We start from the raw sequence: 72,089 nt of genomic DNA on the forward strand, positions 1-72,089 counted from the left end.
GCAAACATCTGAAGCAACCAGGGGGCAAGAAGAAAAAGAAAGGGAGAAAAAGGAAACCCCCTACGGGGTGTCATATATGTGATGAGGATCATTGGACAGCAGATTGTCCATACAAAGCTGAGCTTAAGAGATTCTTTAAGAGTTCGAAAACCTCAGCTGTGTTGACTGATCCGTTTCCAAGCCTAGGAACCAAACTGGTTGATAATCAAAATGCTTCCCGATCCCAAGTGCTTATGTTGTCTGTATCAAAGCAGCAAAATGATGCTTTGACGAGGAATAAAGATTACAGGAATCCAAAGCTGTCAAACAACAAGGCTAATGAACAACCTAGTAGTTCGACAACAACTTTGACCGAAGTTGTGCCACCCATCGCTCCTGAGCCAATGATAAAGTCACAAAAGGGAGCAGTACACAAATCGACATTTAATCCTTGTGTGAAAAAAGCACAGAATTATAATATAATAGAGGACCTGGCCCAATCGCCGTCCGCTATGTCGACGCTTGAGGTACCGCAAAATTGCCTCTCCCAAGAGCAAGCTTTATTATCGGCAATAGGTAGGATTGACCCAATGGATTCCAATCTTGTGGCCTTTAATCATAAAGGATATGACCCTCAGTTACCAGCTCAACTAGCTTTCCTTATTCAAGTGAAAGCCCTCAACAAAACTATTCATCGAACAATTATTGATGAGGGGGCATCTACATGCATTATGTCGATGAGTTTCTGGAAAACTTTAGGATCTCCAACCTTATCGCAATCTTCAACGACATTAAAAGCATTTGATGGACGGACATATACCCCATATGGTATTTTAAATAACTTGAAAATTGAACTGGGGGGAAAAACAGTAGAAATTGATGTTGAAGTAATCGACGGAAACCTTGATTACAACATCCTACTGGGAAGGCCCTGGATATATGCCATGGCCGCAGTTGTGTCGACCTACTTCAGGAAGATTGCATTTCCCTTCCAAGGAGGAATTACAATCGTCGACCAACAAACATTTCTCCCCAACAGTTTACAAGTTACGGGAAGCATTCCAATGATCCATGGAAGCAATCATTCGCTCCAAAATATCGGAGTAGGTCTCCTAAAAGACCCTACCTTAATGGGTACTTTTTCCCTAATGCCTCCGATTAATCTGGCGGAAGTGGCCACAGTGGAATATGAAACCTTCTATATTTAATGGATTTGGACTCCGAGGACATTCTTATCTCGTGTCAACCTCGTTAAAAAATGAAACAAGGAGTCATGAGGATAGTTCTTTTACTATGTCAACCTCATTAAAAAATGAAACAATCCCCTTTCCAAATCTCAAAGGTAAACCTTCATTCCAACCACCAAGTTGAATGCAATGAAGCTTGGGGGGCATGCACCTCGATTTGCGTTGTTATGCTGGGGGCATGCAAACTTATCATCGAGCAGTTTTAGCACACAATTCATGCTCGTTAAAAATTAAATGCAAGAATCGAGCAGTTTTAGCACAAAGTTCATGCTCGTTAAAAAATAAATGCAAGATCCGAGCAGTTTTAGCACGTAATTCATGCTCGTTAAAAAATAAACGTTAGATCGAGCAAATGTTTCCACCCGCGTTTAAGCTCGTTAAAAAATGAACTATCCCGGTAAATAACCACTGTGAATGTAATATCATCAGCCATTAAATCCTTGGTCGTGTTTGCACCATCACCTCCACTTTTCCATTGGCCGATCGTTCACCTCCATATGATTGTTTACCCATTTTGAGGAACAGCTGCGAAGAGTGATTTCACCTAGCCATTCTTGTGACACTGCCGTGATTGGAAAATTCCGACCTGTACCTGGAATCAGCTGCTAACCCTATTTATCACTCGTTCCTCAAAAGACGAGTCTTCTTTAAGCTCTTTTCAACTGACTCGTAAAATATGAAAAGATTGCCGAGTTTTGGCCTTCCAGCTCGTTAAAGCGACCGGAAGAGCTATCCCTCCTCTAGATTTTAATCTTTTTGGACCTGAGGGATTATTGCACAAAAAGATCGAGCGCTTGTTTTGTTCGGCTCATTAAAACTATCGAAAACTCATCCCTTCTGTATTGTTTTATAATTTTTCGGACTTAAGGGATTAGATGACGAAAAAGGAATTTTAGAGTTAACTTTATGTACCTTTTCAGACTCTCTAAAAATGAAAAGGACCGAGTTATCCTTGTCGTTAGACTCGTTAAAATCATTAAATAGCGACAAACTTGTCTTTAGACGAGAACGAGTTTCACTATCGCTAGGCTTGTTAAAACATAGCGATGGGCTTGCCCAAAGGGTAGGTTATAGAACAAGCATATGTTATCCTCCTCAAGCTTGAAAAAAATAAAGAGGTACTGGTCAGCAATGACTGGGGAAAAATTGGGAGAAACTAAAGAAAACTTTGATGGTAGCAAGTCACTCTTGAACATGACACTTTTCCTCCGTACCACAATCGGGTTGGGTTGTTTCATTCACCGGTCGCATCACCATGGTCTCGCCATACCATCCATATTTGGGGTAATGCTACCGATCCATCGTATCAGTGTCGCCATATGTTCAAGAGAAGTCGTTCAGAAAAGTCAATCGTGTCCCATCCACTGCCATACATTATCCTTCATCCTTTCATGACCGCCACCCTGAATCATATGTCACAGATCGTTCTCACCTCCATTAAAATCATTAGCTCCGTTCCGTGTCACTGATGTGGGATTCATTAAGGCCCTCCTTTGACGGATCGCTTCTTGTCGACATCAGCTCATTATCCAAGAAGTTGATCTAGGAACAACCCCTTCAGTACTTTGAAGCTTGCATGCCACAATGGCAAGTTTCTCACTTCCGGCGATAGGTATACATCAATGACCTTCGACCGAAAGATTTTGCGTGGTGTTCGACGCCAAGTCCTTTATTCACACCATGTGAATTGTACTGCAGTACCTTGAGGGTCATTATCATTATCGGTGATTCCTCTCGCGCTTGTTAACAGTTTACATCATTAACCGGTAATCAAGCGATGTCTTTCCATGTTCGACTTCAGAACATTTCTCACATGGATCGACTTGTACTTAGAGTGAAGATCGAACGAGTTTGAAGACCCCGGATCTAGTTTCATCCATCCGGGCTGCGATATATATTCAGGAAAGATAAAGACATTGACATGTACATCATTGCAGCAGATAATCATCCTACTCAAAGGATGATAATTTCATCAAAATTGTCAGTCTACCACCAGACGATTGTCTTTTCTATGTACAGAAAAATGAATTTATAAAGCTGAGCATGGGAATGCCCGCCTCAGTTAGATCATGAAAGCAGTATGAAAAATAATGTATTGTATTGTATTGTATTACAGGTCTCCTCCCAGCATTGGATGAACTTCGGATCCCCCTGATAAAGCATTTCGCCCGATAAACAGCCTCACACTTTAGGGGGCAACTGTTATAGACATTTTTGTGCCTTGCAGCATTGAGCATGAAATTTCCATAATCTAAGGGATCCAAAGTCCCTAAACATGTTGTTCCTACCCCTAGAGGAACAAGGCTAACAAACCACAACAATTCACAGAAGTTCTCCACCTGAAAATGCTAAAAAAGAAGTCAATTCAGGATCATTTCAGTGGCTACACTAGCTGTTTGCGCTGAATGTCAAAGCCAACACTGGCTACCTGCGTTGAATGTCAACTGGAACAAAGGCTACCTACGATGAACGAGAGTGGACAAGTGGCAGGCTCATTTCTCAAGGTGTCAAGACCCAGGAAGCTTCCAAAATGACACTTGCCTCAGGGAATTCGACTGGTGATGAGTAAGAGGTTCCAAATCTCCAAGTGGAAGCAAGCACCTCCAAGTGGACTCAAGAACTAACAGAGGGAAAGGACACTAGTCAGATCTCAAGCTGACTCATCCTCTCTCCAAACATCTATATATGGATCTCTCCTCCATGAGATATAGAGGCTGGAATTTTATTATTGCAAAGAATTGCTGTTGGTTTGAGACTGGAATCATTGGGTGTTTAATGCTTTGAAGGGGCTGAAGATAGGAATTCCATTTGCTGGGAAGGAGATGCTGGATTGGAGCCCTCTGGTTGTATCTCTTCCTGAACCTTGTTATTCATCAATAAAGCTATCTTGGTTTCTCCTATATGCTGATGTATTTTGATGTATGAATGTATTAGTGTATTTGGTTTACTTCTAATCCTAAATCAGTTATGAATGTGAATATCTGTCTTTGTGTAGTGTTCTTCTCTTGTCGCAAGTAGCTGTTCTCTTGTGATCTTGCAGGAAGTTGTGGCTGGATAAGCAAGAAGGCAAGTAGCTGTGAACACCCAAAGAGAAGGGAGATTGGTTGAGGGACAAACGGAAGACAACGGTAAGTCTATTGATCTCTCTTCTTTCACATTTCATAAAGGAAGAAACCAGTATAGCTGTACTCGTTTGTTGCTAAGGCATTGTCACACCTTAGGTGGATAGGATCGTCCTGCATAGGCATTTTTCCCCACAACACTTGGTACTGGTGTAAGGACCATGTTTGAGTGGTCAGAGCTTCTGATGGGCTCTTGTAAGGCGTTCTTTCTGCAAATGTAACCAAACTTTTGTCGCCCACCTGAAACTTGTTTGGTACCCCTGTGGGTGAGGAGAAGTTGTTCCTGTGTTCTGTCATGACCGTATCCCTTTGTTGCTGCTGCTGCATGGGGGAACCCTTTGGGGGGGTCATAGATGTAGCAACGATCTTCCCCTTACTTTGGGAGTTAACTAGACAAAAGAATTTCCTGGTCTGGGACATGAGCTTGTTGCCTTTCTTAGCAGTGATCAAAGATGTGGCTACCTCCGGTATCCTGTATAATGAATTATTCAAAGAAATAATGACAGCACGAGGCCTTGACTCATACACAGCATGTCGCCTCCACAAGTATGGTTGGCCTAGTAATACATCACAAACATCCAGAGTTGTAACATCACACAATACCTCGTCTCTGAAGGGCTTGATGCTGTAGGGAAGGCAACACTACTGGCGAACTTTGAGATCTCGTCCTTCATGAAGCCATCCGATACTGTACGGTTGGGGGTGTGGTGTAGTCGGTAGGCCCAACCGCTTCACGACCTCTGTTGAAATAAGGTTCTTTTGGCTTCCAATGTCGACAATGAATTGTAGTGGCGAACCCTTCACCCACATCTGTGAGTGGAAAAGACGCTCCCCTTCCTCTGGATTTTCGGGCTCATTTTTATGGATCTTGGCAGTGGCAACAGTGGCGCTGGGATCCGCATCAATGATCTGCTTCCCTTTTCCATTCCCCTTTTCGGGTTCTGGCTCAGGGTCGGAACATGCATCTGATTCGGAAGCCTTCAGCTCGGCCACCAGTGACTGCTTGGTCCGACACTCACTTGTGTTATGAGTGGGACTCTTGTGGAACTCACACCACTTTCCTGTGTCCTTCTTCGGCTTCGTGGTGTTGTTCTTTTCTTGCTGCTTCGACGGGTTGTCTTGGGTCACCCCGCCTTTGCTTTTTCCTTTGGGCTTCGAATTTGCAGATCCAAAGTCTTGCTTCCTCTGTTTGAACTTTTGCTCGATTTTGACAGCGTATCGATATGCTGTGCTGAGTGAGGAGATGTTCAAGAACTCCATCTCTTCCTGACTGTATCTGTGTAGGCAGCCGCAGTATTTGAGTACCAGATGTAGCTCAAAATCTTTGATACCCAACTGTGTGCGAAGGGTATGAAAAATGTTTGTGAACTCCGGCACATCTTGGTCTCGTCCCTGCCGCAGTGTGGTCCATTTGATGTATTTGTCCTCATAACTTTTGACAGGGTAGTACTGCTCCTTGATGGAATCCCGGAAGTCATTCCAAGTGGGTGCGGCTGAAAATAGTGAGCCTGTACTTTCATCCTTCTACTTGTAGTAGGTTTCCCACCAGTTCTTGACGTGGGGGGCTACTTTGAGAAGAGCGAAAACAATCTTTTCCCGACTCGAAAATTCATGAACAGAAAAATACCCATCTAGTAGATTTAACCATTTATCTACGGCATCAGCGTCTATCTGACCCTCGAATATGGGGATTTCAAAATTAACTTGTACCTTAAAGGGCGTGGCGTTTCCAGAGTAGTTGTTGGAAGCCGATGCATCACTTTTGGGTAGCCGCTGAAGGATCTGGGCAAAGCTGTCCATCATTGTGTTCCGTTGTCGCTCGAGGGCTTCTTCGAGCAAGATTTTGATAGGATCTCATGCCCCCTTGTCTTTCTTCTCATCCGCCATGGGAGGCCGTCGGGATTTGCGAGGCTAGTCTTGCAAAGGTTCGACCAGTTCAAGCCCTAACTCCTTATATCCCGACCTTGTTGGGGACATGCAAAGAAAAAAAAAAGAAAAAGCAGACTACTCTGATACCACTGATCCGGACTTAAACAGGAACGCAATAGATTACAGAGATAACCATAAATACAGAGATGCGATAACCATAAAAACAGAGATGCAGCAGAAATAATACTTCATTTGATTAATGGAGAATACTGAAATATGCTTACAAATAGAAATAACCCAGCTAGGGCAATGGTAGCTTATCTCTGAGAAGAGATGTGTCGGCTACATGCCTCTGAATTGTTTCCAACTGTGTTACAATGAGGGTCGAAGGCCTATTTATTGTTGAGAAACAATGGAAAACCCTTCACATCTCGAAACATAACCCTAGAAGATGAAACGCCAAATTGTGGGCCCCGTTTGGGTAAATTGGTACATCAATTTCCCGGGGTCGTAACTTTGGCATACGATCTCCATTTGATGCATACGATAGCTCGTTAGAAAGATCTATCCGAGTACTACCACTTTGGGAGGCAACATGGGTCCAAGGACCCATGTTGCCCTAGATTCCCAAAAAAACATCGTTTAGGGCCTCAAAACGGCTCCGGAAGTTTAGGACTCGAAAAACTGCTAAAAATAGTAAACTGTGTTACAATTTAGGAAACTGGAAAAGCTGAAAGAGATAGTTGTGGGGGTCCAAATGGGATAGGTGGGTGGCCACCAACATCCACCTGGATCAGCCAATGGTTGAGTACCCGTAGACTTGTCAGACTTCTTCTTCTTGCGCAATCCCTTCAAACTACGCTTATGTCTCTTCCTGATCTTGAAGGGGGACTCTAAGTCCTCTGATCTGACATAGGGGTTTGTGCCCCCTTCCTCTTCATCTACGGTTTCGACCTCAACATCTATGTGCTCAGTATTAGGCTCTTCGAGGTCAATGGTGACCTGCATTGTTTTTTCTTGCACATCGTTTTCCTTTTGGGCTTTCTTCTCTTTCTTAGAAGCCTTGTGTGCTTCTTTCTCTTTATTAGAAGCCTTTTGTGCTTCTTTCTCTTTGTCTTTCGTGGCCTCCATTGCAACTGTTGTTTTCCCTATTTCTACTTTTGCAGAATTACTTGTGCTTGCGACTTTGCTAGTTGGCATGAGCCAATTTCTCCGTCATTAGTTGATGATCCCCATAATGTCATCCTCCGTGACTAAATAAGGAAACTTGTGCCATGTTGCTGCGGAATCCTTCTTCATGCACATGGATAGATTATGAAAATATTCTTTGAAGTCTGCTACATCTTTATACTGCGCATGTAGACAAGGTGACAACCATGGTTGTTGGTTGATCATCATATGCAACTCTGATTCAAACAGTACCTAGAACATCTTGTTTTCAATGATACAGTGAGGGTCCTTCGTTTCCCATAGCAAGATGAATTTTGTAGCCTCGCACAAGTCTGGATCAGTCGGTGGGAATTGGGAAACCTCAGGCATCCCCCAAGCTACCAGCAGAATCAATAATAGTAACCACGTGTAGTGGAATGATTTTCCATCCTCCTAGGCTTCACGGAAATCCTCCAATAATTATTGGCAGAGGTATTTTTCCTAATTGAATTTGACCCCCTTGTTGCACTAGACAGCTAAGGATACCACGGGTGCTAGCACTTCATCGACATGACACTTCCGCATTATCTTTCCTACCAAGATCTGTGCAGCAAACCACACATCTTCATCCAATATAGAGCTAATGGCGTAGCCTCGTGACTTCTTCACCAACTCGAAGTCGCTCTTTATTTGATCTGTGAGATTTTTCTCCTCTCACTTCCCCACAAAAGTGTCTATCGCGTTCACACCGTGATAAGGTAGCATTGTGATTTTGTGGAATAACATATCATCAATTGGGATGGGTCCTCCAAACCAAAGGCACCCATCATGAACCAATGTTAAAAATTGACTCACACAGATGGTATTGATAATGCTGCGGCTAAAATGTGGGACATACAACATGTTGATCAACCCTGCGCACTCAATACCAGTCGCCTACTTCATTGGTTCAAGCGTCATGACGCTCTCCTCCTCATAGTAGACTGATTTCAAGAATATACTGGGTTTTAACTGCGAAAACATTGCATGATTGCCCAAATCAAAATCCTCCATCTTCAGAAATGGTACCCGGGCCACCAAGTCGCCCTCAACAGGTACCTCCTCTGGCTGCAATGGCGTGAATACATTGAATTTCAATGAGTTAAGATACTTAGTTAATTTAGCAATTGATTTCCTATGGGGTATATATGTCGACAACCAAGAAATTGGATTTGTGTCCTCTGCGATGATATTTTCAATCCCCATAGTCAGCTCTTCTTCATCCAGGTCCTGGGGTTCTGTAGTCTACTTTTTTTTATCCATATGACCCTTCTGTCTGATCTCAATTGGGAAGTTGCATGAACCAGGGCTTGTTGTGGCTTTTTCTGCTTTTTCTCTCTGGCCGCGTACAAAGTAGGCTTTTGCCTCAACGCCCTAGGTGCTGTGGTAGGGACTGGTGGTGTTGTAGTCATCTTGTCAAGGCTCTCCCATAAGATTTTCTTCTGCCACTCAGAAAAATCTCCCTCAAACCCAAGCCCTTTCTATGAAAATTCCCTCTCTACCTCTTGCCAATCTCGTCCTGACATACAACAACTGTCTATGCTAAAACTTAGGTGCAAAATATCAAGACAATCTCTCTAGAAGAAAAGTGTCAGGATGTGGAGCGAGATGTTGTATTTATAGCCCTTTTTGAATTAAAATACATTAATTCCCCCTCGACCTCCCTCATTAATGCTCTTTTGGAGATATATTTCCAAAGATATGCTTCTTAAATGCTTTTCCCCCCTCCGCTTAATGAAAAAATAGCCATCCAATCATCTACAGTGCTTCCAATGGTCACTTTATGGCTAGGTTACGTGGGACCCACCTCGCTAACACAACTCCTTTGTCGCAGCTCCCATCTACGCATTTCTCCTAACCATCACGCAGCCCAATCTCTTTGCCAAACTTTTCTCCTATCAAAGTAGTTTATAGTCTCGCACTTCCTTCCAAGTCCTTGAAGTACTAAGACTATCCTACATACATGTAGTCATTGCATAGGGGTGGTATTCCCCATGTACAAATTCAACCGACTCCCATTGATTATGCTTAGAAATATCTCCCCTTTAATCTTCTCGAGCTAAACTACACCTCCATCCATAATCTCCTTGACGATGTATGGTCCTAGCCAATGAATCAGAAAATTTCCTGGGAACTCAGTAAACTTGTTATCAAATAGTAGCACTAAATCTCCATTTTTAAAGGTGTGCTACTTAATGTGGCAATCATGCCACGCCTTTTCTCTAGCCTTATTCACCTACTGATGAAAACCTACGAAGAATTGATCTTATTCTAACTCAAGTATCTGCATGAGGCGTTCTTCCATTATATCCCGATCTTCCATCTATGTGACTGCAACAATCCTCAAACTAGGCACTATGTATTCCATTGGCATCACTGCTTCTTGTCCATAAACCAGTTGAAATGGTGTTTGTCCAATCAACTTCTTACATGTAGTTCTATATGCCCAAAGAAAAGATGGTATAAGTACATCCCAATCCTTCCTATTCACATTACAGATCTTTGTCAAGTCATTGTCCAGGATCTTATTGAAAGCTTCAACTATTCCATTTTCTTGAGGATGGTATGCCATGCTTTTATGATGTTACATTTGGAATTCTTCTAAAAAACTAGCAATCGTTTCATTCAAAAAAAGTGAACCCTTGTCACTCATCAAAATCTTAGGACATCCAAACCTAGACAGAATGTACTCAAATATAAACTTCACATCTATAAATGCATTGCAATCCTTCACAGGATGTGCCTCAGCCCACATGGTCAAGTATTCTATCGCTGTGATGATGTAGCGCGTACCTATCTTCCTTCCTAGTGGATGAATAGGTCCCACAAAATTGATTTCCCATTTGTCGAATGCTTGTAACGAGACTTGAGGGTTCAGAGGTAATTCATCCCTTTACGATGGCCTCCCAATCCTTTAATATACATCACATGCCCTACAATACTCCTTTTAATATTTATGCACAATTGGCCACCACAACCCAGCTTGTACGATCTTCTGCGCAATCGATTTTCTAGCATAATGTCCCCCAGCAACTCCTCCATTTGCTTCTATAAGGATACTTTGTCTTTCATAATCTGGTACATACCTGCGCAGAACTTCATCCGTCTTCATTTTGTATAAGTACCCTGAAATTACGAAGAAATACATAGCCTTTACCACCAATCCCTTCTTCTACTGTGTCGTATATCCTTCAGGAGCTACACCCATAGAAATAATTTGGATTATATTCGTAAAATGTTCATCTGCAACATGCACAAAAAAGAGCTATGTGTTAGGCAATCCTTCATCAAGACTTGTAGGTTCATCACCATTCTCAATCCATGAAAGGTGGTTGGGTCCAACATTTAGTCTTCTTGACTTCACAATTACTTCAAAGTCACACTCCTGAAATAGGAGTAACCACCTACAAATTCCCCCCCCCCCCCCAACAAAGGCTTGTGGACTAGGTAATTTAAAGATGAATGGTCTGTATACATTTTGAAGTGTGCACCCAACAATGCATAGACCATCGCCAACCCTTTACGCTTCGCGGTTGAATAATTCTTCTCCACCTAAGACACTTTTTTGCTAGAAAATGCAATCGAATGGCCGATATCTCTTGCATATAGTTGGGTTAAAGCTCCTCCTAAAGTTATGAAGGAGGCATCCACATGTACATGAACTTATTTCTTCTAATTGGGGAACAACAGAATAGGTGTTGTAACCATGTTTTCCTTTGAAAAATCTAATATTTTCTGGCAATCATCATCCCCGCAAAATGTCGAATCTTTCTTTAATAATTTCTCCATGGCTGCAATGATCTCTGTGTATGCCTTAATGAACTTTCTATAGTATCCTGTATGGCCCAATGTTGCGCACAAGTTTTTTACATTCCTTGGGGGATCCAAATTGATAATCACCGCAATTTTAGCAGGGTCCACCATCAACCCTTTCTTACAAAAGACGTGGCCTAAAAGTATCCCATATGGTATGGAAAATATACACTTCTTTAGATTTATGGAGATATGATACTTTCTACAAGTATCCAGCATCAGGTGAAGACTTGAAACATGCTTTTTAACTAACCTGAACACTATCCAATCATGAAAGTAGACCTCAAAAAACTTGTGAATAAATTCCTTAAAGGCAATGACTACCACCCTAGAAAAGATCGTAGGGGAATTCTAAAGTCCAAACGGCATAACTCTATACTGAAAAGAGCCCCATGTTGTGGCGAAGGTAGTCTTACTTCAATCTTCTGGTGTGATATTGATCTGGTGATATCCTGAGAATCCATCTGTAAAAGAGTATGCTTCTTGACCACCGACGTTATCCAAGAATTCATTTGTGAATGGCGTAGGGAAGGATCATGTGCACAAGCATCGTTCAACTTCCTTAGATCTACGCAAATCCCGATTTCACCCTTTGTCTTCTTCTCTTGAAATACCATAGGGCTAACCCAGTCATATTCTTCTACAAGCTCAATATTCCCTGCTGCGAGCATCTTATCCAACTCTTCACGCACCTTTTCTTTGCATTTAGGATTCAATCGGTATGGGCGCTTCTTTGCTAGCTTCACCTCTGGCTTGAGATTCATCTTCATAACACCTAGATCATCTACTATCCCCTTTAGATTGGAGAACTTTGTTGGAAATAAGTCATGATATTCCTGTAACAACTCTACGACCTTGTCAACTGTGTACTCATCCCAGTAATCACCTATATTCGTGAACTTCGGTTATGCTTCAAACCCAATGTTCACTTGCTTGGTATTTAATGGTTTTGAAATGTTAGGCACCTCTACCTCAGGCCCAATGAATTGGCTTTGTGCCTCTAACTCAGGGATACTAATATTCCTGGATCTTCCTCACCTTCTTCTGCAATAACATTGTAGCACTCCAAAGCATGGAACATCTGCGTACATCCAGTCAAGTTGTACCCACATGATAGGCTCTACAGGTGTTCTGAATATCAAAACCTTGATTTCCTATAATGCTTCATCAATATACTTGAATCTGTCCTCGAAACTGAATGTTAGAAAAAATCTCTCCTTTAGAACGTCCCACTCCATGGTTCCATGTCGCATCTCTGTTTCTAAGTACCAATTCATCGGAATAGTATCCAAAGTGTGGTAGAATATATGTATCCATTCAGGTTGTGGTTCTTCTCCTCATGCTTTCATCCAACGAGCCAAATTATCACATGGATAATCCTTCTGTTATCACAAAATCAATCCCTGAAAGGCTACTCACCAGGAAGACCTTGTGTAACTCTTTCAAACCAACTGTTGGCTGGAGCTTAGCCTCCTCAGCCTGAGAGGGCTCTCTCAAAGGGTTAATGATATTGATTAAAGATATGGATAGATGGCTAATTATATCTTGGTTTTATGTGTTTTTAGGTTGAAAAGATGAAGGCTTGCTACCATTGAGCTATGGAGTCAAAGTATGTTTCAGTACCATAGCAAGATCAACTTAACATGAAGTCAGGGCATAGAGAGTTTTTATACATCAACAAAACAAAGATACAATGCAAGGAAACAAAGTTTATAAATACATGAAGGAAGTTAGAGCATCATTGATGAGTTCTAAGTAACATGTATTCATACCACTGCAAGTAAGTGAAAGAGGAAAGCCATGAGGCAATAGGACATTAAATACTCTCTTTAAATCCTGAGTAGTGAAGCCAAAACATTCTACCTAGCATGGAAGTCAAGGCATTATAGAGTTCAAGTGCAGGAATGCAATATAAAACAGTGAAACACAGTTAGTTTATCTATGAAGGAAGTCAGAGCATCATTGATGAGCTTTAAGTATCATAATTAAACACCACTACAATGTAAGTATTGGAATCTGCCATCAAAACAAGAACATACAAGAACTCTTCATGAATCTTGAGTTGTCTAAGTATAAATTCTGCATTAGGTTAAAAATATACACATTCTGCACATAGAGCAGCATCTGAGCCAAAAGTCTCCAAACCTTTGATAATTCGACCTCTTGCTTTATATATAGCATTTAAAACATGTATTCCTTCATCCATCATCAAGAGAATTCGAATTTGCTATGAGTGACACCTATTCTAACCATAAAACAAACCATTAATTAGAACTAGCTGTTAACTAGCAGTGCTAGTGACCTAATAAAACTAGGAGTGTAACTCCTTATTATGATTACAACAACCTTATCTAAACATTGAAAGCATTCTTTGATAGCTGCAATCTCATGAGGTTGAATTTGATGAAGCCTCCCACGTTGTCACCTTACTGCTGATGATAAACCCTAGAAATTAGGAAACATGTTTCCCTGTTTTTAAGTTTAGGATCCTTGAAAATTGGCACGTGGGACAGAGCCTTTATCTTCTCATCCATGACATATTTTATGAAACTGAAAGAGATTTTTGTATTCCATGTTGTCTAGAACAAAAACCTATCTTGGTTTTTTAGAACACTTCTCCAGCTGTCCAGAATCTGCCCTTGAAAAACACGTGTAAAACAGGAAAAATCTATTCTCTGAAATTAGGGTTTCAAATAAATCTTAGTATCTCCCAACTGAAAACATTTATGAAGAAAGTGAGATAGGTTATTTTAGCTAGAGATTTTATGAAGAGAAGTCTCCTTTAAAATTAAAAAATACCTTTTCCTATGACTATAAACTAATCTTGAAAAAGACTACTCAAACCAGAAGACAAAGCTTGACTTTCAGCAGTTTCGGAACGCAAGTTTAACCATAAATTCCTCCCACCTCAGAACGAATTTGAAGAAATTGAAAGAGTTTTTTGTATTTTATTATGTTAGGAAGAAAAACCTCTTTCAGTTTTGAAAATTTAGTTCTTAGCTGCTCAAGAACCTTTCTGGAAGTTGACTAGTAAAAGAAAAAACAGAGTCTTTTATGGTGAAACGGGCTACTTCAGGGGTTTCGTAGCGCAATACGAAAACTCCTAGTTCAGAATCCCCGATTTCATAGCATATCCAGTGAAAATTCAGGTTTTTACACTACGAAAACACCTAGAGAGAGTTTTGCACTACGAAAACACCTAGAGTGAGTTTTGCACTACGAAAACCTTGACACAAGTTTGACACATGGAACTTATGTGTGATGTGGGACCAGTAATAGGCAAGAAAAGAGTATTGAACCTATTTTACCATACCAAAAAGACTCTCTTTCAGATCTTAGACTCTAAAACAACCATGGAAAGACTAGACCAAGACTGACATCAATCCTTTGGAATCAAACTGATGTCAAAACACATGGTGAGGCTTCTAGGACATGGAATGAGGTTGTGAAACTTTTTTTGGAAAAGAGAATGACACTTATTGAGATGAGATGACTCAAAACCTATAATACTATGACTAGAAACAAGGAAAACTTTCCAAAGCTTAGAAACACAAATTTTAGGGTGATAACAGTGGCTCCACTAGGGATAGTGTGCCCTTGTGGTATACTAAGAACTTGTAGCTCCAGTGTCGCTATCCATCCTCTAGAATAAAACTCTAAACTTCTGCCCAATTTTCTCCTCAAGCCTTTAATGATTTGCTGCAAGAAGAATTCAAACTACACCTACTGAAATAGATGCTCAGTCAACCTACCCTGAGCTTATTTGCACATTCCTACCTACCCTATCAGCTGCAATCTCCACTTGTAGCTCAAGGAACATGAAATTTCCAATGAAGCCAGTCATCGATCTGATTTGACCCTTGAATCTCTTGACTGCATTCAACCTCAAAATAACCATGATAGTGAGATGACCAAATCAACTTATAATGTATATGATCTTCATAATGCAAATGAAAATGAAATACTGATGTGCAAAACTTTGCCATGTATTCATTTATAGGGTCAAAGAGGACATGGTTATTTTGATGATCATCATAACATTCTATATCTTCAAACAACTGATTCTCAGCCACACAAAATTCCTTTGATATGCTATCCAAATACCTTTCTGCATGATTACCATAGACAATGTAATTTTCCTCACTATTATGATCATTCTTTGAAGTAATCTGCTGCAAGGAATTACATAAATGAACAACCTTTTCCTCTGCCTGAGGGTTATAAAAAATTTCTTCCAGTATTTCTTCTTAGTGTTTGCAATTATTTTCATCTTCATTATGATCTGAAGACTAAAAAGTCTGTTGCATCTCTACATTAATCTTAGAGGATGTAATATGATTTTCATAAGTAAATCCCTACTGATTTTCATGCTGCATTTCATGGGATGTTATCCTTTCTTCTTGGTGTTGAAATGTATTTTTATGAAGAGCTTCTAAAATTTCTTCATCCATGAATTCATCATCATCATAACAATCCTCCAAATATTGAATAAAACTCGTACAATGTTTACAACATTCTTTGACTAGCAATAAGGAGGGATAACATAAAAATCTTATACATGTCATAGAATACATCATGGAAATCAACAAGAGAATATAATGAACCATTTTCCAAGCTTTTATACCAAGACCATGCTTTTCCTTCTAAAGTGGTCATAAACATCTTCATGAGACAATCTTCAGGGAACTGAACCTTAGGACTGCGTACATGCATATGGAACCTAACCAAATGAAGAGCAGCGTTGTCCTTCTTTTCATCTTTGAATATTGGAAGATCATCTAACCAATCAACCTTTTGCATAGGATTTGGAAAACCAGGGATATGAGACCGATTCATAGGGGCATACCTAGAATTCATTCTTGCAATGGAACTCATCTTGAAACCTCATCAATCTACTGATCTTCTAGCAGTGGAGTCATCTTCCAATTTGTTATTCGATGTGTGGAGTCGCCAAGGTAGATTTCAACCTTAAAAAGATGTCTGAGCTCCTGCTACCTTCATAAGTTCAGCTTCTTAATTTCGGGAATGAATAAACTTCAGGCTCCCGGCAGACGTCCCAAAATGTTATCACAAAATCAATCCCTGAAAGGCTGCTGACTAGGAAGACCTTGTGTAACTCTTTCAAACCAACTTTTGGCTGAAGCTTAGCCTCCTCAGCTTGAGAGGGCTCTCTCAAAGGGTTAATGATATTGATTAAAGATATGGATAGATGGCTAACTCTACCTTGGTTTTATGTGTTTGTAGGTTGAAAAGATGAAGGATTTCTACCATTGGGGTATGGAGTCAAAGTGTGTTTCAGTACCACAACAAGATCAGCTTAACATGAAGTTAGGGCATAGAGAGCTTTTATACATCAACAAAACAAAGATACAATGCAAGGAAACACAGTTTATAAATACATGAAGGAAGTTAGAGCATCATTGATGAGTTCTAAGTAACATGTATTCATACCACTACAAGTAAGTGAAAGAGGAAAGCCATGAGACAATAGGACATTAAAAACTCTCTTTGAATCCTGAGTAGTGAAGCCAAAACATTCTACCTAGCATGGAAGTCAAGGCATTATAGAGTTCAAGTGCAGAAATGCAAATATAAAACAGTGAAACACAATTAGTTTATCTATGAAGGAAGTCAGAGCATCATTGATGAGTTCTGAGTATCATAAGTAAACACCACTACAATGTAAGTATTGGAAGCTACCATCAAAACAAGAACATACAAGAACTCTTCATGAACCTTGAGTTGTCTAAGTAGAAATTCTGCATTAGGTTAAAAATATACACAGTCTGCACATAGAGCAGCAGCTGAGCCAAAAAGTCTCCAACCCTTTTCTAATTCAATCTCTTTCTTTATATATAGCATTTACAACCTGTATTCCTTCATCCCTCATCAAGATAATTCGAATTTGCTACGAGTGACACCTATTCTAACCATAAAACAAACCATTAATTAGAACTAGCTGTTAACTAGAAGTGCTAGTGACCTAATACAACTAGTAGTGTAACTCCTTATTATGATTACAAGAACCTTATCTAAACATTGAAAGAATTATTTGACAGCTGCAACCTCATGAAGTCGAATTTGATGAAGCCTCCCATTTTGTCACCTTATTGCTAATGATAAACCCTAGAAATTAGGGAACATGTTTCCTTGTTTTTAGGTTTAGGATCCTTGAAAATTGGCACGTGGGACAAAGCCTTTATCTTCTCATACATCACCTATTTTACGAAACTGAAAGATTTTTTTGTATTCCATGTTGTCTAGAACAAAACCCTCTCTTGGTTTTTTAAAACACTTCTCTAGTTGTCCAGAATCTATCCTTGAAAAACATGTGTAAAACAGGAAAAATCTGTTCTCTGAAATTAGGGTTTCAAAGAAATCTTAGTATCTCCCAAATGGAAAAATTTATGAAGAAATTTAGATAGGTTATTGTATCTGGAGAGTTGATGAAGAGAAATCTCCTTCAAAATTCAAAAATACATTTTCCTGTGACCAGAAACTGATCTTGAAAAAGACTGCTCAAACTAGAACACAAAGCATGACTTTCAGCAGTTTCGTAGCGCAAGTTTAACCATAAATTCCTCCCACCGTAGAATGAATTTGAAGAAATTGAAATAGGTTTTTGTAGTTGAGTATGTTACGAATAAAAACCTCTTTCGGTTTTGAAAATTGAGTTCTCATCTGCTCAATAAATCTTCTGGAAGTTGACTAGTAAAAGCAAAAAACAGAGTCTTTTATGCTGAAACATGTTGCTTCAGGGGTTTTGTAGCGTGCTACGAAAACTCCTAGTTCAGAATCCCCGATTTCGTAGTGCAGCCAGTGCAAATTCTGGGTTTTGTGCTATGAAAACACCTAGAGTGAGTTTTGCACTACGAAAACCTTGACACAAGTTTGACACATGGAACTTTTGTGTGATGTGGGACCAGTGATAGGCAAGAATAGAGTATTGAACCTATTTGACCATACCAACAAGACTCTCTTTTAGATCTTAGACTCTAAAAAAACCATGGAAAGACTAGACCAAGACTAACATCAATCCTTTGGAATCAAACTGATGTCAAAACACATGGTGAGGCTTCTAGGACATGGAATGAGGTTGTGAAACGTTTTTTGGAAAAGAGAATGACACTTATTGAGATGAGATGACTCAAAACCTATAAGACTATGACTAGAAACAAGGCAAACTTTCCAAAGCCTAGAAACAAAAATTTTAGGGTGATAACACCTTCCATGTATATTTTTCAGTAATGTGGGTATTTTAATAGCCAAATTGTAACTTAATCATCCTTCGATACGTAATCCAGTTTGCAAAACTGTCCTTATGTGTACCCCACCATCTGGCAGGTGTATCTCTCTACGCAATGTCCAATTCCTGGAACCGATGCTCCTCCGGTACATCCCTTTAAAATTTATCAAGAAAAAAATTTACATCTTCTAAACCATCATAATACGATAAATTGCATGCCATAGTGGATATACACTGGAGTGATTTAGTAAGTCTGTTGCATTGCAACGTTGATACCTCACGCAATCTATTCTACCAATGTGCGAGCATCTCATCTGAATCTAAATTGTTGGACCTGTCCTTTTCCCAAGTAATTCTTCCATCCATCATAGGAATGATCCAATCCTTGTTTCATGGAATAAGCTTATTGATCTGATATTGATTTGATATTGATATAAGACAAACAATTAAGGTATTACAGACTCGTGCGTGGATGTGCCTATGTTATTTTATGCAACGGATCGATAAGATTGCGAAATACACAGACCCTGAAGCAATTAGAGAAAACATAACAGGAAAAGATGTAAACACAAGAAGTTTAATAAGAATTTCACCCTATACTCCTGGGCTACGTCTCCTGGCCTAGCCTTCAGTGGTGGCCTCTCTATTATGTTTTCAAAAGGAAAAATTTTACAACAGTGAGTTCAATTTGAGTATCACACAGCAGATATAAATCAGCAAGACTATACTTGGATCCCCCAAGTCTCTGGAGTACATAGACTCTTTGACTCTCTCTAGCTCTATCTGGATCGATGCTACCTTTTTGCTTCTGCAGGTCAGCTCGGCTTCTTCTCTTTGCTCTTAGCTTTTTGCATCTTACTTACTCTCTTTCTTTCTCTATCAGTTCGTGGCTTTAAAGCCAATCTGCTTTCTAACTATTCGTTTCCGCTTCCTGGATTTCTGGTTTCCCTGCCTCTGTCCATCTTAATCCCTCTATTCTACATAATCATCACTGTATAATGCCTCACAGGGAGGTGGCCACCTATTTCGTAATGAACTGAGTGTCAGTTCTCTTGGACATTCTCAAAATGACCATTTATTCCGTTAACTCCAAGAATGCCTGCAAAACAGGACTTTCTGCCAACGCATCGTCCATGTCGGACTTTAAATCTTATACAACTCTGCCTGTTTACTTCGTCAAATCCAGTCACCCATCGGAATGCATCTCTACCATTGATCTGGAGCCTCCAGATCCAACGGTCATCGTCCATATCGGGTGGATAAGTAACAAGACGTTTACCCGTCTGATGTGAGCAGTTTTCTCTCTCTTCCGCTAGACGCGTGGCACCCCTTGTGTGGCATCGGGTGGGACTCAGTTGAAGCCACTTACCGCTCGAAGCCTTTCCGATATTCTGCCTATTTTTGCAGGACCCCGCCTCTGACACAATTAGCGCGATATCCGTTGTATTTTATAACTTTTCGGGTCTGGGCGCTTGGGGCTTTTCCTTCTTTGAGGGGTTTGCCCGGCGATATGCAATTAGTGACTTGTCATTAATCACATATCAGAAACTACCCCCGTTTCTTAAATTGACCTCCGGTTTTGCTAATTTGTGGCAGTGCGCGTTACCATGGGCTGACAGCCTGTGCGCTTGACCGAGGGTCCTTATTACTCCACGATGTTCATAAATTGCAACTATTTCGAGGATATCTTTGATGAGCTTGATCTTTATAAGACTTTGAAACTTTGGCCTAAAGAGTTCATGAAAACATAGAGAGTGTTCTAGGATCCAATTCGGATTACTTATAGATTTGTTCAATATCATCCTCCTCATAGTCATCTCAGATTAATTTAGTATACTGTGCACCTTTAGCTGGATCCAATGGAACGATGACTCTCAGTTCCTTCTTCTTAAATGTCATGATGCACTTCTCCAGGCTGATGACCACATTTATCAAACTCCCAATTAGTTTGAAGCAGTGCCAAGTAGGTATTACTATCATCTACTATTTTGATTACCTCAAAATCATCAATAGTGTGCATCCCTTCAATTTCTACAGTTTCTCCATGTAGGTGTCCTATAGGAATAACATTCTATTGGTTCGCCATTCACAACTGAATTTGGGACCATTGTAGCATTGGATTTCCCATTCTTTCCCAGGTCTGTTTAGGCAAAACATTCACATCAGGTCCTAAATCGAAGATCACCTGGTGCATTTCAAATTCCTTGATTTATGTAGTCAATCTCATCTCCCGACCAACCCTTTTCTTACTTTTGTCTACTTTATGCACTACACTTTTTTCAGGTAGTGACTTACCCTTGCCAACACAATTGTGTATTAATTCTTGCAGTCCCTCCACTACTTTCTGGTCCCTTAAGAGATTCATGTAGGTTTGTAAGAAGGATTTCAATACTGAGGGATTTGTCTCCTGCGCAACAATGACCTCTTTAGGCTTCTCTGTTTGTGCATTTTGGTTCTTTGATGTGGAAGCTCCTAAATCCACAAAGCTCGTCTTTGCCTCCATAAACATTTCTTTTGACTTATGAAAATAAAATTTAGTATCTTTGTCAGTAGCCCTATGCACCCATAGATTCTCTTCTAGCTGTTTCCTTGTGGCTTTATCTTCCACGATAGCTACACCACTTTGCATAACTATATTAATGCTTAGGCCATCCTTATGTGGTTCTGACCTCATCATTAGGATGTTCTGAGTGGGCTATTGGTTCTTCTTCTCTTGCATCTTTGCAATGAGTATAGGACAATCTTCTATTAGATGGTCAAACTATTAGCAATACTGACAAGAGGCATGTGTTGTATTCTAACAATCTCACGCAAAGTTGCCTAGTTCCCCACAATTGTAACAAATAATCTGTCTGCAACCTCTTCTAGCACCTCCCCCTTGTCCTTTTGCTCAGCCTTGAAATCCTCTATGCGCTGCAGGTGTGCCTTGACCCTGCTGTGGACGTGTCTTAGCCTATACTCTATATGTCAGAGTTATGTCCATCATTAACTCATAGCTTAAGAAATTGCGCTCATCATGGCATACAGACTTACAGAAATTGCAGAATAGTTGTTGGGGAGTTTGTATGAACTTCTGCAACAAATGGAAATTGTCAGTTGAGTTTTTTCCTATTATTTGTGATGAGCCTAGGTATTGCAACAATAATGCTGCAACTCCCAGTGCTACTACCTTTACTTATCAACTTGGGGTTCATACAAACTTGGAGGTGACAGTGCTATATACACAAGTAGAAGTGAAGGTCCTGCCTGTTGTCACTATTTTTCTAGAAAGAGTCCACAGGAGTTCCAAGCCAAACTTATATAGGGTCAGAAGACGATTAATTCTTTGATGGAAGGAGAGTAAACCTATTCTAAGAGAGAGCTACTCTACTATAGTAACGAATAAAGCAGCATGAAATGTTAAACTTACACCATAACTTAACTAACCAATTAAATAGTTATGCTAAGTAGAATTGCTAAATTAACACTAACCTAATGCTAATTATCTAAGTTTCAAAAGTAAAGAGCATCAAAACTAGACTAAGGTGTAACAAAGAAACTTAGGATAAATTAGGTTTCAAGCGGAAAAAGCAATTAGAGGTCGAAATCAGTGAAAGGAGGACGTGAGGGAGAAACAGTGTAGAATAATTGTTGGATCAATTGGGTGAAAGGCAAATGAACGACGGGGATTAGATTGCGGGAGGTTACATAGATAGATGGGTGAACATGGTTAACTAACAAGATGAATGGTGGAGACCTTATCGTGAAGGCTTAAGTGAATGGATGGATGAACAAGGGAACAAAGCAGATGAACGGCGGAGATCATGTCACAAGGGATTAGGTGAGTGGATAGATGAACGAGGTTAACAAGAGATGAATGGCTGAGATCTAATCACATGGGTGAAGTCAAGAGATGGACAGACAAGGCTAATAGGAGTGATGAATGGCTAAGATCTTTTCGCGCAGGTGAAGTCAAGAGATGGACGGCGAAGGTCATATCGCAGGGAAAAGAAACATGCATAAATGAGGGAGCTGGTTTCTAAGGCAGTAAGTAGTTTCTTGTGCGCCCTTCAGGTTGTAAGTAGATTTGGAAATTTCAAGTGATTAGCCTTACTGTGTGACACGTAGCATGAGAAAACCAGTTTCCTTGCATGCTCTCAGGCGGATAATGTTTTTGCACTAATCTGCGTGAGATTGCGCGATAGCCATTGGATCAGGCGGGGCTGATCAATGGTGGAGATCGGCCAAGCTAGTTGGTGATCGGGTGAAGTGACAACCGTCAGATTAGGCAAGCTAGATCGATGGTGGGGGTTTAAAGTACCTAAAGTGATCAAGTGACGTGACAGCCATCGGATCAATTGAGGCAGATCGACGGTGGGGACTTAAAGTTCATAAAGTAAGTGGTGGACTCCATGCGAGGCAGCAATTGGAGAAAATAGTGAATCAGATGGTGATTGTGAAGGTTTTTTGGTGATCAGACGGTGACAAAGCGATGTAGGAGGAACGTGCTAAAGGCATTTTCGAATGAAAATGACAGAGAAAACCAGTGAAGGAAAACAAATAACTGCATCAAACAACGAACTCCATCGCTCATGCGAGAACCAGAAACTGTGTTTTTGGGGTTGCTGAAGGGTCTCTTCCTTAGGTCATGGTCCCAGAGGGAGAATATGATGCCGAAACAACTGCACACAACCTTATCATGATCTTCTTCTCCTAACTAACCTATGAACTGAAAGAAGGCATAGATGGAAGTAAACTACAGTACAACTGATATACTCTATTCTATTGAAATGAAAATGCAGCTACCTAAGAAAACAACCAGAAAAACCATGAATCCTACTTAAGTAACTGAACAGAACCAAAAAGCTATTTAAAAAAATAAACAGAACCAGGAATATATTTAAGAAAATGAACAATGAAAACTAGGAAAGTATGCTAGCATACATGTACATTAAAGAGGAGTACTGGCTGCTTGGGTTGGGCCCTAACCCGAGAGCTTCAGCCCTCTGAGTTAACTCGAAGCTAGCTTAAACATAACTCATTCTCATTATGAAAACCATGGATTATAGAAAAACTGTCACACGTCTCTTGCAACTCATAAATAGAGTAGAGTTTTTACAATAGAAGTTTGAATCCTAATGAGGTCCTAAGCCTCTCTACTTATACATCTCATAAACTGGTTGTTGTTACTTTCACTTGCTCGGTTTTCTTCTAGTCTTCAAAGTGATGATTGTTTGCACTCCGATGATGGAGGAATATTTGAATGGAGGGGTAGTAAATGAGAATGATTTACCTCCTATAATTACTCTCCCTTGTCACATTCTAGTTTTACCAAGGTCTTTGCCATAGTCCCTTGTTGTTATCCTTTATACCTACACTTTTCCTTACTTTTATCCTTTATTCCTGCATTACATGCACATTATACCATAAAGAAAAATATCCAACTCTAACTCATTTCATAAAAAAAATATAATCAAAAGTTTGCAATAAGTTGTGAGAATAGTTGGTTTGACTAAGTTATGAGGTGAATTAAGGCCAATTAAGGCCCATATAATTACTCAATGATGAGGTTCATCATCGCCCCCCTATTGAAAGTGTTGCTCATCCTCTGAGCAACTTAATCAATGTCCATGTCCTTCATGGCTCTAGTAGCCTCTCTAACATCCCATGCTTCTGTTGTGGTCTCTTCCTGTGGTTCATAGAAGCCTTCTTTCCTTTCTACTTCCTCCCACTGCCTCATTTCCTATTCTTCTTTTCTCCCTTCTAGCATCCCTAGGAGTAGTGATGGACTGAGTTTTAGACCTATCTAATTGACCTTCAACCTTTGCATTGATTTCTCATACATTGGCGTCTTGTTGAGTGCTTTTCTCAACCTTTGAGGGGAGTGATATTCTTTGATCTTCAAGCTGTGTGGTAGTGTGTTCCATCTCCTTACACAGGTATGAATATTATCATCTTAGCAGGCTAAACATATCCTCAAAATGTGAAATTGATTGCTCATGGGCAACAAGATATCTATGTGCCAGCTGAGGATCATTTGAAATTAGATTATGGGTGTTGATTAGGGCCATGGGATTTGATTGTTCAACTATGATAAAAAGAGGTTTATTTTGCTCTCTAGCCAATATTCTTTTGATCTCTGCAGCCCTTGACTTCTCATGGTTCATCAATGATGCCAAACCCATTAATTGTAGATCTCCTAGCTCTACATTAGGATCCCAAATATTCATGTCTATGAGGGTCATGTTATGCAAGTAAAACTCAGCCATTTTGGCCCCATCCTTTAGTGCACTTTGATCACAAAGATCAATAAACTGTCTGCAGTCCTGAAATGGCATGGTGCTCCTTTGCACTAGTGTTTTAATATGAAATTGTAGCAATTGTTCTTTGAGGTAAAGAGCATAGCGTTTAGCTGGTATCCAACACTAAATGACCTCTAAGGAGAGGCTAGCCATATATGTTAGTTGGTCTTTTGTTTCCTGCAACTGTCCTTTCTGTTTTTCTTATCTTCTTCCTTTTGTTGTTCTTTCGCATCTCCATCAGTTTCTTCCTTTGTTTCCTCCTCTTGTTTCAACATCATCCTCCTTGTCTTATTTCAACATGTTCCTCTGTCTTAGTTCCTTCTTCACCCATATCATCCCCATCTAGCTCTGTATGTTCTTCTTCTTGTTTTGCCTCCTCCTCACTAACAGAAGGATTAACATCATAGGCGAGGGTTTTGATTTCATCCGCTGCTGGTAAGTTTCTGAAGACTGACCATGTTATGGGGATCCTGAGGCTTTGGAGAGTGTTAATGTAATTCATTTTAGCCTGTCACTAGTGACCAAATATGCTCGTACAAGGTGTTGTTAGGGTGTCAAGTCAAATTTTTGTCATTTCAGTGAGTCTTCAAATAAAAATTTGGTCACTAGTTATCGTGTCTAGGTCACTGCTGCTCCCTTCACTTACTCGTGGTCTTCATCACTCATCATGTTAATTGTCTTCTTTGAGGTATCATATCTTCATTTAAACGTCTTAGGTCATGAAATGGTTAAATTCCTCATTTTAGGTCATGGTCTAGGGTTTCACTCCATGTGTCATCACAATACCAAATGTTTCCAAAAGCATGTCCATCATGTGATTAAGTGAGTAAAGGGAGTTAGCAGCTTAGGGAAAGAAAAATAAAGGTAACGATAATGTTTTATTTCAAATAAGACAATGTTATAGTACACTACCTCACTTCATCATTCCTCATAGGGATATATTTGATTCAAAATATGTTTCTGGCAAAATGGAGAATAATTTTACAAAAGTGAAAGAGGTTTTTGTCCATCATAGTCCACAGAACACAAACCTCCTTCTATTTATTCACATTTGTTATGATTTGAAAGAAATGTCCCATATACACTTACTACGGGAGTGTTGTTGCACTTCTGGACAGCTTGACTTCAAGACAGTTTTTCAGGGGTTTGGAACCAGTTTTGGTAGTGCTTGAGGACTCTATTGTGTATCTGACATCCTAAGCTATACAATGGTACCTTCATATTGTGATTTTGATTAGTGCAAGGCATCCAAACGTAATTTGCAAGTTGGTGCTGCGCTCTTGATAGAGAAACCCTAAGTTTTTGGAGTGACCTTGGGAAACTCAATTTTTTCTCCCTCATGGAGTGGCCACATTACATGCTTGAGGTATCAAGATTATAGCAGACTTCAATAGCTTTCCATTGAGCCATCAAGCTCTCAATTTGGAACCGTTGAAGGCCTCAAAAAGTGGTTTGGAAGATGGCGCTGCGCTTATGTGAATTGCACTGCGCGCAGGACAGAGTGCCCCGAAATCCATCAAAACTCTCTCAAACTTCATTTTTTCACTTGCAAGATTCATTTTACTGACTCCTAAGATAAGGAACAAGCAAGTACACCATCATCCTCCATCTTTTGCTTTCCCAATTTCATCTCATGTCAAAGATTCTTCAAGTTAGGGTTTGTAGCAAAATTTGCATGGGAAATGTTAGGGTGAAAATGGCCATCATTATTTTTAATTTCCAAAACATGTAAAATGATATCCTACACTTGCATACATGTTTAATGAGCCATTTTTACCATTTTACCCACCTCAAAACAAAGTTTAAACACTCAAAAAGAAAAGCCCTAGCTCATTCCTAGAGGATTTTGGGCAAGTCTCATCATAAACCCTGTTGTTCCCACTTGTAAGAAAATCATATTTCCGTTGTTTCTCCACTCATTTTAATTAGCTTTCAATTTCCTCTCACCTTCTTGGACCCCTTCCATCATTTTGTCAAAAAACACCTACATATCACTTCATTTCCATTCACACCTCACATCTTATTTTCACTACTTGCTGCTAGGGCTTTGTGTCATCATGGAAGCAGAATCTTCGCCAGAAAGAAAGAGACAACACAAAGGAGGGAGGATCCTCAGATATGAATCATCAGACTACAACACAATCAACTCCTATCCTTTCATTAAACAATTCTTTGAGGATGTGCACTGTTTGGAATTCTGCAAAAGGGTGAGCGAGATAGGATTTCATTAGCAACTAACAGATTTGGTAGCAACACACCTGAAAGGAGAGACTATTGTCATTGCTAGTATTTATTTCAATTTATCAGTGACATCCATCTCAATAGAAACTGGGTTACCAATAGGGAAAATTTTAAGAACCCTCCCTAAATTTACATGTATAATAAATGGGTGAATCTCCATGGTATATAGGAAAAATGGAAGGCGATTTTATCAATAATATGATATGTATATATAATTTTTTGGTGAATCTCTCACCAGGCATGGCGAATATTTTAATCAATTATAAAATCTTGTGTTTATTGAATACACAAATGAAATCATCGCATTTTTTTAAAATATCTTTTGAAATCAAAATTACCGAAATTACATATCGATAACCTAGTGGGTGTAGGATTGTTGGGTCCCTATAATACTAGTGATTACCCCATTACTATTGTAGTTGTACCCCTTATTTATATTTTTGTGCCCCTATTACCCCCATATTGTTATTTCTGTGCCCCATAGAATCCCTCTATTGTTATTTTTGTGGCTTTATATTATTATTGTTAGGTCGGCTGGATTATATTGTGACTCCTTAGACTCCTATATATAGAAAGGAGGTTTTGTCATTTGTATCATCCAAGAATTTTCATTTATGTAATGTAAAGGAGGTTTCCCCCTCGAAGAGGCTGAATTCTAAGGCGTGGATCTCTCTTTTCTATCTTTTTGTGAGCTGGTTTCATAACATTTGGTATCAGAGCTTTGGATTCTAGCGTTTCGCTGCTCCAAACAGGTCATCGTGGCATTTTCACTATAAATTTTTTTCTGTGATGTCTCAGAAGTCGAAAAAAAAACCCATTTGAGAAGAATTGGCGCTGAACCTTGGGTCCGAATTTCAGAGCTTTTCGCGCGATAGTTTCGGAGATATGATCTGAGGAAGTTGGCCTTTTTGCAGACTCCGGAATTACATTCAAAACAGGTGACTTGGGGAAAATCATCATAACTCTCTCTCTGAGGATCAGATTGAAATTTCGTAAAAAGGTAAAGAAAGAGGACGGACTTTAGTTTCTTGTGTGTGTGTTTCAGATTCAAAGGTTGAAACAGTGACGCGTGGCACGTCGTACAAGTTTTCTCTACTGAACCAGTCTAAAAGCAAGTCACTGTGGGAGATTTCACATAACTCTTCCTTGGAGAATCCAATTTGGCTCAGACTTGTGGCATTGGAAAGAGGACGCAGAAGGCTACTACAAGTAGCAATTTCAGAACTGGATGATCCAAAATTATAGAGATACATCAGATTCAATATCAGGCTTCTATAAAGTGAAAAAAGGTGTAGTTTTTTTTTAAATTTTTGTGTAAGCTTGGTTTAACGGAATTCAAAGGGCATAGTAAAGCATTATTATCGGTAACTGATGCCCCGAGGAAAGAAAATGCAAACACCTAGTAAGGAACCTGAAAGCTCTAGCATGACTCATGGAGAAGAAGAAGAAATGCTACATGATATATCAAAATTACAAGAACAAGTGCAACAAATGTCACGCTCACAAAAGCTAAGATAAGTGGCGTGGAATCTAAGATAAAGGGCATGGAAGCTAAGATGGATGATTCGAAGATAGATTTGAAGAGAGACATGGCAGATTTGAAGACAGATTTGACAAATTTTCTACAAGAAATACTTACTAATGGTGAAAAGGTTGTAAAGGAAACTCATGATGTGAACAAAAGTAATGTTAATCATGATTCCATAGACGCTAATGTTGGATCGAAGACCCACCATATTTCAAAAATCGATATGAGGAAGTTTGATGGCAAGGATCCCGCCACATGGATATTACAGATGGAGCAGTTCTTCGATCTCAATAATGTGCAAAACACACAAAAGGTACGTATGGCGACTGTATATTTGGAACCAAATCAGTTTGTATGGTATCAATGGCTTTGCTCTCGTAAAAAATTTATCACTTGGGCAATTTTTACGGAAGAATTGATAGCACATTATGAAGATACAAAAAGCAACACTTTTTTTAGCCAATTGATAAGTCTCAAACAAAAGGGTTCAGTAATGGAGCACATTGAGGAGTTCCAAAAATTGAACATAAGGGTAAAAGATATTCCAAAGGAGCATAGGATTGATGTGTTCATAGGGTATTTAAAGGATAATATCCAACATGATGTTCGCCTTTGGGAACCTGATTCATTAGAGAAGGCATTCAGGTTAGCAAGAAAAATGGAAAGCAAAACTATGACAACTAGGAAGCATATCATTCACAACTATAAAGACGGAAGTGTTGTTTCCCATAGTCTTCCACAACCTACAAGGTTGACACCACAACAATTGGAAGAAAAAAGAGCAAAAGGGCTTTGTTACAATTGTGATAGCAAATACACAAAAGGTCATAAGTGTGCTGAGAAGAAATTATTCTACATAGATTGTGAAGAGGAAGAAGAAAAGGAGCAAGAAAGGTCAAAAGAAGAGGATATACTCTAGGAACAAAGCCTAGATGAAGAACAAATAAATCCGACCATATCTTGTAATGCATTGGCAGGAATTACCACTCCTCAAACCATCAAAATAGAAGGACAAATAAAGAAGAAAAAGGTAATAGTGTTGATTGATTCAGGAAGCACCCACAATTTTATTCATTGTAGGGTAGCAAAAGAATTGAATTGCTTCCTATATCCAGCACCAGAGTGTCAAGTGATGATTGCAAATGGAGGAACAACAAATTGCTCTAGAAAGTGCCATAATATCAAGCTATCCATGGGAGAATATGTATTGACTAGCCCAATGCTTTCCATTCCAATGGGAGGTGTTGATGTTGTACTAGGAGTCCAATGGCTACAATCCTTGGGTACAATAGCTTTTAATTCTCAAGAACTTTTCATGAAATTTTCTGTGGAAGGAAAGGAATTTGAATTAAGGGGTATTGCAGGGAAACCAGGAAAGATAATCAGCTCTAATGGCATGACAAAGCTTCTAAAAAAGGAGCAAATAGGTGTAATTGCACAATTATGTTCACTAGATGTTTCCACATTGGAATCATCTATTTCTCCAGATCTCCAAAAAGTCTTGGACAATCATTCCAAGGTATTTGAGACTCCCAAAGGTCTCCCACATATGCGTGATCATGATCATGCTATTCATCTGATTCCAGGAAGTGTTCCTCCAAACATCAGGCCATACAGATATCCCTATGTCCAAAAAAGTGAAATTGAACGTATGGTTGTAGAAATGCTAGAGGCTGGTATAATTCAACCAAGTCAAAGTTCTTTCTCAGCTCCAGTAGTATTGGTGCACAAGAAGGATGGATCATGGCGCATGTGTCCAGATTATAGGGAGCTCAACAAGCTCACTATTAAAGATAAGTTCCCCATTCCTGTCATTGATGAATTACTGGATGAATTGCATGGATCAATTTACTTCACCAAGTTGGATCTTCGTTCAGGATATCATCAAATCAGAATGAAGGTTGAAGACATTCCGAAAATGGCATTTAGAACTCATGAGGGTCATTATGAATTTTTGGTCATGCCTTTTGGCCTTACCAATGCACCTTCAACATTTCAAGGTTTGATGAATTCAATTTTCAAACCATTCCTTAGAAAATTTGTGTTAGTATTTTTTGATGATATACTAATCTACAGCAAGTCTTGGAAGGATCATGTTGAACATGTTGACAGGGTGCTACAACTATTGGAGGAGAAACAATTATATGCAAAAAGATCCAAATGTTTCTTTGGAGTCCAGGAGGTGGAATATTTGGGTCATATTGTATCTCATGAAGGAGTTAAGGTAGACCCTAGCAAAATTAAAGCCATTAAGGAATGGAAAATCCCCACATCCATAAAGCACCTGCGAGGATTTCTTGGGTTGACAGGGTATTATCGCAAGTTCGTTAAGAATTATGGGAGAATAGCAGCACCTCTAACAACATTATTGAAGAAAGATTCATTTTCATGGACTCCGGAAGCAACAAAGGCCTTTGAACATCTTAAAGAGGCAATGTGCCAAGCACCAGTCTTAGCTACACCGGACTTCACAAAAACCTTTATTGTGGAATGTGATGCTTCAGGAAATGGAATTGGTGTTGTTCTAATGCAAGATGAAAGACCCATTGCTTTTGAAAGTCGTCCAATCAAGGGAAAGTTTTTAAGCAAAGCTATTTATGAGAAGGAAATGTTGGCAATACTCCATTCACTTAAGAAATGGCGACCCTACCTAATGGGAAGACACTTCAAGGTAAAAACAGATCATGATAGCCTTAAATACTTTTTAGAACAAATATTATCCTCTGAAGAGCAACAGAAGTGGGTCACAAAGATGTTGGGTTATGACTTTGAAATCATCTACAAAAAAGGTAAGCAAAATGTGGTGGCAGATGCACTCTCAAGAAAGGATGAGGATGTCGAATCATTGTTGTGTGCCATTTCTATTATCCAACCAGATTGGATAAACGAAGCAAGGGAGGAATGGAAGAATGACAAAGAAGTGTGGGCACTTATTCGAAAGCTACAACAAGATTCCAGTACTTCTGATACATTTAGCTGGCAAAATGATTCGTTATGGTACAAAGATAGCTTATACCTCTGTAAGAATTCCCAGTTAAAACAAAAGATTCTTATGGAATTGCACACTTCTCCCTTAGGAGGGCACTCAGGATTTTTAAAAACTTACCACAGGGTTAAGAAGGAATTTTTTTGGGATGGCCTTAAATCAGATATTCAAAAGTTTGTGGCGGAATGTTTGGTTTTCCTTTATCAACCTTTATCCATTCCAAGCCAACGTTGGGAGGAGGTTTCAATGGATTTTATCACAGGTTTACCCAAGTCTGAGGGAAAGAGTGTCATCATGGTGGTAGTTGACAGACTTACCAAGTATGCACACTTTTGTGCATTATCACATCCATTTAAAGCCAGTACAGTTTCTACTGCATTTATGGAAATAGTTCAAAAGCTACATGGAAACCCAAAGATTATTGTAAGTGATAGAGATCCCATTTTCACGGGAAATTTTTGGACAGAATTATTTTCTTGTCTTGGTACTCAGTTAGCTCATAGCTCATCTTATCATCCTCAATCTAATGGGCAAACTGAGATAGTAAACAAATGTTTGGAAGGATATCTTCGTTGCTTTGTATCTGATAAACAGACACAATGGGTCAAATGGTTGCCTCTGGCTGAATGGTGGTATAACACTTCCTTCCATACAGCAACAAAAATGACCCCATTTATGGCACTTTATGGGTATCAACCACCATCCATCACATCATATTTAAGAGAAAATTCTAAGGTTCAGGCAGTGGAACATCACATCGAACATCAACAACAAGTCCTTCAACTCTTAAAGGATAACCTCATGTTGGCACAAAATAGAATGAAACAACAGGCAGATCAACATCACAGTGAAAGAAGTTTTGATGTAGGTGATTGGGTATTCCTACGGCTGCAGCCATATAAGCAAATGTCCCTAAAGCAAGCTAAGAAGGATAATAAATTATCACCAAAGTATTATGGTCCGTACAAGGTGTTGCAAAAGATTGGTACTATGGCATACAAATTGGAGCTTCCTGCAGCTTCTCGATTGCACCCAGTTTTCCATGTTTCATGTTTAAAGAAGGTTATAGGCGACAAGCTCCCAGTTCAAAAAATATTGCCAGAACTTGACGAGGAAGGAAAAATTATATTGGAACCAGAAGCAGTCACAGAAACAAGAACTCGACAGCTACGAAATCGATCAATTTCAGAGTATCTTATCAAGTGGAATAACTTATCCGCTGAAGATTCCACATGGGAGGATGAGAATTTTATGCAAAAGTATCCAGAACTACTCAAGCGTTGAGGACAACACTTTTTTGAAGGAGAGGGGCATGTTGGGTCCCTATAATACTAGTGATTACCCCATTACTATTGTAGTTATACCCCTTATTTATATTGTTGTGCCCCTATTACCCCCATATTGTTATTTCTGTGCCCCATAGAATCCCTCTATTGTTATTTTTGTGGCTTTATATTATTATTGTTAGGTCGGCTGGATTATATTGTGACTCCTTAGACTCCTATATATAGAAAGGAGGTTTTGTCATTTGTATCATCCAAGAATTGTTCATTTATGTAATGTAAAGGAGGTTGCCCCCTCGAAGAGGCTAAATTCTAAGGCGTGGATCTCTCTTTTCTATCTTTTTGTGAGCTGGTTTCATAACAAGGATAAAATTCACCTATGCCATTCACAGAAAGCATGAGAAAAAACATAATACTATATATAAAACCAAGAAAAATTCAAATTCATCACTTCTAGGGACCTTGTAACCACCCTGCCAATACACAAGTATGTTCCCGTTTGCAATTAGAAAAGTTACCAATGAGAAAAAACATAATACTATATATAAAACCAAGAAAATTTCAAATTCATCACTTCTAGGGACCTCGTAACCACCCTGCCAATACACAAGTATGTTCCCGTTTGCAATTAGAAAAATTACCCAAATTACAATCTGTTTACTCTAGCATATGTTGGAAAGTTATAGAAGGATGACTAGTGAAATCAACCCATTCCTTTTAGCCCTGGATTTGTTTCAATTTAAAACAGAAGTATACAAATATACTTGTCCAATGTCTATGCTTTAACCATTCACCTTAAGATGTTTTTACAATATAATTTCCTAAGTCTATTTAATATCTTCATTATCATAAAAACCAACCTATATCCATCTTAACTCCACATCTACCACTCTTAGGGGGATGAAATCTATTTATCCCTCTGAGCACTTGGTAGACCCAGAATTAAGATGGATCTAAGATGATAGAATTTCCCCTTTAAATAGTCTATGCTCACATGAATACCATGGTATTACCATGGGTAAATACCATGGATTATCATAAACCTGGAGCTTAAAAATTACTATTAGTAATTTATAAAAAATAATAAAATTAATAGTTGATTTTTATTTTATTTTTTATTTTAACCAAGTTAAAATGTTTAACCTACATTAAATTACAACATCCATTTTTACTCTTGATTGGATCAAATATTTTTCACTCTATGCTAGTTTTCATATCATGATATTTGATACCTCTGGGGGGTTAGTAGATCCATAGTAAAGATGGATCTATGTTGGTTTAATTCTCTCATTTAAATAGGCTACATTCCAGGTGAATACCATGGGTCAATACCATGTGCCATTTTGGTGAATACCATGGGTCAATACCATGTGCCATTTTTATTTTTATTAATACTAATATTAGGGTTAATAATGTTTTTTTGCATGGTATTAATAACAATCTAGTCCATGGTATTTGTCCCATAGTATTTTTCCCATAGGTTTCACCTAAATATAATGCATTTTTTGAGTGTTCATAAATGTAAAGTGACTTATGGAGTAAATATAAAAAAAATATTTTATTTGTTACCATACGTCTCGTTTATTTATATTTATATTAATTTACCATACCTCTTTTACAAATATAGTATTTGGCCCATATGATTCACTTAAATAAAACCTCTTTCTTGAGCCTTCATAAATAGAATGAGGGTTATGGACTAAATATAAAAAGATGTTTTATTTATTCACCATGCGTCTAGTTTATTTATATTTTTATTTATTTACCATACCTTTTGAGTAAGTATAAAAAGACATTTTATGTATTTACCATACCTCCATTTTACTTGTATTTTTATTTGTTTACACCCTTGCATGTATATAAGGTGACTTATGGAGTAAATATAAAAAATGTTTTATTTATTTACCATACCTCTCATTTATTTATATTTTTATTAATTTACCATACCTCTTTTATAAATATGGTATTTTGGCCTTTGGCCCATAGGATTCACTTAAATAAAACTTATTCTTGAAAATGGACGAATGGATTTACTTAAATAAAACCTATTCTTCAAAATGGGCGAATGGAATGTTGTAACTCCTAATTTCAAGGGCTAAATTTACCTTTTTTACCCTCTCCCTTAAAATAAGGTGGGCTATTTGAGGTGATTTGTAAAAATGTACTATGATACAAAATATTCGCCCACTAAAAATTTAAAACCTCTTGATTTCGCCAAAGGGCGAACATTCGCCCCTAAAATTTTCTATGGTTACCAAACAATGGCGAATATTGGTTCAAAGGAATGAACCTAGATCTTGAAAACTACAAGCTTTTCTTACAGACACCATACAGAGATACACATACTCACCTCTTGCCTTTCATATATTTATAGGAGAGATATGCCCCTTTAATGAAAACTGTCATGAGTTTCTTCACTTGTGAAGGTATATTCTCCAGGTTGTATGCCTATCATATTCGCCCCCTGATGCATTTAACATCTCAAAAACCACTGAACATGTGTAATTATTTATTCAAGAGCATTTCCAAAATGTCTTAAAAGATACAATTAAAGGACAAAGAGCACTCCCCAAGCTTGTTCCATCACAGTATCATCAAAACCATTGTCCTTCACCAGTTGGCAGAGAGAGGTATGGCTTGGGAAGCCTTTTTGGAAGCAGCCTTGAAATGGCATGAGGAAAATGCAGCATCTCAATCTCCAAGTGCGCCAAAAGAACAAACAAAGATGGGGTCATCTAGAAAAATACTGGAGAAGACTCAACTACCCAAACTTGAGGTGATTAAAGTGTATAAGAAAGGGAAAATGCTTGCTTTTTCTTCTCACAAAGAGAAATGGGCCAACCCTTCTTCATCGACAAAGAAGGAATTGACAGCAAAGGATAAAGACACAGTTGAACATGAGTTTGAACTAATTGATCTAGAGACTGAGGATCAGACCACAAACATGAGACAGACCATCAGCGATAAGGACTACCAAATCAAGGAGCTAGCGATAAATTTGGAAAGGGCAAAGTATGTTATATCATTCCTTGAACAGTGAAACAGTCAACTCAAAGCAAAGGAGTTGATACTAGAAAATGAAAAAGCTAAGTTCATGCGGAAAGTCCGAAAAGGTAAGGAGATCATGACATCAAGCAAGCCTGAAGCATTGGAGGTGAGAGGAAAATGGAAAAGACCAAGAACAAGAGGCCTCAATAAAGCTTTGCAAGAGGAACAATAAATTTTTTGCTCAATAAGGATCTTGACCTAGAAGATAGGATCGCCCTAGAGGTACATCAAGATAAAGAGTATTGGCTTAATAGGGTGAATGAACACTTGGAGAAGCTCCTTGAGAAGGCAAACAGAGACAATCAATTGCTCAGACACATGGCGCATCAATATCAAGCTCAAAACATGACGCCAATGTCAAGGTAAAACAACTTGAAAATAAGCTCAAGGAGGCAAAAAAGGACCAAAAGGACGAGGGAAACTTGGATATTCTTCCTGAAGAATCCATGAAGCTATAACAAACATACTTTTACACCTTCCCTCCAATTTTCAGTGAATTCTAAGCGTTTTGAGTTTTTTGAGAATTTTTTGTCTAAATTCATAAATTCAGTTGGTGCTGCGCTTTTTCCTCAGGCCTTCATTTGAGGACAGGTATACATTTTTGGAAAGGCCTTGTCATCCACTAAAACCCCATTTTCCCAGATTTTGCAAAGGTGGCTTAGTTTTGGAGAAAAATGCAAAAAAGTGGCAAAAGAACTAGAATTCTTGACCATTTTTTGACAGGCGCTGCGCTTCTGGAGTGACCGTGGGAGAATGGATTTTTGAAGGTCTTCCCATGCTCCACATTTAGAAATTAAATCTTTTCGGGAAACTAGGCTTCAAGGGCTAGTGGAATGTTCTCTCATATTTGCATTTTGACCCTTGGAAGGCACCTGAAATTAGCTCAAAGTCGGCGGTGCGCTTCTGCACTTTCTGTGTTTTTATTTGGAAAATTTCACTATGTAAAATTTCTAGTTTCTAGTTTGACTTGGTCAAAGTCAAGATTCTCTATGTAATAACACTAGTTACGAGGCTAGGTGATGTAGGCATCTATAAATGTACATCATAGGTTGTTTTTGATGTTTATTAGGCCTCATAAAAGAAGAAAATTCCTAAATAAACTCTTCATGAAGTGTTTGAGTTTCGCCTTCTCAATCTCACATGTTCGTTGAGAGAAACTTGGAGTCAGTTCCTCCACCAAGGAATTCAAATCCTGAAGGTCGGAAAGTGGTCTAGAAGAGTCTATATGTATCATTTCTCCTCAGAAGAAGAGGGTTGAACTTTTTGTGAAGGAGGCTTGTATGTAATCATCTTTCAGCTAATACAAAGACAGGTTGCAGCTATTTTCAAGGAACTCTAGCCCAGTGAGTTCATGGTGCTTGCACTTCATTATTTTTGTTTTCTCATGGTCTAAACATCTTTATCTACATTATATCTCTTCTTTCTATGAATTCCTTGTGATAAAATACTCAGAATTCTTGTTTTTCAAGCTTTGTTATCTGGTTTTCATAGTTATGTGTTTTGTCTTCCTAAGCGAATGAAATCATGTTTATTTATGATCATTAGTTTCTTCCGCATTATATCCTCTATAATACACTAAAAATACTCAAATTACACCATGGCTTCTGATATCTATCTCCTTCTTATGTTTGCTCCTGCATTCACAAAGCCTAGACCTACTTGTGTCTCAAAACCCTAAGTTCAGCAAATCCTTACAAACCAACATTTCACAAACAAACAAACAAATACTCATATCTAGTCTAAAATCCATTTTTTTTAAATTCATATCACTGATAAGAGACTTAGAGAGATCCCTCTCATGCTCAGTAGGTCTAGCTACTGCGCTGAAGTGGTTTGAGGTTACTCTTCTCAATTTCCTTTTTAGCCTAGGAGATTGTAAGGACTAACATTTTTGGCGTCGTTGCCAGGGAACGAAAGATCATATCTTCCTTGGGAAAGAATGATAAGGATCAGATCTGATTGCTAATGGTGAACATTGATCATACAAAAGAAAGGTTGTGCATCTTTCACCTGGCGACTCCAGTGTCGAAGAATTCAAAGGTTCAAAATTTTCATTGCAAGTCCATTGTTCAAAACCTGTAGTTTGAAGAACTTCTTAGTGTCTTAATTGTTTTCAAGATGGATTCAACTTCTCAAAGGTATGCTCCTATGAATCGAGCTCATATTCTTGGTTTTTCATATCAAATTCCTTGTATAGATTGGAAAATGGTTGCCACAGTTTAAAGGCCAAGATGGAGAAGATGCTAGTTTTCATTTGGTCAAATTTCATTTTTCATATTCACAGATTAAAGGCTAGGTTTCTTGAAGATTGTCTGATGAATATTTTCATGGCTACCTTGGAGGAAATGGTATGAGAGTCTACCATCTACTAGTTTATATTGTCTAAAGGATTTTCATTCAATTTCTTTCAACATTATCAAAGCTGCAATTTTTCCTTATCAATGATGGATAGTTGTTGTGAGATTTCTGAAAATTTAATTAAATTTCTTGAAAATTCGTATGGAGATGAAGAATGTATGGAAGAAGATATATTAGAATCCCTTTATGATTTTTCCTCCCAAAAAGAATCAGTAGTTTCCTCCTTGAATGAAACAGACTGGGATCAAAATAGAGAAAGGCATACTCCTAATCTTGAAAATGAAAATCACCAAGCCAATGTTGATTTCTATAAAACTCAGTTGCCTCCTCTATCTGAATATGAAATTGATAAGCTTTTGAAAAAACATGTTACAGACCAAGTTAAGGCAGGTTTGCACTGCTCACACAGTCAAGATTGTGTGAGTGAAATTTCTTCCATTATTGAAAATGAAAATCTAGGTTTAAATGGTGACAGTCATGAGACTGATGAAACTATACATGAAGTTTTTGGGAGTAAGCCAATTTGTGATGTAGGTTTCCTGCAAGGAGATCAACTAACAAAGACTGTTCTCTTTCATGAAAAGGATAGGGCTAACCTGATTAATAATCTTGAAGAATGTGTTTTGTTCAAGGATGATTTAGAATATGAAATGGAAGAGTATCGTTTGAAATAGACAGTATGTCGGAGATAGAATCAGAGTTTCTCATGCTTGAGAAATTTACAACCAACACTAAGGTGGCAGAAAGTCATATTTCCTTATGCCTTCCTGTGGATCAACAACCAAGTATTCTTTCAGATCAAAATGAAAGGAGTACTTGTATTTTTGTTGAATTTCAAGACAAGGTAACATTTCAAATTTTTAAGGATCCTTACATAATTTGTTGCAGCCATATGGAAAGATGAATTTTCTTGTATTTATGGATCATGAGCACATGTTCAGTAGACACTCGGAGTTGCCTAGCTTTTGTTTGTTCTACCTGCTCAAGGAAAGTATGAGCAGAATTCAAGTAAGTAGCCACTTGCTAGATTAGTTACACTAGAGGGATCATAACAAATGAGTGTATATATATATTCAGCGGGTGGGCAGTTATCATTGGGATTTTAAGCCCGAGGTGAAGGCCCTAAGATCCCGATGGTTTGTTGCCATAAGTAAGTTTAGTCATTTTTAGAGTTTTTTCAAGGTCAGTTAGTCAATCAGTTTTCAGTTTGAGTTTACCCTTTTCTTTATGACTCCATGCCCAATGGATAAGGCTACTTGTTCTACATTGTTCTTGACACCAGGGAAAATTTTAAGAACCACCCTAAATTCTATATGTATAATAAATGGGCTAATCCCCATGATACATAGGAAAAATGGGAGGCGATTTTATCAATAATATAATATGTATATATAATTTTTTTGGCGAATCTCTCACCAGATTATATTATCTTGTACATTGATGGAGAATCTTTCACTAAATTATAAAATCTTGTAAGATCTTGGAAAATCTTTTACTGAATAATAAAACATTCTGAAGTCTTGGCGAATGTTTTGTTAAAGTATGAAACCATATATGATAATAAGAAAACAGATTCGTTAAATTGTAATATACTAACATACGTGTTTGGAAAAAGAAACCTAATTTTATCTTCCTACAGAAAATGTTCCAAGTTTCAGTGGCCATGTTTGTCAAGGTTCTTACAATACACTCTTTCATTTCCATCTATTAGTTTTGATAATATTCCAAACCAAAGTTCTTGTAGGTGTTGATATTGACAATGAGCTCTGTCAAGGTAGGAGAGATTAATCTTTTCTCTACAAATTTTGTCAAGCTACCACTTTTTTCAAGTTATCAAATTTCTCTCTTATTCCATAGACTCCAACTACGAGATAAAAAAAAACACACACACACACATCAAGTTTGTTTACCCCAACATTCCAACAAGTAGCAAGCCCCAACTATATTATATAAGAAAGTATTAGGTATCCCAAAGGTTTGAAGGGGATCTAATTGAAAGAAGTGACCATTGTGAGAATCCTTCCAATCAATATATGAATATATAAATGTAGATTTATTATTATTTTAATTGGAAATCTTCAATTAAATAATAAAATTTAATTATGTCTCTCCCAATCTAAATTGCTTATTAGCATAATTCACTACCCTCATAGGTCTCGCATTTTTTAACAGCGTTGTAACATGTAGATTAATTTCCTTTTTGGTGAACAATCTCCACCTTTTAGGAAAATATGATGTAGTGGCTCCAACCCCTACAGATCATTAGGAAAAACTAAGAATAGCACAAAAGATGAAAGGTTGTACAAACCAACTTATTTTTCAAACAACTAATCCAACATCAATACCTAAACTTTTTCATGAAGATATCATATTGAGAATGTTTGAAAAATGGTGAGAAATTTTCTATGAGGCGGAAAGAGTGATAAGGTTTCATTGTTTTGAATTCTTTTTGTTAAATCAGAAAAAGTTAAAAACCAATATTAATGGAGATATTGGTATTTTTTACTAAATTTTGTGAAGTGACTAAATGCAGCTTTAACCATTCACCTTAAGATGTTTTTACAATATAATTTTCTAAGTCTATTTAATATCTTCATTATCATAAAAACCAACCTATATCCATCTTAACTCCACATCTACCACTCTTAGGGGGATGAAATCTATTTATCCCTCTGAGCACTTGGTAGACCCAGAATTAAGATGGATCTAAGATGATATAATTTCCCCTTTAAATAGTCTATGCTCACATGAATACCATGGTATTACCATGGGTCAATACCATGGGTTATCATAAACCTGGAGCTTAAAAATTACTATTAGTAATTTATAAAAATTAATAAAATTAATAATTGATTTTTATTTTATTTTTTATTTTAACCAAGTTAAAATGTTTAACATACATTAAATTACAACATCCATTTTTACTCTTGATCCACCAAGCCCCGAGAGGGATCAAATATTTTTTCACTCTATGCTAGTTTTCATATCACGATATTTGATACCTCTTGGGGCTTAGTAGATCCAGAGTAAAGATGGATCTATGCTGGTTTAATTCCCCCATTTAAATAGGCTACATTCCATGTGAATACCATGGGTCAATACCATGTGCCATTTTTATTTTTATTAATACTAATATTAGGGTTAATAATGTTTTTTTGCATGGTATTAATAATAATCTAGCCCATGGTATTTGGCCCATAATATTTTGCCCATAGGTTTCACCTAAATATAATGCATTTTTTAAGTGTTTGTAAATATATGGTGACTTATGGAGTAAATATAAAAAAATGTTTTATTTGTTTACACCCTTGCATGTATATAAAGTGACTTATGGAGTAAATATAAAAAATGTTTTATTTATTTACCATACCTCTCATTTATTTATATTTTATTAATTTACCATACCTATTTTATAAATATGGTATTTGGCCCTAGGATTCACTTAAATAAAACCTATTATTGAAAATTAGGGTGAATGGAAGGTTGTAACTCCTAATTTCAAGGGCTAAATTTACATTTTTTACCCTCTCGCTTAAAATAAGGTGGTCTATTTGAGGCGATTTGTAAAAATGTACTATGATACAAAATATTCACCCACTAAAAATTTAAAACCCCTTCATTTCGCCTAAGGGCGAACATTCACCCCTAAAATTTTCCATGCTTGACACTTCCAAGAAGCTGCCATCCCGAGTTGGAGCCAACGTTAGTGCCAGTCATTTCAGCCTATCACCAGTGATCAAATATGCTCTTACAAGGTGTTGTTAGGGTGTCAAGTCAAATTTTTGTCATTTCAGTGAGTCCTCAAATCAAAATTTTGTCACTGGTTATCATGTCTAGGTCACTCCTTCTCCCTTCACTTACTCATGGTCTTCATCACTCATCATGTTCATTGTCTTCTTCGAGGTATCATATCTTCATTTAAATGTCTTGGGTCATGAAATGGTTAAATTCCTCATTTTAGGTCATGGTCTAGGGTTTCACTCCATGTGTCATCACGATACCATATGTTTCCAAAACCATGTCCATCATGTGATTAAGTAGGTAAAGGGATTTATCATATTAGGTAAACAAAAATAAAGGTAACAGTAATGTTTTATTTCAAATAAGACAATGTTGTAGTACACGGCCTCACCTCATCATTCCTCATAGGGACATATTTGATTCAAAATATGCTTCTGACAAAATGGAGAATAATTTTACAAATGAGAAAGAGATTTTTGTCCATTATCGTCCAAGGAACAAAAACCTCCTTTGGTTTATGCACAGGTGTTATGATTTGAAATCAATTCCCCATATACACTTGCTACGGGAGTGTTGCTGCACTTCTGGACAACTTGACTTCAAGACAATTTTTCATGGGTTTGGAGCTAGTTATGGAAGTGCTTGAGGACTTTATTGTGTACAAGACATCCTAATCTTTCTAATGGTACCTTCAGCTTGTGATTTGGATTAGTGAAAGGCATCCAAAAGTAATCTGCAAGTTGGCGCTGCGCTCCTATCAGAGAAACCTTGAGTTTTTGGAGAGACATTGGGAAAATCAATTTTTCTCCCTCATGGAGTGTCCCAATTACATGCTTGAGGTATCTAGCTTATAGCTGACTTTAAGATATTTCCAACGAGCTATCAAGCTCTCAATTGGGAGTAGTTTAAGGCCTCCAAAAGTGCTTTAGAAGATGGCGCCGCACTTTTGCGAACTGCGCTGTGCTTTGGCATTGCGTGTAGGAACACTGCGCTGCACGCAGGACAAAATGCCCCAAAATCCATCAAAAATCTCTCAAACTTCATTTTTTCACTTGCAAGCTTGATTTTGCTGACTTTTAAGCTAAGGAAAAAGAAAGTACACCATCATCCTCCATCTTTTTCTTTCCCAATTTCATCTCATTTCAATGATTCTTCAAGTTAGGGTTTGTAGCAAATTGCATGGGAAATGTTAGGGTGAAAATGGCCATAACTAGCATTTGCACCAAATGTTGCAAAGGAAACGCCGTAAGGCATAAATTGAGGAACAATTCCGACATGGGAATGGGAAAATGTACATAAGATGCAGATATGTAGCATAAATGAGATTCTAAAGATGTATAAATTGAAGTTTATTTAGGGTGCCTAAGTCTATATTTTTTTAATTATTGAATTAATATTGCATATAAATCTCATAAAATTCAACAAACTTATAACTGAGGGCTCTGATCTCTAAGTTTGACTTTGGGTCATTAACATGGTAATGCACTGTCTCAACCACTAAACCACATAACAACAAACAAAAGACTACAAAATGTTACGATCATTACTATAGTAAACCCAATGACTCTACACACAATAATTTATTCTTTACTCGAAGAGAATATTGCTTAACCATATCCACAAAAATATTGCAAGGTGGAAAGCATTATGCAGAACAGAATCTCTGTTATTATAACTTGTAAGTTGTAGCATTGTTCCAACCAATAAAACTATCTTCACATTTTGGAAGATCAAATGGAAATAAGTTTTGAAGAATTCAATAAAAAACGTCCAAGATCATTGGATCACATGATTAATGGTACCCTGTCCTATGAATCTAATATTTTTATGCACTTACAATTAAGGGAGAAAACAAGGTCCAAACAATGTATACCACAGGGACCAATAAATAGTATATTTGAAAATCCTTACTAGGATCAGAAAAAACAACATTACTTCTCCTTAAATCCTTCACAATCAAATTATACAATTGTTGTACAACATAAGGCCCATGCTGTTGTCAATAGTTCTGATTGAGAATGTGACCAGATTCCTTCAATCTCATACAGTGATTAATGCACCAATTATACAATTGTTGTACAACACAAGACTCATGCTGTTGTCAATCAAGCAATAGTTCTGATCGAGAATGCGCCAGATTCCTTCAATCTCATATAGTGATTAATGCACGAAACACAGGTGTAGTAGTTGCAACGACTTTTATATCATTTTACTGATGTTGTCATGTCAAAATCAATGTGATACAATTAAGTCACCTTTAAGAAGAATCTCATTGCAATTTCTATACAAGGATGTCTGTATTATCATTACTCATTCTAATTTCACCTCTTTTATTGTCAGACATCACGAATTAGCCTCCAAATGCTTGCTTCATCCACAGACCAGTCAATTACCTTTTATAAATATTTTGTTTGAGCATTGGAACTCAATAACATTTAGAAAATTATAAAAAATTTATCTCCAATCAATTTCTTTTCTTTTATTTTTCTTTTTCTGATTTCCACTTATTATTGTTATATAAATATCTAAACTCATTTTATAATACTTTAAAAATAGAAATTTTCAGATATTATAATCCCTAAATCCTTTCTTCCCATTCTTAATGACTTTTGCAATTGGAAATAGGGCTTTGCAATGAGGTTCCCTCTGCATTAAACTCTGCAACTGACCCACCACGGTTAGTGTTAGAGTCCTTGGAGGGGTTTTATTCTCTTGAACAAAAGTCAAGTGACAAGAAAGAGTCTGGGCCCCCGGCTCTACGCCGGGCCTGTACATTATTACTGGAATCTCTTGTACCTGTTTTGGCAGATCCTAATTTGGGTGTTGAACATCCAGTTCTGCCCTTAAATATAAAGGAGCAAGCCAAAAGTATTGCACATGAATGGAAGTCGAAGATAAACCTTGAAGGAGATGTTGCCAATGGCAATTCGTTGGAGGCCCAGGCCTTCTTGCAACTCCTAGCTACTTTTGGAATTGCGTCAGAGTTTGATAAAGATGACTTATGCAAGCTTGTTCTTGCAGTTGCACGGTGCAGGCAAACACCTGAACTCTGTCGTTCCCTTGGACTTGAATCAAAAATGCCAGGTTGGTTGGCTGGTGTTATGTAATGTTAGCCTCAGTGGCTAGGCTGGCAAAATTTCCATCCATTTTGGTAGATAGGCTTTTTGTTGTTTTTTTGAGGGACTGGTGGATTTTATCAGTATACTTGGTTGTGGCTGATTGAGTTGAAGATAAATTTTGGTAATCCTGGCTGTAGTAAACCTTCCCAACGTTTTTTGTTTAGTCCAGTGAACGGGTTTCTAAGTTGACGGGGTTGGTAGTCTTTCCTTTAGATCTCAACATTTCATATGCAAGGCAGATACTGAGTGGCCTCTACTAGGTAGACATCTTTTTATGAGGTAGAAAGTTGTATGTAAGTTATTTTGTTGATATTAATAAAGGCACCTGAAGATGATCAGCTATGGTAAAGTGTCATAAGGCCTTTCATGAGTGGGGAATTGTTTACTTACGAAAATGGTCTCAAGCTGACATAGTTGTTATCTTTATTGACAAATCCGTTGAAGTTTTCTGTATTGTTTTTTATTTCACAGTAAACTGTCTTTTGGTATTTCAAATGTTTGTGACATATTCAGATTAACTGAAAATTTTGTGACAATTTCATGCAGATGTTGTAGAAACCCTGGTCAATAGTGGAAAACAAATTGAGGCAGTCAACTTTGCTCATGCATTTGGGTTGACAGAGAAGTTTGCACCTGTTCCTTTGTTGAAGGAATATCTGAAAGATGCTAAGAAAGCTTCTCAGACAAGTTTAAAAAGTGGGAATAACTCTACTGTTGCACAAGTACGATTGTATTACTGTTATACAAAATGTCTTGTTATGTGATGATCATTTTGGCTTAGTATTGTTGGTTATATCAGAAGTTCCTTTTTTGACCGATATTTTTATTTGGTGCTACAGAATGAAGTAAATACAAAAGAGCTTTCTACTTACAGAGCTGTTATAAAGTGCATTGAGGAGCACAAACTTGAATCGCAGTTCTCACCAGATCCTCTTCAAAAGCGTGTAGCTCAGCTAGAGAAAGCTAAGGCTGACAGAAAAAGGTTTGCAGGTGCTATTAAGTCTCAACCTAAGCGTCCTCGTGCTAATGGAGGAAATGCTAGTGTATATATGCCTCCGTTAAGTGCAGATGAAAGAACTCCGACTCTTTATGCTTCTTCCAATGGTGCAGACAGAAGCTTTTATAGGTCTTTGGATAGAGTACAACATTCTGGTGCAGCTCCAGGTGTTACATCCTACAACCTACAGGGCCAAAATGCATATGACAGATCAAACCAAGGATTATATGGAGCAGGCTATGGTGTTGGAAATAGGACTCCAGTCTCACTCTCAAGGCCATATATGTATCCATCAGATAACATGGGACCTTCGTTGTTGGGTTTCGGTTCTTACAATTCCTCTACTAATTACAACAACCATCACTTTGGCAGTAGACTGCCTGCCCCTCCTCCAGCTTATCAGTCTTCTTTTATACATTAGGTAGGTACGGTGCTTATCTTACCGTGGTCAAGCAAGTTCTGATCTTATCAGGCCCCATAAAACCTTTTCTATTGGATGTGGCTGGTAGTAAGCACTTAGCTTTGAAGAGGTTTTTTGACTTTGTTTCTGTAAATCTAAAAGATTGGCAAAGTTCATTTGGCAGCTTTTCACAATTTTCAGTGGTGTTTTCTTCTATTAAGGAATTTTATTTTTGTATGGTATTGAGTGCTTCATCACTTTCCCAGGTTACTATATACTGTAGTGTTTATAGTTCAAAGATGATTCTATGCATAATTTTGGTATTTTTTTATTTGTTTGACAAATCAGAGAGGATCAATCTGTCTCTTTGTGGAAGATTAAAATTTGGTGAATAATATATCATTTGTGATCTTGTTCGGAGCTCATAACACAAGACTTTCAATTGCATTTGTATGCCGAGGGCTTGTCTTGTGTTGAATATGATTTAATTGTCCACTTACACCTTACCTCATTGGTACCTGTTTACTCTAAGCCTATGAAGCGAATCAAATTTTATTTTGATTAGTCCAATTGTAAGGCTATTTTTGAAACTGGACCCTGCCCCTCTTAAGCTGGACCCTGCCCCTCTTAAGCTGCTGCATGATTTAAATCCCCCTTTTTGAGCAGAAATGATTTGTAGTACTAGTGGTATAGTTGTTATACCCTGCATTAATATTTTTGTGTTCTCTGTAACGAGGACAAAGCACATTGGAGTTATATGTCCCATCTAGAACTAGCAATTGTCTCAAAAGGTACAAAGAGAGGCCGATAGGATTATTAAATTAGAATTGTTGAATTTCTCTAGAAGAGATGTTGGTTCAAGCCTACAAGGAGCAAAGAGATTTGATGTTTGGAGTTCTATGCTTTTTAGACACCATATTTCTTTAAATACAACTTAATTTTAGAAAAGTTCAAGCCCAATGCAGTTCTACCGTGCAGACATACACTTAAATCGCTATTGGGCTTATGATATTGACAAATTCAAAGTAAACTAGTATACAAGAGAATGTACCAAGCTAAACCACAAGTTACACATCTTCAGACCTAAAAAAGTACATAACAATGGTTTGGCATATCAATAGCGATATCATAATTGCTTTTCCTTCCACATACATACAATTGCTCCAAAGGCAAGGACAAGAAAATTTTCAGCTCTAGTGAGCACCAGTGGGTCACCAAAACAAGTGACCACTAATGGCTTTCACATTTATACAAGGAATTGGCAAGGGACTTTACATGGACTCCACTCAACTTCAGACACAGCTTCAGCCAATATGGAGAGTGATTGAAATTGAACATAGCTAAGTAGTGGCATTGGCTCACAGTAATACACCAAGTATAAAATATTGAAGCTTTTACAGAAGCAAGGAGTAAGAAAAATTATGAAGCTCAGAGAAGTAGATTTAAATCAATCAAAGCTTGTTGAACAGCTATAATGTCCATAGAAATAATCTTCCAATGTTCTGCTCTCATGTACAAGATTTACACTTTGATCTGGACTACTGTTTGATACCAAATCATCATCAACTCCAAGCATTGCGAGTGATAGATGAGTTTGGATGTCACAACTCCCAGAGTTTTCTCCAGATTCATCCTCAATCAATTCATCTAATTCCATGGACATTGTCAATTACCTCTTGGTCCAATAAGGTAGGTCATCTCCTTCTCCTCATAGTAATTTCAAAGTCTGCAATAATAAGTTACAGACAAACAATGAGGAAGAATAAGTTCACGTTCTTACATTAACATTTATCCATTGTTTGAAATTTTACAAAGTCAGTTTAATGCAAAGGTAAGCCACTTTATTTGGGGAAACCAAAGCTTTCAATTCAAATCTTGCAATCCAGATTTCAGCTAGGATAGTGATTCTTAGGAAAGCTATATACTCTCTTGATATTGGAGCGAAAGCAGATATGCTGGCTCTTCTTGCCTATTCAGGGAGGGGTAATTTGCATACCATCAACATCTCTTCTGCGGTTTAAGGGTGATGATTTCACAAATGGAACTACTAAACAAATGTTTAGATTACAACCCTAAACACTAGGTCTAAACACCCTTTACTCTATGTCAGAAGGATATCAACTCGATATTTCATATGCCATTCTTTGTTATGGGAAAAAACAATTCTAGCACTAACTCCTCACAGGAAAGGAAATGTCTTCAAGCAACTAAATTTGACATCAGAAACTGAAACATATATATGCAACTAATGAGAATAAGAGTAATTACTCTGTTCATTCGAGGTCGAAACTGAGCTGCCTGTCTCAGACAACATGCTGCACAAATGACCATTCTCTTCATCTTCCTCATGTCATAAGCATCTTCCAAAAGTGGATCTGCAAGTTCTTTTACAGAGCCAGCTGCCAGTAATGGCCTTGCCTAAATTTTGAAATTTACAAGAGATTAAGATTCTGAACCAAGACAAAGAAACCAAAAGAACCCAAAATTATCAAATACAAAACAAGCAAGGACACTAGAGCCCTACCCACATAACCAAGCTTTCTTGGCCTTTAGGATTCTTGTCATTGATTGGTTTTCTTCTAGTTATTAGCTCTAGAAGAACTACTCCAAAGGAATACACGTCTATTGTTGTTTCCCACCCCCTCGAGAATAGATTCACTAATGGATTCCCACAGTCTGAAATAGAATCCAAGGCATCAAAAGGTAAACCTAGGATACCCACTTATTCAAGACATGTTCTCTAGAGACTGTCACTTTGCATTTAAGTAATTTCATTCATCCTCTTATGCAGATCTCAACAAGTTTCCTTCAACCGATCATCTTGGGTACCTGCTTGAGGTACTGGAGAATAACGAAGATGAGCCTAAGCGGGACAATGATGATCAAGAAAAGTAGAGACCATCATCCACAGTCTGTAGTTCTGTAAAATAAAGAACATGACAAAGATTTTACTTAGAAAACAAGCTGTCAATAATGGGTTCCTGGAAGTAGTTGAATAGAAGCTACTTTGTTTTGTTTTGGTGTTTATTATAAAAAAGTAATGATCAATGAGTTTCTTTCCTTGCAACAGCTATGGACATAACCTTCCAGAGAGTCCATTTTCAAATCTTAATGGATCCAATGGTATTAAAACAGTATTATATACTACAGAGAAAACAATGGGGAACATGCCCACTATTTCCAAAGTTTTAACACAAGCATCATCAAAATCTGCTATCGATAAGGAACTTACTTGTTCTATATGCCTGGGTACTTAGAATATTCGTTTTTTTTACATTGTTATTTCAATGATTTATCTGTATTCTAACAACAGACAACAAAATCTGAAACTTCTACCCATAAATCTATGTGCAGATGCCATTGTGGAGCCGAAGCAATTAGCATGTAGCCACTTATTTTGTTTCAAATGTGCGCCAAAGGTGAGATAAACCAAGCACTCATTTGCATTATTAAATCAATATATTTTTGAAAGAACATATATAACTGATTCAGGCTGCCATTTCTGTGAATTCTGTTGGTGCAGGTAATTAAATTGTCTGAGGAGTGCCCTATCTGTGTGCAACACAAGGGCAACCAAGTCTTTAGACTTTCTGCAAGGAGAGATTTACAATTTGATTATTACCCTTGGGAAAGAGAGCCAGTCCCACACCAAATGTGTCGTAGTTATACAAAATATACATCATGATACTCAACTTGGTCCATTTCTCAGATGGCACCGGGTCTAAAATATAAAACAATTTGAAAATGGTGCAAATGCAATCCTTTGTACCTACATGAAGATACAGATAATGTACACAGTGCCCCGAGATACATCAAGGTTCTGCCCTGGGGCCTGATTTATATTTTGTTTTTTCCGACTGAGATCTTCATCCCCACTGAATTGGGATTTTCAAACTGAGCAGGCAGCCAGGAAATTTGTCTATAGATAACTATAGAAAATTCAATAGAAAATTCAGAAGATGCCAAGGAAATCGAAACTCCAGCGAAGCCATCACTACTGTCTGCGAAGGGTTTCGAGCGGGTAATCTCTCCAGCATGAGATAAACAGGGAGTTCAACCAGTGCTGATTAAAATTCCAACTATAATGATCTGATCCAACGGCACAATCTCTTTTAATCGTCTAACACATCAGATCAATGGTCGAAAATAGGACACGGTGGCATATAAGGGAGTTCTTCCCAGAAGGAAACGCCTTACGACATAATTAACTTATAAAATATCTATATTAAAACATATTTTATGATCAGACTAATATTTTAAAAGCTTCCTTTGTACAGGATGGAACATCAAAATAATATTTAGACAAAAACATCAAGCTAATATTTAGATGACGAATAAAATAAATATCATGCCAAGGGTAATTTTAGAAGGAAATTGCCAAATACATACCAACCCACTGCGTATTTTGAATTAAAGGTTAAAAATAACACAGTGAAACATCCATTTTCAGCGTAAAGAAAACGGGAATGACAATTAACCCATTAATACTGCAGTACACTAATGAAGCATCTGTAGTGAAACTGAAGACCGGCAAATGGAGATATAAGTCCTATCTAAAAAGTAAAACAAGGAAGCGAGCAGATAGATACGCTTAAAGCCTAACATTTTTTTGAGGATTCCTAAACCAAGAAAAAGAGTGGAAAGTGTGAAGTTTGATGAGAGATTCCTTTGCAAGCATCTAATCACGGTTCAACCAACCATCTGAGTCATTCCTACTAGTACAGTTGGTAGGATATCGCTGGTCGAGTTGTGGTTGAGATGGACACTCACTCGCAGTCCTCGTGACAGTCCTTATTGGTGTTTGGTAATCCTCTAGTGATTTGTTCAGGTCTGTTGTCATTGTACCAAAATGATCTACTAGCTCTCGACAAAGGGCAACTAAACGAGACTGTCGAAGACAACAACGGCCGTGGAAGCGGCGGATTTCTCTGGTTTGCCTGGAGGCGCCAAAAATGAACCGTTGCATATTGTCTTCCAACAACTGCAGATTTATATTTCTGCTCACATTTATTCTCTGCTGCTGTTGCCGCTGCCGATTTGGGTTCCTTATCTGCGGTGGATGCAATCCTAGCCAGTTATGATACCGTTGTCGATGTTGCGCCCCTTCCCGCGGGTAATCTCTCCAGCATGAGATAAACAGGGAGTTCAACCAGCGCTGATTAAAATTCCAACTATAAAATTCCAACTATAATGATCTGATCCAACGGCACAATCTCTTTTAATCGTTTAACACATCAGATCAATGGTCGAAAATAAGACACGGTGGCATATAAGGGAGTTCTTCCCAGAGGGATGTTATCAAAGCAACTACTTCATTACTACAACTGAAACAAAACTTGGTAATGTTGTAGCTGAAGAGGGCAACATAGACTAAAACTAAAAAGGGTAGATGATTGTCCAAGTAATACTTGAAGTCTGTTATAGATAGTTGAGTTCTGCCCACTCTTCAAATTTCTATCCGTTGCCTGCTGAAAATGGATCAAGTGGGGCATTTCTAAGAGCATTCCTTGTTATGACAGGGATTGACAAATTTAAGGTAAAGTCCAATCCAGACTAACTCTCCTTAGTTGAAACTTGAAACAATCTGAACAAGAAGTCTTGTCTAAATTATCATTCGCAAGAGCATCATGAAAGATAGCATCATGAAATACCTCAAGAGCATTATGAAATACCGCAAGAGCGTCATGAAGATTATATAGCCAAAAAGTCCCCTTATTAAAATTGCTAGATCACACTTTCAAAATTTGTTGAAAGATTAGAATCTACACTGTAATGGTAAGGACCATCAACCATCTCGTCAAACAAATGAAGCAGACGTCATACATTTGGACTACTCATTCACAACATGACTAAAATTTATCAAGAACAAATAATTCACTACATTTTTCATTGAAATGAATTGTTAGCTTTTGCAAAGATGAGGTGTTTACTTTTGCAAACTACAACTGAAGCAAAACTTGGTGACGTTGTAACTGCAGAGGGCAGCATAGCCTAAAACTTAAAAAGGCAGATGATTGTCCAAATAATACTTGAACTCTGTTATAGATAGTAGAGTTCTGCCCAATCTCTTCAAATTTCTATCCTTTCCCTGCCCAAAATGAATCAAGTCATTTCTGAGAGCACTCCTTGTTATGACAGGGAATGCCAAATTTAAGCTAGAGTCCCATCCAGGGTAACTCTCTTTAGTTGAGACCATCTGAACAGCAAGCCTCAATTTTTTTTTAAATTACCAATCATATTGAAATACCGCAAGAGAAATCATGAAGATTATATAGCCAAAATGACCCCTTATTAAAATTGCCAATAGTGGAGCGTTTACCTGGAGTTCTTTGGTGAAAAAATAAAAACTATGAACACAAAAAATCATATTAAAGATTTATCTGGCATAATCTTAGCAAATGTTTTTACTGACAAATTCAGTGCATGTGTCATTTTAATAGGGATTTTGTTCAGATCAGATACAACTTACAATGATGAGCTTTTTATCTACCCCAAATTTTCTCATAAATTTCTGAGACCAAGAATTGCAGAATCTGCCAGTTCTCTGCTGAGCTATTCTCATACTAAACATAATATTTCTCGGCTGCAATATTTTTTTAAATTACCAATCATATTGAAATACCGCAAGAGAAATCATGAAGATTATATAGCCAAAATGACCCCTTATTAAAATTGCCAATAGTGGAGCGTTTACCTGGAGTTCTTTGGTGAAAAAATAAAAACTATGAACAGGAAAAATCATATTAAAGGTTTATCTGGCATAATCTTAGCAAATGTTTTTACTGACAAATTCAGTGCATGTGTCATTTTAATAGGGATTTTGTTCAGATCAGATACAACTTACAATGATGAGCTTTTTATCTACCCCAAATTTTCTCATAAATTTCTGAGACCAAGAATTGCAGAATCTGCCAGTTCTCTGCTGAGCTATTCTCATACTAAACATAATATTTCTCAGCTGCAATATCATCTATACAAAAAAAAGAAAAAAAAGTAATCCACCAAAACCTAACATCGCACTTGGTTACAAAATTTGCTTCTCTATAATAGAGCTTATCTGTAGCCATAGCCATATTTGTCCTCTGGTCACTAAAGAGTAGCCATATTATCCCTTGTTCATTCTGGCCTATATGCTGACATGTGTAGACAAGCTTGATCTCCATGTTGCTGATGTACCACTGAATCTGAGGAAAGTGTGAGTGATCTCACCATCCCTTTGAAAGCCACAGAATAGACAGATCCCGATCTATCATTTGGGAAATTTTTTTCTTTGAGAAACCCAAACTGCTCAAACACTGTAATCTTTTCTTCTAAGGTTTCTTTCGCTAGATTAAACGTTCCATGTACCGCAACTACAAACTTCTTTGATCCCAGCTTGAAACCCAAATCCTCGGCAATTCTAAATGACTTCGTTACCTTTTCCTCTGAAGCCATGAACATATGAGGATGGTTAGCTACTAACTCTGATAATACTCGACCCACAACACCCAATCTTTCCGAAAGAGAAATTGTAGATTTAAGCTTCTTCTCACTGGCTCCAAATTCCCTTGCATACGTAATAATTAGTTTAGAGATATCCTCTTCCTCCATGAAGGTCCCAAGGAAAGTCAGCTTAGACTTCAGGTTCATTTTGGATCTATAAAAAAGGAACCTAGGGTTGAGATAGACCACTCTTCGAAACTGAGCAGGGGTGGTCAAACGACAGCCCTTTAACAATTCCAACACTTCTTCCAAATTTTGAGTCGATTTTTCCCTAAGAAGACTGTTGTGATGTCTAAAGTATTTTGCAAAACAAAAATAAAGGATCTGTAAAATTAACTAGCAGACAGGCAATCGCATTGAAGAATTTCAATCCAACCGACAGATCATCATTCATGGAGGAGAAACTATGTTAAAGGAAGAAATGGAAGCAATTTTGAATAACGCTTCATCTGTGTTTAGGCTTATGTCAGAGCTTGAAGGCAGAGTTGAGACGGTTTCAAAATTACTCCATCTCATCCAATGCCATACTTCCTGCTCCATGAAACAATAATGAAACAATAATCTGAACTAAACCACACACAATTAAAGTAATCCACAATCTACACGTCATTGATACATTGAATAGATTTCATTTGCACATTTTATGATATTAAAAGAGAGAAATACATGAAACGAAATTTTAGACATTGAACAGTTTTCTTAATGCCTGATAAGGAAAACACATACATATGCATCTGTGTAATTTGGAGGTCCGATCGGTATAAAACTCTGGTTTTGGTAGCCTTTAATGAATACATAACTAAATAACAACCAGTAACTATATGCCGATAATTATGTTCATGAATACATAATTAAATAACAACCAGTAGCTATGTTCTTGACTACATAATTAAATAACATCCAACAAACCGAAAGTTGCTGGGTGCAGACTCCACTTCAGTTTTTTCCCTATGAATCGTGGAGATAGCACCTATAACAATTGCCTGACACATTTCAATGCCTTGATTTGCAATTACAAAAACCATGAACGTCTGATTGTTCATGTATCCTCAATTCAAAACAATTTTTTACAAGAGCTTAGTTGTCTGTAAAGTTCAAAACTTGTACTCAACTCAGATGCATTGTCCCCTCCATAATGGAATGCATCATGGATTCAAATGGCTTCATCCTTGGAGGGATTAGTTTTTTTCCAGAGAATTTTATTCAAAGAAATCATAAATGCATCCTGGAAAACCTTAAATCTTGAATAGCAGGTATAATTTCCTGGATTATGGTCTTTCTCATTTCCTTCCTCTGTTCCTTGGGGATTTTCTGAAGAGCCTCTATCACATTTATATTATTTTCTTCAACTGTCTCTTCTGCTATGTAAACTGAAGATGCCATGGATACTTATAATATGCTGTAAAGGGATTGAACAACACATGAATGCACCCAACTTTAAGAGAATCGAACAGGGATTTTTCATAATACTCATCCAAACCTCAATACATACATGGGACAATATATCGTAGACCAACAGAGCTCCTATAGCGCCCCTGTAGTATGCAGACGTTACGGCTCTGAACCGTTCCTGACCAGCAGTGTCCCAAATCTGCGCTTTAATCTCCTTCTTGTCGATTTCCAAGGTCTTTGCCTGAAATTCCACACCGATCGTTGCTTTTGAATTTCGAGAGAACTCATTTTTGGTGTATCGCGACAGTAAATTGATTTGCCAACGGCGGAATCGCCTAACAATACAATTTTGAAAAGATAATCTTCACTTTGCTCATTGTCCGCATAGGCCATTTTGGGCTCGAATTAGGGGCAGGCGGACAGGAATTATACAGTTCTGCTCGATGGACTTGCCATGGCAAAATTAAATTGCAAATTCATTCACAAGACATATTGCAAATATATGAAACAAGATAGAGTCGTGAATATTTTAGAACAGAGAAGAAAATACAAATGTCCAATCCAAAAAAAGAAATGCGGAAGACGCAGGAATACAAAAGCTTTCTTCAACGGCATATGGCGAAGATTGCGAAGAATTGCACAAATAAAACTCGGAATAGAAGATAACCGAGCCGGAATTCCAAACGTTCACTACTGTCTGTCTGCGAAGGGTTTCGAGCGGGAGCGGGTAATCTCTACAGGGAGTTCAACCAGTGCTGATTAAAATTCCAATCTGATCCAACGGCACAATATCTTTTGATCGTCTAACACATCAGATCAATGGTAGAAAATAAGACAGGGTGGCATATAAGGGAGTTCTTCCCAGAGGGAAACGCCTTACGGCGTAATTATTTTTAATTTCAAAAAAATGTATAATGATATCCTACACTTGCATAAATGTTTAGTTAGCCATTTTGACCATTTTACCCACCTCAAAACAAAGTTTAAACACTCAAAACGCAAAACCCTAGCTCATTCCTAGAGGTTTTTGGGCAAGTCTCATCATAAACCCTGTTGTTACCACCTACAAGAAAATCATATTTCCACTATTTCTCCACTCATTTTCGTCAGATTTCAAAGTCCTCTCACCTTTCCGAAGACCCCTCCCAAGGTTACGCTTCTGGACTAACCTTGGGAGAATGGGTTTTGGAAGGTCTTCCCATGCTCCAAATTCAGAAATTAAAACTTTTCTGGAAACTAGACTTGAAGGGCTAGTTGACTGTTCTCTAAGATTTTCATTTTGACACCTGTAAGGCACCTGAAAATCATCTCAAAGTCAGCGCTGCGCTTCTGCACTTTCTGTGTTTTTATTTGGAAAATTTCACTATGTAAAATTTCTAGTTTCTAGTCTGACTTGGCCAAAGTCAATATTCTCTATGTAATGAAACTAGTTACGAGGCTAGGTGATGTAGGAATGAATATATTTACATCATAGGTTGTTTTTGATGTTTATTATGCCTCATAAAAGAAGCAAACTCCTAAACAAACTCTTCATGAAGTGTTTGAGTTTCACCTTCTTACTCTCACCTGTTGGTTGAGAGAATCTTGGAGCCAGTTCCTCCACCAAGGAATTCAACTCCTGAAGGTGGAAAAGTGGTATAGAAGAGTCTATATGTATCATTTCTTCTCAGGAGAAGAGGGTTGATCTTTCTGTGAAGGAGCCTTGCATGTAATCATCTTTCAGCTAATATAGAGACAGGTTGCAGCTATTTTCAAGGAACTCTAGCCCAGTGAGTTCATGGTGCTTGTACTTCATTATTTTCGTTTTCTCATGGTCTAAACATCTTTATCTACATTATATCTCTTCTTTCTATGAATTCTTTGTGATAAAATACTCTGAATTCTTGTTTTTCATGCTCTGTTATCTGGTTTTCATAGTTATGTGTTTTGTCTACCTAAGCTATTGAAATCATGTTTATTTATGTTCATTAGTTTCTTCCACACTATATCCTATATAATAAACTAAAAAATACTCAACCTACACCATGGATTCTGCTATCTAGCTCCTTCTTATGTTTGCTCCTGCATTCCCACAGCCTAGACCTACTTGTGGAACCAAACCTTAAGTTCAACAAATCCTTAAAACCCAAATTTTCACAAACAAAAAAACAAATACTCATATCTAGTATAAAATCCATTTGCTTTAAATGCATATCACTGATAAGAGACTTAGAGAGATCCCTCTCATGCTCAGTAGTGCTATCTACTGCGCTGAAGTGGTTTGAGGTTACCCTTCTCAATTTCCTTTTCAGCCTAGGAAATTGTAAGGACTAACATTTTTGGCACTGTTGTTGGGGAATGAAATATCATATATTCCCTGGGAAAGAACGACAAGGATCAGAGTTGATCGCTGATGGTGAATAGTGATCAAACAGAATAAAGGTTGTGCATCTTTCACCTCATGACTCCAGTGTCGAAGAATCCAAAGGTTCAGAATTTTCATGGCAACTCCACTGTTCAAAACTGGTAGTTTGAATAACTTCTTGGTGTCTTAATTGTTTTCAAGATGGATTCAACTGCTCGAAGGTATGCTCCTATGAGTCAAGCTCATATTCGTAGTTTTTTTAATCGAATTCCTTGTATAGATTGGAAAATAGGGTTTCCAAAGTTTAAAGGTTGGGATGGAGAAGATGCTAGTTTGCATTTGGTAAAATTTCATTTTCATATTCACAAATTAAAGGCTAAGTTTCCTAAAGATTGTCTAATGAAGATTTTCATGGCTACCTTGGAAGAAATCGTGAGGAAATGGTATGAGAGTCTACCATCTACTAGTTTATATTCTCTAAAGGATTTTCATTCAGTTTTCTTTCAACATTATCAAAGTTGCAATTTTTCCTTATCATTGATGGATAGCTATTGTGAGATTTCTGAAAATGAAAATCACCAAGCCAATGTTGATTTCTATAAAAATCAGTTGTCTCCTTTGTCTGAAGATGAAATTGATCAGCTTTTGAAAAAACATGTTACAGATCAAGTTAAGGCAGGTTTGCAGTTCTCACACAGTCAAGATTGTGTGAGTGAAATTTCTTCCATTATTGAAAATGAAATTCTAGGTTTAAATGATGACAGTCATGATACTGATGAAACTATACATGAATTTTTTCGAAGTAAGCCAATTTGTGATATAGATTTCCTGCAAGGAGATCATCTAGAAAAGATTGTTTTCTTTCATGAAAAGAATAAGGCTAACCTGCTTAATAATCTTGAAGAATGTGTTTTGTTCAAGGATGATTTAGAATATGAAATGGAAGAGTATGAGTCTGAAATAGACATTGTGCCAGAGATGGAATCAGAGTTTCTCATGCTTGAGAAATTTATAGCCAACACTATTGTGGTAGAAATTCATATTTTCTTATGACTTCTCGTGGATCAACAACCAAGTATTCTTTCAAATCAAAATGAAAGGAGTACTTGTATTTTTGTTGGATTTCAAGACAAGGTAACATTTCAAATTTTTAAGGATCCTTACACTGATTTGTTGCAGCTATCTGGAAAGATGAATTTTCTTGTATTTGTGGATCATGAGCATATGTTTAGTAGGCACTCGAAGTTGCCTATATTTTGCTTGTTCTACCTGCTCAAGGAAAGTACAAGCATAATTCAAGTAGCCACTTGCTAGATTGGTTACACTAGAGGGATCATTACACATGAGTATATATATATCTTCAACAAGTGGGTGGTATCATCAGGATTTGAAGCCCGAGGTGAAGGCCCTAAGATCCCAATGGTATGCTACCATAAGTAAGTTTAGTCAGTTTTAGAGTTTTTTCAAGGTTAGTTAGTCAGTCAGTTTTCAGATTGAGTTTACTCTTTGCATTATGACTCTATGCCCAATGGATAAGGCTACTTGGTCTATAGTGTTCTTGACACCTCCAAGGAGTTCCCATCCCCATTTGGAGCCAATGTTAGTGTCAGTCAGTCCAGCCTGTCACCAGTGATCAAATATGCTATTACAAGGTGTTATTAGGGTGTCAAGTCAAATTTTTGTCATTTCAGTGAGTCTTCAAATAAAAATTTGGTCACTGGTTATCGTGTCTAGGTCAATGATGCTCGCTTCACTTACTCATGGTATTCATTGCTCATCATGTTCATTGTCTTCTTCGAGGTATCATATCTTCATTTAAATGTCTTCGGTCATGAAATGGTTAAATTCCTCAATTTAGGTCATGGTCTAGGGTTCCACTCCATGTGTCATCATGATACCATATGTTGCCAAAATCATGTACATCATGTGATTAAGTGGGGAAAATGAGTTTGCAGCTTAGGGAAAGAAAAATAAAGGTAACAGTAATGTTTTATTTCAAATAAGACAATGTAGCAGTACACTAACTCACCTCATCATTCCTCATAGGGACATATTGATTCAAAATATCTTTCTAACAAAATGGAGAATAATTTTACAAACGTGAGATCAGTTTTTGTCCATTATAGTCCAGGCAACAAAAACCTCCATTTTATGTGTAGGTGTTATGATTTGAAAGAAATGCCCCATATACACTTGCTACGAGAGTGTTTCTGCACTTCTGAACAACTTGATTTCAAGACAGTTTTTCAAGGGTTTGGAGTAGGTTTTAGAAGTGCTTGAGGCCTCTATTGTGTAGTATACATCCTAAGATTTCCAATGGTATCTTAATCTTGTGATTTGGATTAGTGGAAAGCATCCAAAAGTAATCTACAAGTTAGCACTGCGCTCTTGTGAGAGAAAGCCTAAGTTTTTGGAGTGACCTTGGGAAAGTCAAATTTTCTCCCTCATCGGTTGTCTAGATTAAATTCTTGAGGTATCTATCTTATAAAAAACTTGAAGTTCTTTCCAACGAGATATAAATCTTTCAATTTGGAGCAGTTTAAGCCTCCAAAGGTGGTTTGGAAGATGGCACTACGCTTCTTTGAACTGTGTTGCGCTTTGGCGCTATGCGTAGGAACACTGCGCTGCGCGCAGGACAGAGTACCACGAAATCCATCAAAACTCTCCCAAACTTCATTTTTTCACTTGCAATCTTTATTTTACTGACTTATAAGCTAAGGAACAAGCAAGTACATCGTCATCCTCCATATTTTTCTTTCCTAATTTCATCTCATGTCAATGATTCTTCAAGTTAGGGTTTGTAGCAAAATTTGCATGGGAAATGTTAGGGTGAAAATGGGCATCATTATTTTTAATTTCCAAAACATGCAAAATGATATCCTACACATACATACATGTTTAATGAGCCGTTTTGACCATTTTACCCACCTCAAAAAAAATTTTAAACACTCAAAAAGCAAAACCCTATCTCATTCCTAGAGGTTTTTGGGCAAGTCTCATCATAAACCATGTTGTTCCCACCTGTAAGAAAATCATATTTCCACTATTTCTCCACTCATTTTCATCATCTTTCAAAGTCCTCTCATCTTTTCCAAGACTGTTATAGACATTTTTGGGCCCTACAACCCCAAGCATGAAATGTCCATAAACCAAGGGCTCCTAAGTCCCTAAAAGTGTTGTTCTAACCCCTAAAAGAACAAGGTCAACAGATTACAACTTCTCCCAGAAGTTCTCCATGAAAAACTGCTCAGAATTGGTCAAAACAGGATCATTTCAGCTTCTCCACTGGCTAAGTGTGTTTCATCTCACCTAAATACACTGTGTGGGTGCGTTGCATTTCAAAAATCCCTTCTGTGGGGTGCGATGGGCGAGAAATGACAAATGGCAGTGTCATTCCGTGAGGTGGAGAGGTAATGGAAGCTTCCAGAATCTTCTCCTGTGACACTTTCCTCACTGAATTCGACCAAGGATGAGTAAGAGACCATCAATCTCCAAGTGGAAGAAAGAACTATCAGAGGGAAGACACTAATCAAATCATGAGCTGACTCATCTCCATTACAAACATCTATATATGGATCCCTCATCCCAGAGATCCAGGGGTTGGAGGCTGGAATTTTGCATATTGTAAGGAATTGCTGTTGGTTTCTTGAGATAAACATCAGATTGTTGGGTGATCTAAGCTTTGTTTGAGGTGAAGAGGGGCTTCTTTGCTGGGAGGTTGATGCTAGGTCAGAACAACTGGTTGTAACTCCTCTTGGCTCTTTTCTTGTTTATCAATAAAAGCTATTCGAGTTTTCCTCCATGCTTTTGTGTCATTGATGCTTGCTACATTTGTATGGTCAATTTACATCTGATCCTAGATTGTTTATGATTATAGATCCATGTCTTTGTATAGTGCTATGCTTCTGTGATCTTACAGGTACTTTGTGAAGCTAGGCGTGCAAGGGAGAAGGTAGTTGAAGACTATCAAAGAAGAGAGGAATCAAATCAGGAGATTAGCGCAAGACACAGGTTGGTCCTTCTGTTCCTCTCTATCTATAATTCATAAAGGAAAAATGAAAGTAGCTTTTCTCTATTTGTTTCTAAGGCAGCTGTCACACCTTAGTGGGATAGAGCAGTTCTATATAGACAGTTTTCCCTGTAACAAAATGGCGACTCCGCTAGGGAGCTAATTAGTTTGTTTGTTTATCATTCTTTGTTGTTTGTTTCATAAACTTACAAGTAACATTCGAACTGCATTTGCCATAACAAATGCAAAGTAGATAACTACTAATTCAATCCATCTACTGGATCTGTTTATGATTTAAACAACTGATTCACAAACTATCTGATTGCCCTTGTGATAGCTCTTAGATCCTCCTTAGATCTACCCCTGATTGTTGCATTACTGATTGCTTTTTGCTCGGCCAAAACCCAAGAACTGAACTGCAAACTGTGACCCGGAACCCGAACAAAGTCTCGTTTCTGGCCCAGCGCAGGTACTGTTCAGAGAATCTAAATTTCAACGCACTTCCCGAGCGGACAAGCTGCGCTGCATTTCAAATTCTTTGTGTTACAGATGCGCTGATCAGACTAGCTCTGTGCAGTTTTGGCTTCTGTGCTTCATTCTTTCCAGTTCTATTCCTGAATTTTGATGCTTGTGATCAGTATATGTCTGTTTGAAACCCCTTTTCCTTGCTATTATTCCGCCTCCTTTGTACAAAAGAACTGTAGTTGTTTTTTGTGTGTTTGTTGAGTCATTTACAGTTCTCCTTTGCAAAAGTAGCATAATCGTATTGTCGTCCTTTGATTTGAAATTGTCACAAGTGTCGATTTCAATCGTAGGAAAGAGTTTGATTGCTGTTGATGGTCGATTATCCTGTTACTATTGCTTTTGGTCTGAATTTGTAATTTTCTAGTGTCGAGAACAAGTATTCAGTTCAAAATCGTAAAGTGTTGTGATCGTCTCCATTTTTTGATTTCGAAAAGAAACTTGTTGATATTTGTCGCTTGAAAAGAAATTCAGATTTGTGCATCAACTTTCTTTTTAGCATTCATATACTAAGAAAGTCGAAAACAAATACATGCATGTGCATTTGCATATAGACAGTCTGATTGGCTTGATTTAGGAAAGTGCATTTAGAGTGTGCTCTTTGCTCTTTGTGAAAAGATACTGTCTTTCTTTTCCTTAGTAGCTAGGATTTTCATTGAACAAAGAAGATAAAAAGTTTGTTTATCATCTTAGATTGCATTTTATGAATTACATCTACATCTCGCAGTGAACCTGAAAGGCAAACTTCATAAACAAGATCAACTTAAAATAAATTCAATGAATCTAACAACGCTTTGGAACTTAACGCACAACATTTAGAAGTCTAGGCTAGAGACGTATTCCGATGTCGTAAAGCCTGGTAACTGTTGTTATCACTGATGGTTGGGTGATTCCTCCACTTTGAGACGATAAGTGCTAGTACGGACTTGTGCTCCCACGTACCGTCAAGTATATTTTGGGAAGACCCCAATAGGCTTAATCCTTTATCCATAGGAAGCCGTGTCTGCCGCCCTATCGATCGCAATGCACTGAACACAACATTCGGGAAGATTGACTGCCGTACCGTAAAAAGTATTCTGCAGTTTTGCGATTGGTTTGGTAATACCTCTACCTAGATTTCCAGAGCAGTCCCTTTCGTTCCTTTTCAGACTCCTTAACAGAAAAGGTCCATCTGAGCACTTGTCACTTCAGGCTCATTAAAAATCGAAGGAGACTAGAGTCATCTTTTGTTTTTTCTCGACTCTTAAAAACTAAAAAAACAAGTTGTGTCAAAGCGTCTAAAATTCATTTAATCCGGAAACATACTTCCCCTTTATTTTAGTTGATTGAGTAATCCGCAATTGTGGAAGAAAGTCAATTGAAACCCTGTCATTCGCGGAGGCTTACGAGTTAGACGTCTTTGTCTCCGGAATCGAAGCTAGTACGGACAAAGCGAACTCCTTTAACCAGTTCCAAATCTCCTGTTAAAGTTAGAACAAGTGTTCCAACAACATCAGAGACTCCGGTTACTCCAAACATTTCTGGAAACCCCGCCTCTACAGAAGAAGTTCAGCAGCCATAGAAGGATAGTGATACTGATCCTAGTCTGAGAGTAAACACCTGTGTTACCGAACCAGTTCCATTTTCAACTGGTTCGGAGAGTCTTTCTCTTAAAACATCTGTCGCTGCTGATTCCATACCTTCTTCGGCACCAGAAATATTCTACGGACCTGACGGTCTTCCCCTTCCACCTGGTCTGATTGCCATAGAAGAGATTGTGGAAGATCCTCCAACGAGTACTCCATCGCAAGTTGGAGTCAGGATCACTCTATATCCTTCTTCATCAGAAGTTAGTCTACCGCCAGTGGAAGCTCCTGTAGAATCGCTAGGTAATCTTTTGGATAGACTAGAAATGTTTGAACAACCGTCAACATCTAGGACTGTGTCGTCTGACACAGCGACGACAGAACTCCCTGCTATCACTCCAAAAATGTTCGCCGGTATACCATCTGTCCAGACTAGCTCTCAACTGCTAGAAAGAGCCCACTCAAGGGCCATTTTGACAGTATGGTCTATTCCCATTTGTTCATCCGGAATAATATCCGAAAACTCTTATGTTGAGTCTCAACAAATTGATCCATTTGGAGGTCAATTTGGGCAGTCCGGCCCCCAAGGGCAAACCATTCCCTTGAGTTCTGGATTACCACCGTATGGGGGGCAGTATACCCTTTCATTATCCCCCCTGGGAGGATATCCATACGGGAGTTCACAACAACATTCGGGTTATACTGGAATTACCTCAAGCGGTTGGGTACCAATACTACCTCAACAACCAGGAGTTGTATATTCAATGCAACGATGCTTACCTATGTCAAATATACCAACTACGCCAGCTATTGTGACGGTGTCGCAAGTTCAAGTGCTGCCTGTTGTATGCCAACCTCAGGTTTCTCAGGTTGTAATGCAACAACCCCTTGACCCTGCGACTCAACCACAATCGCTGACTAGTGGAATGACACAGGTTCAGACGGGTACAATTACCCCTCATTTTGGTCAAACTGTTAGTATTGGGCAACAGCACATGGCTTCACAACCATGGCTAATACAATACCAACAATCGCAATTCCAACAAGTACACCAAGGTTCTGAGCAACAAATCTTTGCAAATAGTGGACAACCGTATATTCAAAATGGTAAAAATCAACCATTTTACAATGGTCATGCCCACCAACCTTACCAAAGTTACCAGCATCAAATGCATTATGCCGGTATGCAAAGACCAACTGCTCAGCCAATCCCATCTTATCCTGGGTATGCTTCACCTAACCTGAATCAGCAGTTACCCTTTGTGGCAACTTTAGAGTTACCTGATTTAAATCGGTTAACAAATTATCCAATCGCTTACACCCCTTGGTGGCCAGCGATTCCGCATAAACTTCCATCAGATATTCCTAAATTTAATGGAAATCCGGGTGAAGATCCATCGAATCATGTGATGACCTTTCATCTATGGTGTTCATCAAACACCCTAAATGATGATTCGATAAGACTTCTCCTCTTTTAGAGGACGTTAACGGGTCCGGTGGCAAAATGGTACATCGAATTGCCTAGAGCTTCGTTCGACAACTTCAGTACCTTAGCCACAACCTTTTTAACCCATTTTCAGTTACCAATAAAGTACGAAACGGGAACAGAACTTCTTACCAACTTCAAACAGACAACGGCCACTCACATATCTGATCATATACATGAGTGGCGACGTCGTTGTAGAATGGTAAAAACGTATGTTCCCGATCAGCTCTTAGCTGAATGGTTTATCAAGTCATTACTACATTCCATCACGAAAGATGTGGCAAAAGGGGGAGTCATCACGGAAGAGCAAGTTATCGCTCGTGTGCAATATTTGGACTTGATTTACACTCAATCCGACACGCTCTACGATAAAATACCTGACGCCCCTAGACCGGAATTCTCAGTTCCCCCTCCTCCTAAATCAAACAATGACTCTCATGCCGGCGATGGCGTGATTGGCACAACAGACACGAAATCGACAAGGGCTACATCCAAAAAGGCCCGTAAGATTTCAGGTCAAAATGCAAAAGATGAACTTCTTTCCTCGGAAGTAAATGCCGTATCGACAGATAAAGGCAAAGAAACCAAGCAACCAGGGGGCAAGAAGAAAGGAAAAGGGAAGAAAAAGAAGCAGGATGAGTCATCTCCTAAAAAAAGTTCTGCAAACCCTTCTGGGCAAAGGAAACCCCCTACGGGTTGTCATATATGCGATGAGGATCATTGGACGAGAGATTGTCCACATAAAGTTGAAGTTAAGAAACTCTTTAAGAGTTCAAAAACCTCAACAGTATTTACTGATCTGTTTCCAAACCCGGGAACCAAACTGGTTGCTAATCAAAATGCTTCCCGATCCCAAGTGCTTAAGTTGTCTATCTCAAAGTAGCAAAATGATGCTTTGGCAAGGAATAAATATTACGGGAATCCACAACTGTCGAATAACAAGGCTAATGAACAACCTAGTAGTTCGACAACAACTTTGACCAAAGTTGTGCCACCCATCATTCCTGAACCAATGATAAAGTCGCCAAAGGGAGTAGTACACAAATCAACATTTAATCCTTGTGCAAAAGTAGCAAAAATTATAATATAATAGAGGACCTCGCCCAATCGCCATATGCTATGTCGACACTTGAGGTACCGCAAAATTGCCTCTCCCAAAAGCAGGATCTACTATCAGTAATAGGTGGGGTTGACCCAACGGATTCCAATCTTGTATCCTTTAATCATAAAGGATATGACCCTCAGTTACCAGCTCAACTAGCTTTCCTGATTCAAGTGAAAGCCCTCAACAAAACTATTCATCGAACAATTATTGATGAGGGGGCATATACATGTATTATGTCGATGAGTTGCTGGAAAAATTTAGGCTCACCACCCTTGTCGCGATCGTCAACAATGTTTTGATGGATGATCATACACTCCATACGGGATTTTAAGTAACTTGCAAGTTGAACTAGGGGGAAAAACAGTAGAAATTGATGTTGAAGTAATCGACGGAAGCCTCGATTACAACATCCTATTGGGAAGGCCCTGGATATATGCCATGGCCGCAGTTGTGTCGACCTACTTTAGGAAGATTGCATTTCCCTTTCAAGGAGGAATTACAATCGTCGACCAACAAACATTTCTCCCCAACAGTTCACAAGTTATAGGAAGCATTCCAATGATCCATGGAAGCAATCATTCGCTTCAAAATATCAGAGTAGGCCACCTAAAATACCCTGCCTTAATGGGTACTTTTGCCCTACCGCCTCCGAGAAATTTGGCGGAAGTGGCCACGGTGGGAACCTGCAACATGATATCTTCTAAATTTAGAAGATTCCTGAACATTTTGTCAGCATGGATCATCGCCCTAATAGAAATATTGTAGCAATCAATTTTCTTGGCTTGGGGGGAAAACCCAAATCAATGCTCATCGAGTGTTTGGATAGATAGGTCTAAGGAATATGGCACCTCTTCAAATCCTTGGTCGAATGTACATTCTACAGATGAAGGAATCATTCAATCAATGATGATAGGAGAGGCACCATGGGAAGATTACCACCATCGCTCCCATCGTCCGGATTACCACGAAGATTATTCCAGCAACCTTAATCATCCATCAGTTTTTGATTTTCTATCAAATACTGTAAATACAATGGATTTCGAGGATGGTTCTTATCTCATGTCGACCTCGTTAAAAAATGAAACAAGGAGTCATGAGGATAATTCTTTTACTGTGTCAACCTCATTAAAAAAATGAAACAAATCCCCTTTCCAAATCTCAAAGGTAAACCTTCATTCCAACCACCAAGTTGAATGCAATGAAGCTTGGGGGGCGTGCACCTCTATTTACGTTATTATGCTGGGGGCATGCAAACTTATCACGAGCAGTGTTACTGCATGGTTCAAGCTCATTAAAAGATAAACCCGTCACGAGCAGTGTTACTGCAGGGTTCAAGCTCGTTAAAAAATAAACCTGCATCGAGAAGTTTTAGCACATAGTTCAAGCTCGTTAAAAAATAAACATAAGCCATGAGCAAATGTTTCCCCCCGCGTTTAAGCTCGTTAAAAAATGAACTATTTCCCGGTAAATAACCATCGTGAATGTAGTACTTCAGCCTTTAAAAGCCTTGGTCGTGTTCTCATCATCACCTCCACTCTGTATTGGCCGATCATTCACCTCCATTTGATTGTTTACCCCTTTTTGAGGAACAGCTACAAAGAGTGATCTCACTAGCCATCCTTGTAACACTGCCGTGATTGGAACATTCCAAACCTTACCTGGAATCAGCTGCTACCCAATTTTATCACTCGTTCCTCAAAATACGAGTCTCCTTTAAGCTCTTTTCAACTGACTCATAAAATATGAAAAGATTGCCGAGCCATTGGCCTCTCCAGCTCGTTAAAGGGACCGGAAGTGCTATCCCTCCTCTAAATTTTAATCTTTTGGACTTGAGGGATTATTACACAAAAATATCGAGCGCTTGTTTTGTTTGGCTCGTTAAAAGTATCGAAAATTCATCCCTTTTGTATTGTTTTATACCTTTTCGGACTTAAGGGATTAGATGACGAAAGAGGAATTTTGGAGTTTCCTTTATGTTCCTTTTCAGACTCTCTAAAATTGAAAAGGACCGAGTTATCTTTGTCGTTAAACTTGTTAAAACTTAATAGCGACAAACTTGTCCATAGTAGACAAGAACGAGTTTCACTATCGCTAGGCTCGTTAAAACATAGTGATGGGTTTGCCCGAAGGGAAAATTATAGAACAAGCATATGTTATCCTCCTCAAGCTTGACAAAAATAAAGAGGTACTGGTCAACAATGACTAGGGAAAATTGGGAAGAAAACTTGAAGAAACTTTGTTGGTAGCAAGTCGCTCTTGAACATGACACTTTCACTCCACATCCAAGTCGGGTTGGGTTGTTTCATTCACTGGTCACATCGCCATGGTCCCATCACACCATCCACATTTGGGGTAATGCTACCAATCCATCATGTCAGTGTCACAAATATGTTCAAGAGAAGTCATTCAGAGAATTCACTTGTGTCTCACCTGCTACAATACATTCATATTCCATTCTTTCATGACTGCCACCCTGAACTGTATGTCATCAGATCGTTTTCACCTCCACTAAAATCATTTGCTCCGTTCCGTGTCATTGATGTGGGATTCATTAAGGCCCTCCTATGACAGATCACTTCTTGTCGACATCAGCTCATTATCCAAGAAGTCGATCTAGGAACACCCCGTTCAATACTTTAAAGCTTGCATGCCTCAATGGCAAGTTTCTCACTTCCAGTGACAGGTTTACATCAATGGCCTTCGACCGAAAGATTTTGCGTGGTGTTCGACGCCAAGTCCTTTATTCACACCACGTAAATTGTACTACAATACCTTGAGGGTCATTATCATTATCGGTGATTCCTCTCGCGCCTGTTAACAACTTACATCATTGGCTGGTAATCAGGCGATGTCTTTCCATGTTCGACTCCAGAACATCTCTCACATGGATAGACTTGTACTTCGAGTGAAGATCGAACGAGATTTGAAGACCCCCGATCTAGTTTCATCCATCCGGGCTGCGATATATATTCAGGGAAATAAAAGCATCAAATGTACATCATTACTGCACAGATAATCATCCAATCAAAGGGATGATGGCTCTACCAGAATCATCAGTCTACACTTAGACGATTGTCTGTCCTATGTACATGAAAATGAATTTATAAAGCTAAGCATGGGAATGCCCGCCCCAACTAGATCTTGAAAATATTATGAAGATAATGTAATGTATTGTATCTTATTACAGGTCTCCTCCCAGCACTGAAAGAACTTCGGATCCTCATAATAAATCATTTCACCCGACATCAAAAGATTAATGACCTCATGCTTTAGGGGGCAACTGTTATAGACATTTTTGGGCCCTACAACCCCAAGCATGAAATGTCCATAAACCAAGGGCTCCTAAGTCCCTAAAAGTGTTGTTCTAACCCCTAAAAGAACAAGGTCAACATATTACAGCTTCTCCCAGAAGTTCTCCATGAAAAACTGCTCAGAATTGGTCAAAACAGGATCATTTCAGCTGCTCCACTAGCTAAGTGCGTTGCATCTCACCTAAATACACTGTGTGGGTGTGTTGCATTTCAAAAATACCTTCTGTGGGGTGCGATGGGCGAGAAATGACAAATGGTAGTGTCATTCCGCGAGGTGGAGAGGCAATGGAAGCTTCCAGAATCTTCTCCTGTGACACTTGCCTCACTGAATTCGACCAAGGATGAGTAAGAGACCATCAATATCCAAGTGGAAGAAAGAACTATCAGAGGGAAGACACTAATCAAATCATGAGCTGACTCATCTCCATTACAAACATCTATATATGGATCCCTCATCCCAGAGATCCAGGGGTTGGAGGCTAGAATTTTGCATATTGTAAGGAATTGCTGTTGGTTTCTTGAGATAAACATCAGATTGTTGGGTGATCTAAGCTTTGTTTGAGGTGAAGAGGGGCTTCTTTTCTGGGAGGTTGATGCTGGGTCAGAACAACTGGTTGTAACTCCTCTTGGCTCTTTTCTTGTTTATCAATAAAAGCTATTCGAGTTTTCCTCCATGCTTTTGTGTCATTGATGCTTGCTACATTTGTATGGTCAATTTACATCTGATCCTAGATTGTTTATGATTATAGATCCATGTCTTTGTATAGTGCTATGCTTCTGTGAACTTACAGGTACTTTGTGAAGCCGGGCGTGCAAGGGAGCAGGTAGCTGAAGACTATCAAAGAAGAGAGGAATCAAATCAGGAGATTAGCGCAAGACAGAGGTTGGTCTTTCTGTTCCTCTCTATCTATAATTCATAAAGGAAAAACGAAAGTAGCTTTTCTCTGTTTGTTTCTAAGGCAGCTGTCACACCTTAGTGGGATAGAGCAGTTCTATATAGACACTTTTCCCTATAACAAAGACCCCTCCCATCGTTTTGTCAAAAAACACCTACATATCACTTCATTTCCATTCACACCTCACATCTTATTTTTCTTCCTGCTGCTAGGGCTTTGTGTCATCATGGAGGCAGAATATTTACCAGAAAGAAAGAGACAACAAAAAGGAGGGAGGATACTCAGATATGAACCATCAGACTGCAACACAATCAACTCCTATCCTTTCATCAAACAATGCTTTCAGGATGTCCACTGTTTGGAATTTTGCAAAAGGGTGAGCGAGACAGGATTTCATGAGAAACTAACACATTGGGTAGGAACACACCTAAAATGAGAGACTGTTATCATTGATGGTATTGAGTTCAATTTCTCAGTGGACTCCATCTCAATAGCTACTAGGTTACCGGGCAATGGAAAATATTGGTTCAAAGGAATGAACCTAGATCTTGAAATCTACAAGCCTTTCTTAAAGACGCCATACAGAGATACACATACTCACCTCTTGCCTTTTAGATATTTATTGGAGAAATATGCCCCTTTAATGAAAACTGTCATGTGGTGGACATTATGCCTGGAGAGCAACAACCTACAAAATTTTAAAAGCAGGTTTCTACTAGCCCGCACTTTTTAAAGAAGTTGGAGCAAGAGTAAGAAGTTCCATACCATGCCAATTATTTGTAGGGAAACAAAAGATGTTAGCACTTCCTTTAGTTTCAGTATTGGTTTATGCTCATTTTCTACAATGGGGGTTGGAATTTATAGGGGAAATTAATCCACAATCAAGTAATCAACACAGATGGATTTTAACTGCTACAGACTATTTTACCAAGTGGGTAGAAGCCATACCTGTTAAAAATGCAACTGATACTGTTGTGATTAAATTCCTTCAAGAAAATATCGTATCAATATTTGGATGTCCTCGACTAATTGTTACAGATAATGCAGCAGCTTTCAGCAGTGTTAAAATGATTAAGTTTTGTCAAAAGTATTCAATCCTATTACAGCATTCTACACCATACTATCCACAGGGTAATGGGCTAGCAGAGTCCTCCAACAAGAGCTTAGTTAAGGTCATTAAGAAGACTCTTGAAGACCATAAAAATATCTGGGACAGCCACCTAATCCATGCAATTTGTGAAAATGGAGTTTCTCCTAAGAGTTCAACAGGCAAGTCTCCTTTCCAATTAGTTTACGGTAAGGAAGAAGTTTTTCCCACTAATTTAGTTTTACCCATTATGAGATTCCTTCAGAAATCCTATGAAGAAAAATATGATTTCTTAACAATGATTAATCAAATCATTGAGTTGAATGAAGACGGAGATGAAATTCAGTAAAAGCTAAGGAAATACCAAAATAAGATGAAAGAACTATTTGATAGAAAGGCTAGAGAAAGAAATTTCAAGAAAGGTGACCTAGTTCTTAGATGGGA

General features: G+C 38.2%; 1 protein-coding gene across 1 annotated transcript; it reads left to right on the plus strand.

Annotated features, from left to right (window-relative positions):
- Positions 1-22,226: 22,226 nt before the first annotated feature.
- On the plus strand, positions 22,227-46,622 carry LOC149180811 (FRIGIDA-like protein 3). The gene is made up of 4 exons (XM_089413997.1): positions 22,227-22,284; positions 44,556-45,014; positions 45,596-45,771; positions 45,889-46,622. The coding sequence occupies exons 1-4, from the start codon at positions 22,227-22,229 to the stop codon at positions 46,465-46,467; spliced, it is 1,272 nt and encodes a 423-aa protein (XP_089270123.1). The 3' UTR covers positions 46,468-46,622.
- The last annotated feature ends 25,467 nt before the right edge of the window (positions 46,623-72,089 follow it).

Source organism: Pinus tabuliformis, chromosome 3_2 (genome assembly GCF_031772625.1).
Source record: "Pinus tabuliformis cultivar Carrire ecotype Pingquan chromosome 3_2, CPIR1, whole genome shotgun sequence".
Taxonomy (NCBI): domain Eukaryota; kingdom Viridiplantae; phylum Streptophyta; class Pinopsida; order Pinales; family Pinaceae; genus Pinus; species Pinus tabuliformis.

Excerpts from the sequence above, each read along its gene's own strand:
- LOC149180811 (XM_089413997.1), top strand. The coding sequence starts at position 22,227 with ATGGATGAACAAGGGAACAAAGCAGATGAACGGCGGAGATCATGTCAC. Across the intron at positions 22,285-44,555 it reads ATCATGTCACAAGGGATTAG|GGCTTTGCAATGAGGTTCCC; the intron begins GTGAGTGGATAG and ends AATTGGAAATAG. Across the intron at positions 45,015-45,595 it reads ACTTGAATCAAAAATGCCAG|ATGTTGTAGAAACCCTGGTC; the intron begins GTTGGTTGGCTG and ends AATTTCATGCAG.